The sequence below is a fragment of the Myodes glareolus genome, chromosome 5 (genome assembly GCF_982192425.1).
Source record: "Myodes glareolus chromosome 5, mMyoGla1.1, whole genome shotgun sequence".
NCBI lineage: Eukaryota > Metazoa > Chordata > Mammalia > Rodentia > Cricetidae > Myodes > Myodes glareolus.
Genome location: NC_142030.1, coordinates 14,492,572 through 14,563,414, shown reverse-complemented (window position 1 = coordinate 14,563,414; position 70,843 = coordinate 14,492,572). Strand labels below are relative to the sequence as shown.

The window sequence follows — 70,843 nt, the reverse complement described above, 5'->3', positions numbered from 1 at the left end:
AAGGCATGCATCACCACACCCGGATGCCTGACTGTTGGGGAATATTATTTTCAGGTGTGTGACTTTTGTTTATGCTGCATTTGTTTAACTCTGTGAAGCTGTGTTACTGTGACTGTCTAAAACACTGATGGTTCTAATAAAGAGCTGAATGGCCAATAGAGAGGCAGGAGCAAGAATAGGCGAGGCTAGCAGGCAGAGGGTATAAAGAGAAGAAATCTGGGAAGAGAGTGCAAGAAACCAGAGAACAAGGAGAGGAGAACATCAGGAGCAGCCACCCAGGCAGCTACAGAGTAAGAAGGAAAGAAAGGTACACAGAAGTAGAGAAAGATAAAAACCCAGAGGCAATAGGTGGTCGAGTTAATTTAGGTTAAGAAAAGCTGGCAAGAAACAAACCAAGTTAAGGCCGAGCATTCATAATTAAGACTAAGCCTCCATGTGTGATTTACTTGGGAGTTGGGTGGTGGGCCCCTCAAAAAGCCAAAAGAGTTAAACATCACACAACCCCTGACTTTTTATTTTAAATCTTAAGTACTTACTTTACTTAAGAATAAGAAATAATCAGCTTACTACAAAAACCATTGTTTAGAATATCTTATCTAGTTAAAAAAAAGAGCAAAACATTAGTAACATATTAAAAAAAATTAAGAGACTGGATTAAAGAAACATCAAGCAAATAATTTGGGGTTATTAAAAAAAACAGCAAAATCTTGGTAGAGCAATCCAAGCAGCAGCACCTGAATGTTTAATTTATTTTGGATGTATATATATTGTTCATATGTGCCCGTGTACATAGGGGATAAGTGCCTCTGTGTGTGTGTGTGTGTGTGTGTATTGTTTGCATGTGCCTGTGTACGTAGGGGGTGAGTGCCTGTGTTGGTGTGTGTCTCTGTGTCTGTGTGTAGGCCAGAGATTGACTTCTTTAATTACTTCTCCACTTTAATTTTCTTTAAAGATTTTATTTATTTATTGTATACAGTGTTCTGGTGATTGCACACCAGAAGAGGGCACCAGATCTCATTATAGATGGTTGTGAGCCACCATATGGTTGCTGAGAACTGAACTCAGGACCTCTGGAAGAACAGCCAGTGCTCTTTATCTCTGAGCCATCTCTCTGCCCTCCACTTTAATTTTTGAGGTGGGGTCTCTCACTGAACCTGGAGCTCACTGGCTAGGCTGACTGGCCAGCAAGCCATGAGATCCCTGTCTTCCTCCCCAGCACTGGCTTACACGCACATACTACAATGCCTGCCTTTCATGTGTGCTAAGGACCTGGACTCAGGTCTTCATGTTTTGCTAGGTTTGAACTTGCTAAGTAGCTCAAGCTGGTTTTGAACTCAGGAAAATTCTCCTGCTTCAACTTCGTGCTGGGATTTCAGGAGTGTAGCACTCCTTCCAATTTCACTTGGCTCTGTGATCCAGCAGATCCGAGAATGTTTCAAGTGGCTTTGGCCAGTGGAGACATTGGCTGCAGCTTAGGCAAGCTCTACCAAGAGAAATATAGCTCCCACCCCCAGGGTTAGGAGAACAAAACAAGAGTGTGGTATATTTGCAGGTGGCCATTATCCGGGCCCTGGGTCATCATAAAGTAGCAGCATCTACTGCGTGCCCCCTCACCCACTGAGTCATGAGCTGGGCTTGCACAGCAGCAGCCCGTCACCCTGTGGAGATGGCACAGGAGCGACTGGGCACCAGCCAGTACAGAAGGCACAGGTAAGCTGTGTGAGCAGGTGGCTCAGACACCTCCACAGTGACTCTTGCTTCACTGACACTGTTCCTAGGACCTCAAAGAATGTCCCTTGTGATCAGTTGGCGGAGAAGGAATGGACACAGACCTGACTTACAGATGGCTCTGCCGGATATGCTGGCACCAGGAGAAAATGGGACAGCTGAAGTCCTGCAACCCCACTTGAGGTGACCTGCAGAACTTGGGTGGGCAGAACACGAAGAGGCACGTTTATTTGTGTGCTTGGCCTGAACTGAGAGATGGATGGAAGTCAGGATCTCCGGGGACTCAGGGATGAGGATCAGGATCTCCGGGGACTCGGGGATGAGGAAGGACAACCCTGCTGTCAGGGGACCTGGGGGCCTGAGGACGAGCTGTGTGGACGGATCTCTCCAGGTAGGCACAGCATGGGAAGAGGTATTTATGTCACATGTGTTTACTTTGTCAGTTGGCACCAAAAATGACGGAGACAATTATGTTAAAAAGAAGGATGGTCTATCTGGGCTCAGTTTGGGATGTTTCAGCCTCTTTCTCTTGGGCCTGTGGCAGCATGGTTGGTGCAGTGGTAGAGGGTGACCTTACCTCACAGCTAGAGACAAGAGAGGGAAATACCAGGGTCCTACAACCCCTTTTGAAGGCACGCCCCCTGTGACTTAAAATCTCATATTTGGTCCCATTTCCTCAAAGTCCCAGCTCCCAGTAGCACCCAGGACAGAATCAAGCCTTTTAACACATAGTCCGTCAGGGGGTCACATTTAAACTACAGCTCCCAAAGAGCATTGTCAAAGAGCAAAGGCAAGGAGCCCTGCCAATCAGGTGAGGAAAACATACCCTGTGGAGGCGGGCCAGTCCCATCCCAGCCGTCCCAGTGCTGGCTCAGTGGGTCTGGGTGGCAGCTGCACATCCAGCCAACACAGGGATTCACTCTCCCCAAGGCTCACCGCCATCTTCTGCCTAATTGGTCAACAGCAGAGACCAATGTTCAGCTCCCCTTGCTGCCCCACCAGGAGCCCAGCCAGTCACCCAGTGCAAGCCGACCACACTGGATTCTTTCATTATGCTAAGGACAGATTTGTCCTTTGTGGGCTCTGGGGATGCCTTCCCTGCCCTGAGTACTCAGTCAGCCTGTCAGCCACACGGTACTTTGCCACCCCTTGTCACCTGGTATTCCACTGCCTCTGAATAAGGGTGTTGCCTCACATTGCAATTGGAGTAGGGCCAGGCAGTGGTGGTGCACACATTTAATCCCAGCACTGGGGAGGCAGAGGTAGGTGGATCCCTGTGAGTTCGAGGTCAGCCTGGTCTACAGAATGAGTTCCAGGACAGCCAGGACTGTTACACAGAGAAACTCTGTCTTGAAAAACAAAAAAGAGGGGCTAGAGAGATGGCTCAGGGGTTAAGAGCACTGGCTGTTCTTCCAGAGGTCCTGAGTTCAATTCCCAGCAACCACATGGTGGCTCACAACCATCTGTACTGAGATCTGGTGCCCTCTCCTGGTGTGCAGGCAGAACACATAGTAAGTAAATCTTTAAAAAAGATTGGGACAGGGCCTAGGGTATAGCAGAGCCAGGGCAACGCTGCACTGAGGTGGAGGATGCCCTTCCTTCCACCTTCTCGGGTCCTTCTCCACCCGGGTGGAGGACACCCAGGTGGAGGATGCCCTCCCTTCCACCTTCTCGGGTCCTTCTCCACCCAGCGGAAGCTGAGTCCCTAAGTGGGGCAGCCCCATCTCATGACTGAGGAGTCAACATCCGGTGATGGAGACCTAGCTCTGCTGGGACTTAGGTTTCCCTCTTCTCATTGATGACTTTTGGACAACCTGCTAAAACTGATCCTGCCGGTGACCCTAAGATGGGAAACCTCTTGGGCCCATTGTCCCCTAGATCACTTTTTCCAGCTATTTACCCACGGGGGGTTCATGGGGGAACCATGCAGCCAACTTGAAGTTAGGGGAATAAGCAGGCTTGACCCAGAAGAGGTCACAGGCGGGAACCTGGCAGCCGTGCTCCACTTCACCCAGGTCCCAGCGGTTTCTTGCTAGGTAGTTTAAGGACCCAGACTACATTCTCCAGGCACAAGAGACAAGGCACCCGGCAGCGGGGACCCAGCACCGCTACCCGGGAGAGCCAACTTGGCTCGCACCGGCCCCCAAGAAGCATAAGAGACCCGAGGGAGCTTGGGAGCCTCTCCAAGGAGGACTGGAGGAGACAGCCGTGAGCTGGAGCAATGGGGGACCGGGGTCATGACTGGGGTCAGAGCACCGGCAGTACCAGCCAACACTCCACATGGTGCTTGGATTTGCAGGAAAAGCCTGATGCGCGGCCATCTGCTGGCCAGCCTGGAGCCAGTGTGGTTGCCTTGGTGCTGCCTTCGGGGAAACGAAGCTTTGGTGAGCCGAGCCTGTCACACCTCGATGACATGCGGACTTCATGCGAAGCTAGGGACAGCCTAAACCCTAGCCACTTCACTCCCCCTTCCCCTGTTCCCCTCGCTCGGAATCAGGCTCAAATAAGATGACCAAGTAGCTTTTCTGTACGTTCTTGTGTTTTTATTTAGTTTATCTCATGTGCCTTGGTGTTTTGTCTGTATGAGTGTTTGTGTGAGACTGTTAGATCTCCCGGAACTGGAGCTACAGTTACAGACAGTTGTGAGCTGCCATTTGGATGCTGGGAATTGAACCCAGGTCCTCTGGAAGAGCAGCCAGTGTTAACTACTGAACCACCTCTCCAGCCCAGCATTTTTTTTTTTACACCTAGACTTTTCCCTGACACTTTTCCTTATTCTTGCCAGCATCGCCTTTAAAACCAAACTATCATTAATTCCAGAATTTAGGAGGCAGAGGCAGGCAGATCTCTGAGTTCAAGGCCAGCCTGGTCTACAGAGTGAGTTCCAGGACACCCAGGGCTACACAGAGAAACCTTATCTCGAAAAACAAAATAAGATTTTTTTTTTTACTTTTTCTTGCTTGCTCAGCTTTCCTTTTTATTGAGCTGTACATTTTTCTCTGCTCCCCTCCCCATGCTCCCAATTTCCTCAGGAGATCGTGTCCTTTTCTCCTTCCCATGTAGATTAGATCCATGTATGTCTCTCTTAGGGTCCTAAAGCAAGATTTTTTTTAAAGATTTATTTATTATGTATACAGTATTCTGCCTACATATATCCTATAGGATAGGATATCCTATAGGGCACCAGATCTCAGTACAGATGGTTGTGAGCCACCATGTGGTTGCTGGGAATTGAACTCAGGACCTCTGGAAGAGCAGTCAGTGCTCTTAACCTCTGAGCCACCTCTCCAGCCCTCTAAAGCAAGATATTTTTAAAAGAGGGTGTGGTGGTACAAACTATGTACTTGGGAGGCAGGAGGATCCAGGCAGGAAAAGTTCAAGGATAGCCTGGGCTACATAGTGAGTGTTAATCTAGCCTACAGTGTCTCAAACTTGTTTCAAACCACTCTGTCTAAAACACCTGCGATTCAAAATTTAGTGCCAACTAAAATCATAGGTTTGATGTGCATTTTTAGCAATTTATAAATCTTTAAAATGTTCATTCATAAGTCGCTTCACACCAGCTATCTGCTGTACCAGTGGCAAACGGCTGAGTGTGGAGGGCAGGGATCCCAACATTGGGAGACAGAGGCAAGAAAATCTTGACTTCAGAAAAATTGCATTTTTAAATTTAAGTTACTTTGTTTTGTTGAGGTAAGGTTTCTCTGTGCATCCCTGGCTGTCCTGGAATTTGCTTTGTAGACCAGGCTGGCCTCAAACGCACAGAGACCTGCCTGCCTCTGCCTACTGAATGCTGGGATTAAAGGTGTGCACCACCACCGCCTGGCTCCACTGTGATTATTAATATTAAATTGCTTCAAGTTTAATTTGTAAGAATTTATTTAGAATATGAAAGCTGTTACATTTAGGATAGTAACATAGTGAAATAAAAAAAATGTGTATTGTGACCTGAAACAACACATGTTTTTATAAGCCCTGCTGTGGTTCATCTCCCATGATGGATTTGTTGGAGGAGTCACATCAGTGAGGTACAGCCTTGAGGGAAGCTGTGGGGAGTGCTGCCCTCAGAAGGGAGCTGGATCAGTCACAGGAGAGCTTTGCTTTGTTTTCCTCCCCGCCCTCCCCCCCCCCCCCCCCCCGAGAAAGGGTTTCTCTAGGTAGCCCTGGTTGTCTTGGAACTCACTTTGTAGACCAGATAAGTAAGCCTCAAACTCACAGAGATCAGCCTGCCTTCGCTGCCTGAGTGCTGGGATCAAGGCATGCACCACCACTAAGGGGCAAAAATTACATTTATTTATCCATTCAGTCATTCACTTTGTGGACATGTGGAGCTGAGGACAACTTAGGGAGCTGGTTTATTATAGGACGAATATGCTTTCTTGGTGACAGACTACCCCAGGACCTGGATGGAGATCAGCAAAGGAAATGAACAACAGCCCAGAATGACTCTGGCTGACGCACAAAGTCCTGAACACACTCCCTGGTGGTTTGTGCAGGTTCATGGCCGCAAGCTACATTTTGAGCAATTAATATGCTTCAGGGACAGAAATTCCAAAGTGTGGTTGTTTGGACAAATAGAAAGATTTACAATGTAAAAAATATTGTCCTTGCTATCCTAGGTCAGAATGGGGCTGCTTCCTCTAGGTGGGTGTTAACCAACTCAGCCTGCCTGCCTGGGAGACAGAGGCGCTTCCCAGTGGGGACCGGGATTTAAGGATGCCTTGACCCAGTGCTGCCTTCTTTGACTGGGGTTGGCCGAATGGCCCGCTGGGAGTCAAGGATGTCTCCTTTTGTTATGGGCATAGAGTCTAATCTTAGTGAAGAATCTTTGTTTGTTTGAGACAGGGTCTCAGTGAGTGTTGGGATTAAAGGCTTAAACTACCGTGCCCAGCAGGGAACAAATCTTAAGAACAACATTCTCATCAACTTTAATTATGTCGAAAGTACAAATTTTTTCTTCCTATGGCTTCTGACACATCTGATTAGCATCCACCTCCTCATCCTGGAGCTCAGCTTCACAGGATTTCCTAAACATGCTTACTAGATCCGTTCTAACACCGTTATCACTCCCAGGTTCTCCTTTATTGGTTCCCTTCAACATGTGAATCTCAGGGATGCACCTCGGGTCTTTGGGCTGGCGGCAAGGGCTGGCTCACCAGTTCCCACTAGCCCTGTTTGATGGGAGGCAGTCGGCCCACTTGATTTGCACGACCTTGAATTCAAGCACGACCTGAGAGAAATGATGATGCCTTTTATTAGGCACACCCACATCCACCAAGTCTTTGCCATCCTGTCTTTCAAAGACCTCCAGGATGCCAGCACCAAGTCCAAGCTACTCTATCACGGTACAGTCAGCTTTCCTGTTCTTGTATTGACACAGCAGCCAGAGTGATCAACACTCTGTTCCATCTTCTCCTTTGTCTTAACTCCCTGGAGGCTTCCATCCCATCCAGTGTTCTTTCGGGTCTTCTAATGCCTGGCAAGCTCTGGCTCCTTATCTATTCTCTTTCAGCCACGCCCACACCCTCACCTGGTTCCTGGAGCAAGCACACCAGGCTGTCTGCACTGATTGGGACAGCAGGACCTGACACACTTTCCTCTCCTACCATGTTGCTTGCTGCCTGTTCCTTCAGGATTTTACTTGAAAGACATCTTACTGATGGCCATGTGTGACACCACCCCCAACTCCTTTACAATATATTTCTTTCCATTTGTTTTACACTATCACTTCCCAGTGAACTCACTAGAATGCAGCCCCGTGGACATGGGTGTTTCTGCTTGCCTCGTTCTGGAGCATCTCCTGTTACACAGGAGCAGCTCCCTAAGGACCAGATGAGTGAGGCAAAGGTGGATGGGGATGGGTGGGGGGCTGCTGGAGGTCACCTAACACGAAACTAGCAATTGGCCTAGAGCCTGAATTTTAAAAATTTTTGTTTGCCTGTATGTATTGTGTGAGGGTGTTGGATCCCCTGAAACTGGAGTTACAGACAGTTGTGAGCAGCCATGTGGGTGCTGGGAATTGAACCCGGGTCCTCTGGAAGAGTAGTCAGTGTACAACCGAGCCATCTCTCCAGCCCTGGGCCTGGATTTTTAAACTGTAAAGCTTACTGCAGACATTTCCTCAACTCGAACTTTGCAAAGGTAATAGTGGTAGTATATAACATACATCCACCAGAATTCCTACGAGGGTGTCATGCTTATATTCTGTGTTTGCTACCCTGGTGAGGCCAATACTCAATAGCATAACACTCAAAGCTGCTGGTCTCCCATTTGGAAAAATTAGAGGTTTGAGGCCAGGAGTTTTGGAACCCATCCTGATCTCAGTCTGTAGACCAGGCTGGCATTGAATTCACAGAGACCCTCCTGCCTCTGCCTCCAGAGTGCTGGGATTAAAAAGGCAGGTGTGTACCACCACCGCCCAGTTTTGAATTCTAGTTTTTAATGTGTCTATTGGGTATTTCCTGTCAGGCCTTGTATTTTGTATATTTTCATTTAACTCTTTTTTATATTTATTTATTTATTTTGTATACAATATTCTGTCTGTGTGTACGCCTGCAGGCCAGAAGAGGACACCAGACCCCATTACAGATGGTTGTGAGCCACCATGTGGTTGCTGGGAAACTCAGGACCTTTGGAAGAGCAGGCAGTGCTCTTAACCTCTGAGCCATCTCTCCAGCCCCTTTCATTTAACTCTTGCATTGACAAATCTGCTAAACATTACGGTTATAGAAGCTTAAAGATCTTAGACTGTGTAGCACAGTGTAGAAATGTATCTAGGCCCTGGGTTTAATTCTCACCCCTCAACACAGTCAATTAAAAACCAGCAGGATCAGGGCATGGTAATACACACCAGCACTTGCAGAGGCAAGTTTGAGGCCAGCCTGGTCTACATATCTAACAATTCTAGGTTATCCAGGGCTACACAGAAACTGTCTCAAAAACAAAGAAAAAGCACAAAAAAGCCCACAGGTGCTAGAGCAGTGACTCAGCAGCTCACTGTACTCACTGGTCTTGGAGAGAGGACCGGTTTGGAGTCCCAGCACCCCAGTTCTAGGGGACCTCTTCTGACTTGTCTGTACACCTGTTATGAAAATGTTGCGTACACATAGATGCAAGCAAAACATCCTTATACTTAATATGATATACTCCTGGACATTTTGGGTGGGTTGCTTGCTGTTTTGGAGACAGGGTCTGTCCTTTGCTTTTCCAGTGCTGGGATTAAAGGTGTGTGTCACTCTGCCCTGCTTAGATGCCCTTTGGGGAGTGCGAGCTGAATGAAATTAATTCATGGGAAATAAACGGGAGGCAGGGGGAGAAAATGACCAAGCAGGCGGTGAACATGGTTTTGTTGCATCTGTGGGGGAGGGGCAGTGGGGTGTTCAGGAGTGTTCTGATGGCTCTTCACCTTATTCATAGAGGTAGGATCTCTAAAATGATGCTCAAAGTGGCTGACAGGGCTATCAGACCATCAGCTTTTTCTTGGGGAATCCGCTCCTGCCTTCCTGGCACTGTAATTACCGGCAAAGCCTCCTGAACACCTGGTATTTACTTGGTTTGTGGTTAGGAAATCCAGTCCTAATGTTTGCACGTGCCCTCGTTGCTGCGTCACTGCCTCCTCTGCACCAGTCTGATTGCACACAGGCTTTTCCTGAGTGTACCCCTGTATCCTTTCCCCCATGTTTCTACTTTTGGAAAGATTAGGTACTCTATAGCTTGTTCTATCAGACATGGTCCTAGATTTTAGTCTTCTTGGTAATGAAGCCCAGACTCCATTTGCAGTGTGATTGATCTTGGGCAAATCTCTTGACCTATACGAGCACTCCCACTCCACCAAGTCACTGAAAATTACATACTTCATAAGGCTTCACACACATCCTGAGCATCGATCCAGCCTTCAAGCTAGTTGTGGTTTTGAATTTATTTTTTCTCACACTAACAGTGCAACGAAGAAATTCTTCCATTTGCATAAGGTTTAAGTTTCCAAATTCCTTTCTAAAAGTTCCTTTTGCAGTAGTATTAAACATTTTTTAATATTAAACATTTTGTAGCCAGGCTGTTGTGGCGCACGTCTTTAATCCCGGCACTTGAGAGGCAGAGACAGGTGGGTTTCTGTGAGTTAGACATCAGCCTGGCCTACAGAGTAAATCACTCTGGCCAGGAGAGGCTCCAAATTAAACATTTAACATTAACCTTGAAAAGGTTATGTGTTTAAGTGTTTTGCCTGCACATATGTCTGTGTGCCACATTTGTGTGTGGTGCCTGAGGCCAGAAGATGACCAGGCGTCAGATTGCAGTGAGCTGCCATGTGGGTGCTGGGCATTGAAACCAGGTTCTCAAGAAAAACAGCCAGTGCTCTCAACTGAGTTCAGCCCATTAAACGTTTACCCTGACAATTTTCTAGAATCTTCATCTTTTCTGTAATCTTAGGAACTATAACTGGTAACTTCTCAAAGCTCCCTTATTCTTGCTGAGGGTGGTGGCCAACACATCAGACGTTCCAGTCCACAAAGAGATCAAAAACCAAACCAAACCAAAAAAAAAAAAAAAACAAAAACAAAAACAAAAAAAACCCAGCTCCAGATTAGAGTGGTACTTTTATTATTTTTGCAATTCTATTGGGAGTGGGTAGACAGCATGCACATTGAAGTCAGAGGACAATTCGTAAATCAGTTCTTGAGCTGGGCCTAGTGGCGCACACCTTTAATCCCAGCACTTGGGAGGCAGAGGCAGGTGGATCCCTGAGTTTGAGGCCAGCCTGGTCTACATACTGAGTTCCAGGACTAAAAGGGCTACAGCAGACCTAGGTCAAGAAACAAGAGATACTTTTACTTGAATTCTAAACACCAAGTCTTACCCGTAGCATATTCCAAGACTGCTGTCTGAGGGCCAGTCAGTGCTCCATACAGCAAGATCCTATACTTAAGACAAAATGTACCAACAGCCTAAAAATAATTGCACTAATTTGTCCAAGAGATTCTTTTGGAGATGGTTTTTCTATGTAGCCCTGGCTACCTTGTAGACCAGGCTGACCTCGAAATCAGATGTTTGCCCCTGCCTCCAGAGTGCTGGGGTTAAAAGGCACAAACCACATCTAGCTTGTCCAAGATATTTTTATAAAAAACCTAGGCTGGCCTTGAACTAGGATAGTTCAAGGATGTAGCTAAGAGTAACTTCTGTATGTTGAGTGCCTAAGTGTTGGGATTACAAGAATGAGCCATCACACCCAGTGTGTACATTGCTGAGGATTGAAACCAAGAACAAGCTCTATATAGACTCCCAAATGCTGGGATTAAAGGCCTGAACTAACACACCTGGACCCAGCCAATTTTTATAAGCACCTATAATCAAGTTTCTGCTTAAAAAAAAAAGAAAAAGAAAAGAAAAAAAGGGCTAGAGAGATAGCTCAATGGTTGAGAGCACTGGCTGTTCTTCCAGAGGTCCTGAGTTCAATTTCCAGCACCCACATGGTGGCTCACAGCCATCTGTAATGAGATTTGGCACCCTCTTCTGGTCTGTAGGTATATATGCAGACAGAACTCTGTATACATAAGTAAATCTTAAAAAAAAAAGACTGCTAAATGACCTTTGCTGATGCTATCTAATCTGTTCTCTGCCCAGTTAGTTAATACCGCACGTCCTTTAGTGTTACAGCTAAGTTCATGTTAGTGCCGGTCACCACACACTTCATGTTAAACATTCCAATGCTAACCAAAACAAGTTAATGAATGATTGGTGCTTGAATAACTTAATATGCACCATTTTGGAATAGCAAGACCTCTAGAATTGCACATTTTTGTTACCATTAGTTTAATAGTATAGTATATACCTATGATTACACTCTGGTTTTTCCAGACAGAGTTCTTTATTCAAATCATTTCCAGGTGCTCCAGTTACTTTTTCTATGTCTCTCAAGTTTGTTTTGTTTTGTTTTTATTGGGGGGGGGGGTGAAGTACATTTTTGGAGCCATGGTTTTTCTGTGTAGCCTTGGCTGTCTGGAACTCAGTCTGTAGACCAGGCTGGCTTCAAATTCAGAGATCCAACTGCCTCTGCCTCACAAGTGTTGGGATTAAAGGTGTGTGCCACTACTGCCTGGCCTCTCAAAGAGTTTTGTCTCAGACATAAGGTGATATAGCAAATCACTGGATATTAAACTTGTATCTGTAAGGTTAATAATAAAGACCCAAAGCAGGTATAGTTTAATGTATTTTAATAGCAAACTTACAGGAACAGCACAGAAGACAGACAACATTAAAAACATGTACTTGCATGTAGGACAACTCAGTTAGAAAAGTATAGTGAATGATGGAATCTACTGTATGATAAAAATGCTACAAACACCATTTAGTTGCCGTCAATAAGAAATTTACTTATTTTTAAAAAAATCCAAATGCTGGCATTGTCCAGAAAATTTTAACAGGTTTATTTATAATTGTTATAAAGTTGAACTGTTGAAATGTGTTCACTGAAACATTTTGCTTGCATTAATGCTTTACATCTTGCATTTATATTAAAAATTCACACACAAATGAAAATGGAAAAACTGCCAATACCTGATTTCTGTCCCCTATTTTTCCACTCGCAATCATATACTTAGGTACCTTTTGACCCCATGGAAAAAATATCTAACATTCAGAACTACTGATAACAGGAAGAAGAGGAAAAAAATTTTTTTGAGAATGAAATGTTTCCCCTCATAGCGGACTCTTAAGCACGTTCTCCGCGTATGCGGCGTGCTAGCTGGATATCTTTTGGCATAATTGTTACACGTTTGGCATGGATAGCACACAGGTTGGTATCTTCAAAAAGGCCAACCAGATAGGCCTCACTTGCCTCCTGAAACAACAATAAAGAAAAATTACTATTGTTTCCAACACTTGCACAGTAAAACCCTTTAAAAACGTACTTTTTAATCAAAACTTAAATATATCAAATGTTCACACTAAAAAAAAAAAAAATCTACCAAAACCACACAATACACCAAAACACGCAAAGAAACCAATTCTAACATTCCCACCTTACAAAGGGAATTAATTGTATGCAGCCCAGCAGTTTTTCAGTAGGGGACACCATGGCAGCTGGTGCAGACAACAAGTCCCTAGCACATATGATCCCGTCTACCTTCTTGTTTATACTTTGTAGTGCTGAGTGAGGGCTGAACTCAGCACTTTGCTCTTTGTTCTTTTATTTTCTCTCGTTTTTCGAGACAGGGTTTCTCTGTAGCTTTGTAGACTTGTCCTGGCGCTAGCTCTGTAGACCAGGCTGGCCTCAAACTCAGAGATTTACCTCCCTCTGCCTCCCCTCCCAAATGCTGGAATTAAAGGTGTGCACCACCGCCCAGTTTGTCCTTTTTTTCAGTTCTACAAGAGTACTTAATGGTTCCAGAATACATCACAGATTGGTTTACTTTTATCTGTTTAGCCGGCTCCAAAGTATTTTCTTCCAAATCCTTAATATGCACAATGGTATTTTGTGCCCTCTAGAATGCCGATCCTATCTCTACCCGCCCCCTGCCCTGCCCTATTTCACTGCAAGATTCCCCAGGGTATTTTCTTACTCATCCTACCACCCAAAACTTGCTAGCAATATGAACCATTCATTGACACTTGTCATGTAATGTGACAAGGAAGAGAGAAAAGCCAACTAACTACTGCAGGTTATCCTTTGAATGGCATTAAAACACACACACACACACACACACACACACACACACACACACACACACACGGCTTCATTTTAAAAGATGTTTCTAGGGTTCCTAGGGTAGAATTGGGCATTCCCTTTCACCAATACTTCCCACAACATGACCAAGATTCTGCTTTATAAATACTAACAAAGACCGGGCAGTGGTGGCACACGCCTTTAATCCTAGCTCTTGGGAGGCAGAGGCAGGCGGATCTGTTGAGTTCGAGGCCAACCTCATCTACAAGAGCTAGTTCCAGGACAGCTCCAAAGCCACAGAAAAACCGTCTCAAAAAACAAAAAAACAAAAGATTGTTTTAGTTGCACTATACATTTTTCTCTGCTCCCCTCTCCCCTGACCTCCACTTAGTGTCAGTATTTAAAAGCATCTACCACCACAGACAGCTTTTTACATGGATGTTAGAGATTGAACTCAGGCCTTCATGTTTGCAAGATAAGCACCTAACCAAGTTTTCTCTTCAGCCCCTACTTTCATCCTTTAAAGAATCCTTAGTACCCCACTTCTATAAAAATCTGCCTCCCTGGAGGAATATGTTCTTCGTAATTAGTTATACCCCAGTTACTTGGCACTCATATTGGCCCTACTAGGTATCAGTCAGCTTTTACTATCCTTCAGTTAATTTGCTAGGAGATCTCATTCCATGTAATGCTTTGTTCCCATATAGATGTTCAGTGTTTGCTAGTTTGCTTTTTATACCTAACCCTAATTAAATCTCCAGCTGGACCTACTAGTTCAGGCTTCTACCTACTTCTGAGGCTGAGGTAGGCGATCACATGCTCAAATCTAGCCTGGACAACTTAGCAAGGCCCTGTCTCAAAAATAGTAACAAAAATCTGTTCTGGGAAGGCAGGTGGTAGTGCACACCTTCAGTCCCAGTAATTGGGAAACAGAGGAAGGTGGATTTCTGTGAGTTCAAGGCCACAGAGTGAGTTCCAGGAAAGCCAGGGCTCTGTTATACAACAGAAACCTTGTCTCGAAAACCAGAATCTGTTCTGGGGATAAGCATGATTCACAGTATGGCACCCCCCCCAACTCTTTTCTGTACAATTCACTCGTATCTTATATAGTCCCAAAGCAAAATCTTTACTGTTCAGGGACTCATTCTTGGGCTGTTCTACAAGTGAAGTAAAAAGTATAGAAAGTGGACTAGTGGGATGGCTTAGCGGGCAGTGGCTTGTTGGCAAACCTGACACTGAGTTTGATTCTTGGAAGCCCACATGGTAGAAAATCAAGTCCTCCAACTTGTCCTGACTTTCATATGCACATGCACACACATGAACAATTGCAAAAATAATAACAGTGAGCTAAGTACAATACACTGTGGCCTGCTCTCAGGAATTTACAACGTAGAAACCAACAGAAGTTTCTCAGTAAGAAATTAGTTTATCTTTTAACTCAGCACTAGGATGATGCAAACCCAGGAGAGAACACTTCTGTGAAGGCAGCACAAACTTCTAGGAACTAAAGAGGTGTCAGGTTTCTGAGACTATTTGCTTCTAAGAGTTGTGTTCTGGAAGATTATTGAACTCACAATACAGATATATTCCTAGTTCTTTTACCAAATGCTCCTAAATCCCTTTAGCACTAAATCTGTAAAGAGTCCAGAGCAGGAAATCTGACTTCCAGGCCAGCCAGGTCTAAACAATAAGACCCTGTATCAAAATAAATAAATACTGTTACATTAATTTATAACTCAAGGGATGCAATTTTGAAATGGCAGAAGATAAAGCAACTTATGACATTAATTCATAACATTTTCTGTTGTTGTCTCAGACTATTTCTCTGTGTAGCCCCAGCTGTTCAGAAACTCACTTTAAAGACCAGGCTGACCTCAAACTCAGAGATCTGCCTGCCTCTGCCTCCTGAGAGTGCACTGAGAGTGTGCACTACTACACATAGCTAATCTACAACACTGAATACATTTACGACCTGACTCGTTTCAAAACTGTCCATTCTTAATATAAAAACATCTTAGTTCAAGTTCCCTGACATTTAGGGTAAAAGCTAAGCATTCCATCGGCCAATTCCCAATCATCAATATCTACCTCTCTGAACTATTTATTTATATTCCTTCCCCTTTAGTTGTGTAGTCGTCTCCATAACTCTCAACCTAGCTTCCTTTACTGTTAACACCATGATCTGAACATTAAAAGGAAAAAGCTGGAAGTAAACATTTTATTCATATATCTTTTTGAGGCTGTGCCTCACTCTAGCCCATGCTGATCTTAAACGCATAGACTTCCTACCACAGCCCCGCAGTCCTAGGAATGTAGGCATGAGCCATCACACCTGACACACATTTCATAAATTTTAAATTTTTATTAACATACTGTGTGCCAGGACTGGTGGTACAAGCTAGCAATCCAAGTTAGCCACCCAGGAAGCTAGAGGCAAGAGAACTACACATTCAAGACAAAACCCTGCCTCACAAAACAGCTGGCCAGGCATGGTGATGCATGACTCTCATCCCTATGCTACAGAGGCAGGCAGACCTGTGAGTTAAAGGACAGACTGTCTACTTATTAGGTTCAAGAATAACCACAACTACACAGAAAGACCCTGTTTCAAAAAAAAAAAAAAAAAGGGCTGGGGTATAGTTTAGTGTAGATAGAGTGTTTACCAGGGAAGCAGGAGACCCTAGGTTCAAGCTCCATTTCAGACTACAGAACAGCAGTACACTGTTCTGTCCCGCCTTTACTATTGTAATGCTGCTGTATGTCTAAGTTATAAAGTACTGTATAATGCACAAAAGCAACACCATATACATAGGATTTGAAGGCATCCAGTTTTAGGGATCTTGGAATGTTGGGGAAGGGTGACAGAGAAGCTATTTTTAAAAGTTAATGATGCAATTTAAAAAAGATTAATTTGTTATGTGTGGGCGTGTGGGGAGTCTGCTTGTATCTGCTTCACACCCATGCATTCATGCCAGTGCCCCCGAAAGTTGAAGAGGAAGGGTATTAGATCCCCTGGAACTGAAGTTACAGGTGGCTGTGAGCTGCTTGATGCAGATGGGAAATAAAGGAAAAACAGCTTTTAACCACCGAGGCATCTTTCCAGTGCCGACAATCTTTTTGCTTTTTCAAGATAGGGTTTTTCTATAGCTTTGAAGCCTGTCCTGGAATCTTGTTTTGAGACAGGGCTTCTCTTTATAGTCCTGGCTGCCATGAACTTCCTATGTAGACCAGGCTAGACTCAAGACTTTGCCTGTCTTACTCTTTTATTTCTGGAATTACTGGAATTAAAGGCACACACTACCATGTCTGTCTTCTTTTTAAAGGACAGAATGACAATATGTATTATTCCAGGTTAGTCTTGAACTAGCTATGTAGTCCACACTGATGCTGACTAATAACCCTGCTGGCACTATTCATGAGTGTTAGAATTACAGACCAACAAGCCCTATCACGCCCAGCTTAAACTGTATAATTCTAATGCCAAAAATAGAGTAACTCGTTTTTAAGAGACAAGGTTTCACTATATAGCCCAGGCTGGCCTTGAATTTGTATCAACACCCTTGCCTCAGGCTCTCATGTGCTGGAATTATAGAGGTTGAGTCATCACGACAGATTAAAGTGCTGTTTGGAATCCTATTTGCTTCTAGATCCTACTTCAACCAGCAAATGACTTTTTGTCTTGTGGTACTAGGGCCTTGCATATACAAGTAAAGAACAGGACTACTATGTATCATCTCTAACACTTTCGGAGCTATAATCTTACAACTAATCTACAAGCATCCGGACACACATACACACACACACACGAAAAACTTATAAGGAAGATCCTGTGGTTTAGTTATCTTATGAGAGGGTCTCACTCCGTGTAGTCTTGGCTGGCCTAGAACTCAAGAGACCCAACTGCTTCTACCTCCCTGAGTGCTGGATGAAGGGTCACCACCTCCAGCAAGATCCCTCTTTTGAGCTGGGGTCTTGACTGCTAGCTGGGCAGTGGAGACCAACACCTTATCCCAGCCCTTGGGAGGCCAGCCTGAGTTCCAGGAAAGTCAAGACTAATGAGAGAAACCGTGTGTGTGTGTGTGTGTGTGTGTGTGTGTGCGCGCGCGCGCGTATAGTTTGCCTATTATGTACAAGGTTCTGGATTTGATCTCAAGCACCACATAAAGCAGGCATGGTAAAGCATGCCTTTAATCCCAGTCTTCAGATATAGGCTGGAGAATTAAAGTTCAAGGTCATCCTCAACTATACAGCTGGCTAGTATTTCAGAATAAACATAAATAAAGATTAGTTCACTCAAAAATCAGAGGACACACACACACAAAAGATGTGCACATTTTGCTTAAAATCACATTTACTGCTAACTATGTAACCGAATAATATTGACAATGGACATTTACACCTGAATTAATTTAAAAAGACAAGCATTCTCCCACCAACACATTTAGTAATTTCAACTGAAAAAGCTTTATTATCGGCATGTAAGGAAAATAATAATAATAATAATAATAATAAAGGCTGGACTTCCAAACACAGTGATGTGTTAGGCACAGTCTACTAACAGTAATTAGAAAACAAAAGCCATCAATCCTTTCAGGGTTCTTAGAAATTGTGATTTGTTCAGAGAATTTATAAGTAAGTAGCTATTAAAATATAAGTAAAATTCTAAGGAACAGTATGGAGGATTTGGGGAGTTGAAATTTCAGTCATTTCAGTCTACCATGAATTTAATGGATGCCTATTCCTGGAATTGACCAATCAAACAACGGCTCAACCTAACAACGGCTCAACCAATTATATGCCGGAGTGGAAGCCATCCATCGTATATAAAGCAAAAGCTAGGACAGCAACAGCAACCTTGAAAATCCTCCAATGGTGACACGCAGTAGTGCCCAGCAATCTACCCCGTGCTTTCTGACCGTTCAGTTGTTCGTTTTGTCACATTTTGAGAAATAAGGTTAATTATACCTATGCATTTGTCAAGTATCTTTGTGTTAACCTCACATTTTAATCCTGTCTTAAGTATTTCATACACAACTATTTCCAGAACACTGTTTTCAACATTAGACCTAAGTTAAATTCACACTATGCTTCCTATTTAATTTGAACTCTATAGTTCCCTTTCAAACTACCAAGTGTTCAAGTTACTTTACAGACCCACCTGTAATGTAGAATTCTTGAATATTGCCTACTCTATTTAGATATTTAATTATATCCTAATTTGCTTCTTTACATCCATGAAGACATTTCCTCGTCACTAAGGACCAAAGTGACAATAGAATTCTAGTTCTCTATTCTAATGTCCTGCAGCATTCATAAACCAAGATAGAGTTAAGCATGGTTTTTAATGCAATGCTTAATAAAAAAAGTTAAATGCCATAACTGCATCAGGCTTTTTAATTTTTATGTGCATAACACCTTGAACCATTTATTTAGGTTTCTCAAAACAGGTTTTCTATGTGTAACCCTGGCTGTCCTGGAACTCACTGTGTAGACCAGGCTAGGCTTGCCTTGAACTCAAAGATCAGTCTCCCTCAGCTTCCCAAGAGCTGGGATTAAAGGCCACAACTACCCAGCTACCTTGAACCATTTAACCTTTAAATTTCATCAACAGTGAATCACACCTCATAGCCTACCTCGAAGGCTTATAACAATAAAGCTACAGGAAAACAAAAAAGATGTATAATTGCTCTTGATACAAATCATAACAAGAGCAAGGGTTTCCCCACCATCAGTTTACCTGCAAAGCACCAATCGCTGCACTCTGGAAGCGCAGATCTGTTTTGAAGTCCTGAGCAATTTCTCGCACCAGACGCTGGAAGGGGAGTTTGCGGATCAGAAGTTCAGTGGATTTCTGATAGCGTCTGATTTCACGGAGTGCCACAGTACCAGGCCTTCAAAAGTTAATATTAAAGAAGTTGTTACTAAATCAACATACGACACACAAAAAAGTAGTCAACTTTAAAGAAAAGCAGTAATTTGGTAAATTTTCAAAAACTTTCAACTAGTCTTCAGTACTGAATCTCACAGAGCACTTTTATGATCTGAATATTTCTTTTAAGAGAAAGATCACTTTTAAAAAAGATAAAAGGGCAGTTAATCAAGCCCTGCATTTGTTTTTACCTGTACACACATGCATCTGAGCTAGTAGACAACTTTGAGCTGAGTATGGTACTGTATGCTTGCAGCACTCAGGAGGCTCAACACCAGCCTGATCTACATAATGAGTTTCAGGCCAGCCCAGGTTAGCTTGAGCCCTGCCATTAAAAAAACAAGACTTGAGAACATCTTTGCTGTTAGGCTGGCAATAAAGATGGCTTAGACTCTCCCGTGTTGAAGCGTCACTTTCCTTTGCCCCATCTGTGCCTTAGATTTAATGTCCGAAAAGACTTAGCCCACGTAATTTACTGCGACTCACTTCAAACAGCCGTATTCGATCCCCACTATTCTATCATCAGTTAGGATTACATTTGAAAACTTGATTTCACATTGTTTCTTCCACATGGAAGAAAACTTTCTAAAATTAAGTCATTGCCCTATTTTTTTTTAACCCCCAAATATTTCTTCTACTGTATGAGCTTTTCACTATAAAATCTGCCTATGCAAATTTGGGCAACTTGTGCCCTCTAATGGTAGATGTCCTTAACAACAGTGCTTACATCAAAATAAAATGAGGTAATAAAGGAGGGAAAAAAAAGACAAGTAACTATGATCAATGGGGACTTTACAGGTTTCCCTAAGGTAAGTTATTACTTTACAAGTGAGGAGGGGCAACCTAGAAAAAAATGTATGTGTGTATGTATGTACATATACAAACATATATACAAAATCATTCACGTATATAAAATACATATGTTCGTAGTATACACACACGTAACCATTTACTAGCTAAGAAAATTTAATAATGCCTAGTTAAAATGTTAATGTGTCCTATTACCTGTTGGGTACTGGGTCCCTTTAAACTTTAGATCGGATTACAGCTTCAAAATTTTATCAATATAACCTGATACCAAGTTACACATATCCATAAACAAACATGCATATACATATACTAGCAGTAGTAAGTATTTACGAGGGAGAAATACCTTTTCTCCAAAGCAAAAAGTACGACTGTTACCTACCCATCTTCCTGTTAAAGTACATGGATATACTGTTAAGACATTTTTTCCCTATTCCTTTCATAAATACCTGTAACGATGAGGTTTCTTCACCCCTCCAGTAGAGGGCGCACTCTTGCGAGCGGCTTTTGTAGCCAGTTGTTTCCTGGGTGCTTTACCACCGGTGGATTTACGGGCAGTCTGCTTTGTACGAGCCATGGTATGGGCACCTCCTTACTTACCTAGCAGCATTTAAAAAAACAAAACAAAAACCCATCATATTCAACTAAAGCATACACATTTTCCTGCCTGAAGCCCCCCCCCCCCGCACTAATCAGTATAGAGAAAAAAGCTGTTATATAATTAATCTGAAAGGGCGCGGATCAGGTCTACTACCCAAATATGACTTAAACTAGAAAAAATTGTCAGCACTAATACTCATAATGCCAATTCCAAGCGACAAGCGACCAAAACCAGCGAGACCACTCCAATAGGTTTTGATTCAATTTCCTTAATTAAAGTAGAAATTAGAAACGTCTACAAACATTCGATCACAAAGTCAAATGAACGAAGCCACAAACCACAGAAAAGGTCGAGTCAAATTACAGCAAAAAAAAAAATTAGAAAAAGGTTTCAGCCCTCCCCCATTTGCGCCCGCCCCCCCCCCCCCGCTTGGCAGTTGAATTGCTGTAAATATCTGAAAACATTCTTGAGGTTTGTATCTTTACGGTTATGTTGATAAAAAGGCGTCTCGAAAGACAAGAACAACAGCTATTGCCAGTGAGCATTCCACAAAGCCCGTCCTCCCGGGCTTCGCTATGGAAGCCGACTGCCCCGCACCCAGGCTTAATTAGCGCTCGACACCGACAGCCCGGCCCACCCCAGCACCACATAAACTTTTGGTTTTGCCTCCCCCGGGTCCCTGGGTATCGGGTACCCGACCTGCCCGTCTCGGTCCCGGCGCCCCACGCTGGCAGCAAGCGATTCGGCTCCCCAAGACTAGCACAAAATGGAAACAATTGCAAAACGTATCCGATTCCCTTCCAACCAGACAAACAGCAAATCGTTCGAAAATACCCCATCCCCTGCCACGTGCCGCTCGCCACAAAAATGCAAAAGTTCTTTTTTGTTATCTTGAATTTCATATGCATCAAGTTTCTTTTTCTCCAAAAAAGGCAAAAAAATGTTCTTAAAATCTTTTCTTCCTTCCATTTTAAAATGGGGAAGAGAGAAACGGGGGGGAAAAATATGGTCGGTGACCAGAGAAGAGAGACAAGATGGTGAAGCTCAGCCACAACTGTGGGGAGGCAGCAAAAAGCGAGTTAGCCCGGGGTGGGAAGCGGCGGCGATTTTACCCATTTCGCGCCCGAAAAACTGCGGCCCGGGACCCGCAGGCGGCAGTTGAGGGGCTCGCGCGGGACATGGTGAAGGTCTGGGGTCCCGGGAAGGGGCGGCGGGCGGGATTTCACCGAAGAAAGGGGAGCCCACGGCGCGGGAGGGCGAGCAGGCTCGGCACCGCGGCGGTGCCGCCGCTGGGCTGAGGCGGAGACGGGGGAGCCGCCGCCGCCCGAGGGAGAGGGAAACTCGCTCCCCGTCTCCGTTTCTGCGCCAAAAAGTTTGCGGGCCGAGCCCGAGGGACTGTGGGTGCCCTCCGCGGTCCGCTACGAAACCGACGGCGGACGGAGCCCGGCTCCGGGAACGCGGGCAAACGGAGAAACTTACCCCCCTTCTCCTTCGGCTGGAGCTCGGCAAGCGAGAGGCGGCGCTGGCGTTAGAGAGCGGCGGCGGCGCGGCGACGGCTGCGAACACAATTGAAAGATGGCTGACACCGAGGCTACCCCCTACACACGCCGCCCCGCCCCGCGCCGCGCGCCAGCCAATCACACACAATGGAGGGAAGGCTCGGCCCCGCCCAGGCCCCCCGCGCGCCCCGCCCCGCCCCTCCCCCCGCGCGCTCGTTCGCTGGCGCGCGCTCGCTCCTCCCCCGCGCGCCGCCCGCCCCTTCCTCCCGCCGCCTCTCGCGGTGTGTACAAACACAAAAGACACGCCGAGGGGCCGCAGGGCCCGCGGAGGCGCCGTCCGCCCCGGTCCGTCCCCGCCGGGTGCGAGCGCCACCGTGAGCCTCCGAAGCCTCGGCTTTGGGGTGCAGTGGGGCGAGTGGGGGGATGGGAGGGCGGCGCAGGCCGCAGACCAGCGCCCGGCCTGCGGGGGGAGGGGCACCACCCCCGCGCGCGCCCCCGAGGCGCCCGGCCCGCGTGGGGGCGGGGAGAAGGCCGCGGCCGGGCGGTCGCCGCGCCCCAGTTGAAAACGCGCCCGAGCAGGAAGCTGGCAAGTGGAAGCCGGAGAGTCCCGCGCCCACTTTCGCGCCGCGCTACGCCGCGCGGCAGGGGCGGGAGACCCGCGGTTCTCTTCCTGCTTTCGCTCCCGGCCAAGCGCGGGCACGTCCGGAGGGTCGGGGCCAAGTCGTCTGAGGACAAGTTGGTCGTCGCGGACTCTCGCCCGGGGGAGGCGGGACAGCCAGGTGCAGCCTGCCGGGCAGCGCGGAGAGTGACAGCGCTTCGCCGGTGGCGGCACCGGGGCCGAGGGACAGGGCTCACCCTCTCTCCCTGGGCCTCGCGACGTTCTTGATGCAAGATGGCTGTGTTTTGTAAGCCTCTGAAACAATGTGCAGCACAGCTGTAACTGGGCCCGGCCGCCAGGCCGGCCAGAATGGGCCTTTGAACCGCTTCACCGTGGGAGGATTGCTGTAGGAAGAAATCGCGTGACATAGTAGTTTAATGTCAGTTGTAAGAGGCTGAAAACGGCAGGTATAAGGAAAAGCTGCTGTAGGGCTTGCTATGTTTCCCGCTTTCCCGCTGCTCAGGAGCTCGGGCAACACTGCATAACTGAAGTTCTCATTAACTGCCCCACAAACATCTGAACCGTCCCCCAGATGGTATTGACCAGACTCTACAACTGTGTGTGAAGACGTTCGGTAGGAGGGTCATGAAGAAGATCCCAGAGGGTAGGGAAGGAGATAAATTTTGTAGATGACCTCTCAAAGCAATCTCTTCATAAGCATTATCCTGAAACAGATCTGTGGTATCAGATAGGAGAGAAGAATTGGATTTGTCCAAGGTCACTTAAGAACAAACCTAGGAGAAACAAAATAATCCAAGCCTCCTGTTTCATTATTATTTAATGAGTGTTAAGTGTTGCTGTGATGAACACATGCAATCTGTGACACTATTCTAAAAGCACATATGCAAAAAAAGCCTGCACTGAACCGCCAGTGAAGAAGCCCTATGCTTTGAGCCAAGAAGCATTCTTTTTTCTTTTGCTTGTTTTTGTTTTGTTTTCAGGAAACTAAAATATTTGTTGCTAGATTTATCCCAGAAGGCTGTTGCATATCAATTGAATCAATCATATCTTCAAGAAAAGCTAATGTGTCCCAGATAGTACTCTTTGTGTGCTTGCTAGGTTTTCCCATGCTTTATTCCTGACTTTAAGCAAATATTTCTAAGGGATGGAAGTACTGTGTCGGGTGAACCACTTCATGGAGATGGTGGGTCCTCTGAAAGTGTCCATCTGTAACACGGAAGTTGTAATATTTGTGTGAAGGCAGCCCACAGGCTTTTTCTGGGAATATGATTGGTTATCCTTGGTAACTTCAGGAAGTTTTCCAAATTTGCCCTGTATGTGCGGCATCCCAGCTCTGGTCGGTATGGTTTTGGAGGGCTGGGATTGTTAGAGTGGAATAGCAGTCCTGCCCTGGTTGAGTCTTTCTGTCTCTGGAAGCATTGCCTTGCACAGGAAAGCTGCACTTGGCCAGGGGAGAGGATGCCTTGGAGCCCCAAGAATGGCAAAAGACTGTAGCTAAGGGAAATGGAGATTGCCCCAGTTAAGGGTGGGCAGGAGAGCTGCTACTGCAAAATAAGTCCTTTACAAGAATGATTCTTAAGGGCACTAGTCTGTTCTTTTAAAGGATCTCCCTGTGTAGCTCTAGGGTCTCCCATAGCTCTTGGCTTAGCCTGGAACTGACATGTAGACCAGCAGCCTGGCCCGCTACTCCAGAGTTCTGTCTCCTTAAGTGCTGGGCTTAAAGCTACATGCCACCACATCCAGCTACCAGAATCCACTTGTAGAGATCAGTTATGGCTCAATATTTGGAATCTGCAATAACGGGAAGGAGAGGAGTGAAAGCTTTTAAGTTAAAATATTTCTTCTAAGCTGGGCAGTGGTGGCGCACGCCTTTAATACCAGCACTCCAGAGGCAGAGGCAGGTGGATCTCTTAGTTCGAGGCCAGCCTGGCCTACAAGAGCTAGTTCCAGTCTTGAAAAATCAAATATATATATATTCTAAAATAGACTAATAGTTCGAATATACTAATTGTAATGGTATGTCCTGTCCCTTTAAGAGACAAGCCCCCGCCCACTCTCCCCCTTGGCTGAGGCAGGCAGAGCTTCCTGCTCTCTCTCTCTCTCTCTCTCTCTCTCTCTCTCTCTCTTCTCTTCTCTTCTCTTCTCTCTTTTCTCTCTTCTCTCCTCTCTCTCTTTCAGAGGCAGCTTCTGCCTCGCTCCCTTCTCTCCACTTCTCCCCTTCCTCTGTCTCTCTGCTCTTCTCCCCTTCCCTTCCATAACCCACTAAATAAATACCCACTTCCTCGCCTACCCTTCTTGGTCTCTCAGTCATCATGCAACTCCATGCCTAGGACCCACTGGCCCTCATGGCCCATGGGCCACTTGGGGGCTCCCTGCTAGGGTCCCCGCTGCTTTCATGTCCTGTAGCAGTCTCAGGACCCACTGCCTGCCATAACTTGGAGACCTGCAGTGTTTCTGTCACTATGCCCCTTGGGGAATCTGCATCATTTTTTTTTTTGCCATTACACTAATATTAGAATAGACTAAATATTTGTTTACAAATGAAAGGATAGGATGAACTGCCAAAACTAGTGTGTGTGTGTGTGATGGTGCATGGCTATAATCCCAGCAGTCCAGAATCAGATACAGAAGAAAGATGGCTGGGAGTTTAAGGCTAGCCTGGTCTACATATAGAGACTCTACATCGAAAATACAAAGACAAAGAATGTCAATCACTGTTTATTCTCCTTTGTCTGCTGTTCACCAAGCACAGAGAATACTACCTTTCCTTTGGAAGATGTTTCTGGACACCTCTTTTCTTTGTTGTGCTGATTTAAATCTATCATTTATTTTCTTACTGTCTGTTTTCTGCTAGAAAGAATATAAACTCTAAAATAGAAATAGTTTTGTCTGTTTCTTCTACTGATGAAGCATTAGCCCACTGCATACACACTTACACATTGGAGCCCCTTTTCTGCTCACCCACTCCCGTGGAAGCTGTCATACACAGATGATGAAATTGTATAATTTACTCCTATGTACCCATTTTATTGACTCACGACTAACTTTGTGTTCCATCTGCACTGTTTTTGCTTTGATGGGTTCTCACTATGTAGTTCAGTCAGGTCCTGAACTCAGGATCCTCTGCCTCAGTCTCTGGTATGCACCCCCACACCCAGCTCCAGCGAACCTTTTGACTGTCTAACCTTTAGCTTCTCCTGTGCTCACACTTTGTTGAAAAAAAATGGATCATTTGTTCTATGGCCTCAGATCCTCACCTTTCTACAAATCTCTGTCCTTTTATCTTGCCCAGAGATAGTAGTCATCTGTGTGAGTGTTCAATCCAAAAAGTGCAGACTCCTCCTGGGTAGTCCTCTGCCTTCCTGTGAACTTTCTGTTTGAGACAGGATCTCACGTTGGCCAAGCAGCTTCACTGAACCTCCTGTCTCTACCTCCCAAGTGCTGGGAAATGTGTGCCAACACACCTGGTTTTACTTGGTGCCAGGGATCAAACCCAGTACTATGTCTGTTTGTGCTGGGAAAGCACTCTACCACCTGAGCTCCACCCTCATCTCTGTCCTCCCTTTCTTTCCTTAGCAAATGCCACTGTGGTATGGGATGGGTTTTAACACTAAGACCCTGACTTTGATTCCCAATAAAACATTTTTTCCCTTGAGACAGGTTCTGGCTGTCCTGGAACTCGCTCTAAAGACCATGCTGGTCTTGAACTCAGATCCATCTGCCTCTACCTACCGTGTGCTGGGACTAAAGGCGTGCACCATCAGGAGTGCGACCACTGCCTGGCATGGGTATTCGTGGCACACACCTTTAATCCCAGGACTCCAGAAGCAGAGGCAGGCAGATCTCTGTGAGTTTGCGACCAGCCTGGTCTACAGAGAATTCCAGGTCAGGCTCCAAAGCAACAGAGAAACCTTGTCTCAGAAAAGAAAAAAAAATCCTTTATTTTTATTTTATGTGTACTGATGTTTTGTCTTCTTGTATGTCTGTGCACTATGTGTATGCAGTGTCCTCAGACGCCAGAGATGACATCAGATGCCTCAGGGACTGAAGTTTACAGATGGTTGTACTAGAAATCGAACCTGGGTCCTCTGGAAGAACAGCCAGTACTCTTAATTACTGAGGCATCTGTCCAGTCCCCTCAAGGATCTTTTTAAATAATGCAGCTTCTTTGGGTACCATGGAAGTGGGCCTATACACTACATATCGAGAGTAGTGTATAGTCAGAAATGTGGGTCTGAACCAACCCTGACTAATTTTATTTGGGGCTTCTTGGATACCCCCCTCCCCACTGTGGAGCTGTCCCTCAGACTCCGTGGCCATGTGGGTTGTGATCTCATAGTAAGTCAGGGATCTAGACCAGAGCACCTTCTTGGCAGTGCTGCATTTGGGCTCAGCCGGAGCTGCCCTTCTCCTATCTGCTCAGCCAATGAGGACCAAGGAATGCAGAGTTTGCCTCCTCTGTTCAGGCTGACCTCTCTAGTGAGCCCCAGATGGGACTACTCCCAACCAGGGGCCTTGGTCCAAGAAAGGAGGAGGTCCTATCTCCTGGCACCTGTGTGCCCCATAATGAAGTCATCTGGGCTGTTCTGTGTCTCAGTTCCTTGTTGTTCCTCAGCTGCCTCTGCACCCTCATCTTGCTCGCCCCACGCCCGTGTTATGCTCTATCGACTTTTATGCTGTTTTCCGTCATAGAAACTTAACAGCTGGTGTGTTGATGGGTGGGGGGTGGGGGGGTGGTCTTCCCTCTAGATTGTGAACTTAACAAGGGGTTCCTATGGTTTAAACATTGTTCTTTCTCCATCAACTTATACCATACCTGGATGTGCTAGTCAACTGTAACGTGTGCCTTCCTCCTTCCCCAGGATATCCAAACACAAAAAACTGAGTCCCCAGAGTCTGTCTTTTCTTCTTTCTTTTTTTAAAATTTTATTTAATGCACACTGATGTTTTGCCTGCATATATGTTTGCGTGAGGGTGTCAGACCTTAGAATTAAGAGTTGTGAACTGCCTTGTGGGTGCTGGGAATTGAACCCAAGTCCTCTGGAAGTGCTCTTAACTGCTGAGCCATCTCTCCAGCACTCTTTCTTTCCTTTTCTTTTCTTTTTCTTTTCTTTTCTTCTTGTTTTTTTTTTGAAACAGATTTTCTCTTTGTGTAGCCCTGACCGTCCTGGAACTCAATCTGTAAATCAGGCTAACCTCAAACATACAGAGATCCAGTTCCCTCTACCTCCTGAGTGCTGAGGTTAAAGGTGTGCACCACCACACTTGGCTTGAGTCTGGTATATTTCATTAGCAAGTGAAATAGTATGAGACCATTTTACCAGGGCTAGCCATGACCATTTATGTCTCATTAAATAACTGACGGCTTCTGCTCTTGCCCTTCTTCACAGTTCGCACACCCGCGGATGGTAACTGTGACCACTGAGTAGACAGGAGATACCGTCCAGGGAGCTGTAAACAAAGACATGGGAATTGTGGCTAGCTTGCATCAATAAACTGGGTAAGTGTGGGTCTGTCTTGAGGAATGAGTGCTGAAAATTTTTTGAAAAATTTGGAGAGGTATTATTTGTCCAAGCTAGCCTCCAACTCAGCCTCAAGTGCTCAGATTATGGCTGTGCTCCACCTTGACTTGTAGTGAATCCATGCACATACACGGTTACAGTGAAGCCCTTCTTCCCTCACCTCTCCTAGAGGTACTGAGAGGAAAGCTCAAGGCTTCACACATACCAGACAGCCTTTCTACCACTGAACTTGACAGCAGGTTAAAATAGAAACAGGTAAACGTATTACTTTGTTTTCTAACCCACAAATTAAAAGGAAGCAAGTAAAACGCTACAGGGAAAAGGGTGATTATGAGAAAAAGGATTACCTTTTTTAAAAAAAAGCATCCCCTATGCAGAATGTGGTCATATACACCTTTAATCACAGCACTAGGAGGCAGAGGCAGGTGGATCTCTGTGAGTTCAGGGCCAGCTTGGTTTACATAGTAAATTTCAAAATAGACAGGACTATGTAGAGAGACCCTGTCTCAAAAAAGAAGTATTTCCTAAACTGACTGTGGTGACACCTGCCTATAATCCCAACATCATGGGATAGAAGCACACCCTAGTACATTAGACCTAGAGACAAGTATTCCCTCTTTTAAAATTTTATATAAAGAGTAATAACTTTAATTGTGGCATTTCTATATATATGTGTGTGTGTGTGTGTGTGTGTGTGTGTGTGTGTGTATGTGTGTATCATTACATTTTATTCTATTTCATTTTCATCTTCCTCCCCTACTGCTCTCCCCATTCCTCCTGGTCTCCCACCTCCATTCCTTCCTTTCTTCTGTGGTCCTCTGTTTTCGTGTCATGTCAGCATCCACATGGCAGTTCACAACAGTCTGTGTCTCCAGTCCCAAGGAACCCAGTCTGGCTTCTGAAGATATCAGGTACACATGTGACACACAGACACACAGAGGTTGAAATAAATGAAAGTAGAAAAAATGGTTTTGCTTGTTTTGTTTTTTTGAAACAGGGTTTCTCTGTGTAGCCCTGTCCTGAAAGACCATAACGGCCTCGAACTCAGAGATTCACCTGCTTCTGCCTCCTGAGTACTGGGATAAAAAACTGTGATACCACACCTGGTTCAAATCATCCTCTTCGTCTTTTTTCTGTCCCCCCCCCCCATAGGATTTCTCTATGTAGCTCTGGCTGCCCTGGAACTTGCTCTGTCATCCAGGCTGACCTTGAACTCAAAGAGATCCACCTACCTGTATCTCCTGAGTGCTGGGATTAAAGGCTGCAACACCACCACCGGGCTCAAGAAAAGCAGGGGTGTAACTCAATGGGAGAACACTTATGTAGATTGCAGGGGTTCCTGGATTCTATCCCAGCACTCTGAGAAAGAGAGGAAGAAGAAAGGAAGGCGGGGGGAAAAGAAGAAAATAAGCAGGTTCAGTAAGTCTAACTTTTCTTGTGGGGAAAGGAGGAATTAAGTTTCCTTGGTAGACTTGAGAATGAAACCAGAGATCAGCAGCCACAGAAACAAGAACCTGGCTTTACCTGGGACCTCAAAAGTATCTGGCACTGTTTTCTTTAATACTCCAAGCAACTGTGTCCTCATTTTTTCTAGTACCAAAACAGAAAATGAGGGCTGGCTGAAGAGATGACTCAGTGGTTAAGAGCTTTTGCTGCTTATCCAGAGGACCCAAGTTCAGTTCTAAGCACACATATCAGGTGGTTCTCACCTGTTTGTGATTCTAGCTCTCGGGGATCCAATTCCCCCTTCTCCCTCTGCAAGACACCTGCACACAGCGGTATATACAAACACTACAATATAATATATTAAGAAAATAAAATCTAAAGAGAAAATGTCCTGGGGGTGATGGTGTACATTTGTAATCCCAGTATTGAGAGCCTGAGGCACAAGGATCAGGAGTTTGAAGGAAGGCAGCCCTATGCAGTGGCATATGCCTGTAACCTGAGCACTTAGGAGGCAGAGCCAGCCTGGACCACATGAAACCCTGTCTCAAAATATCTACCACCAAAAACATCAGAGGATAAGGCAGGCCTGGTGGCCCAGATTTGTTATCCCAGCTACTCAGGAGGACCAATAGTTCAAGGCTGGCCTGAATTAAAACTGTCTCAAAGAACAATACGAACATCTGAAACGGACTAGGGACTGGCTCAGTGGATTAAAGGGCTTGCCAGATCCCCAGCACCCACATAAAAGCCAGGTACAGCAGCAGCACATCTGTAAACTGGGAGGCAGAGAGAGGCAGGGCCCTAGCGCTCCCTGAGCAGCTAGTTCAGTTAGACTGGTGAGCTTTAGGTTCAGGGAGAGACTGTCTCAGAGGATAAGGTGGAGAGCAACTGAGGAAGACTGGACTTTGAGCTCTGCTCTCTGCACTCAGCCCTGTGCACAGATGGGCGTGTTTATCATGCACATGCACACAACGGAACGCCTGAAACCACATATGTTAGCTCACGCTATATCCATAGGATTAAAAAGCCTTCCTTCCCTCCCACCCTTTTTTTCTATCAGAGTCATGCTATGTTGCCCAGTCTGGTTTAGAACTCAAGATCTTACTGCCTCAGGCTCTAATATGTTAGTATTATAGGTATGTGCCACCACAACTGGCTTTTTACAGGCTTTTATTTGATTAAGGTTGATCAAAGTTATTAGAAATACATGTTTTAAATCTTAAAAATGACATTTAATATTTTTTAGCTAATAAAAATCCATAAATATTTGAAAAAATGTTCAGCTTCTTTAGTTATCAGAGAAATGCAAATTAAAACTGTTTTGAAGGCTGCTGAGAAGGTTCAGTGGGCAAAGGCACTTGCTGCCTAGCACAGAGACCTGGTTTTATCCCCAAGAGAGGACCAACTCCCAGAGGTTGCCCTTTGACCTCCACATGCATGCCATGCATTATTTCCTGTATCTTCAAGCATGTGGGAAAAGTTGAGCACTCTTGGGATCAATCAGCCTTGTGTCCAGCCCCTGTTTGTCTTGGGCATGCTTAGAAACTCTGCTATACACTGCCAGAATGGTACACATTGTGTCTTCAAAGTGACATCTTTTTCTTTTCTTTTCTTTTTTCTTTTTTTTTTCTTTTTTAGTTTTTCGAGACAGGATTTCTCTGTAGCTTTGGAGCCTGTTCTGGAACTAGCTTTTGTAGACCAGGCCTCGAACTCACAGAGATCCACCTGCCTCGCCCTCCCAAGTGCTGGGATTAAAGGCAGGTGCCACTACTGCCCAGCTTAATAGTGACATCTTTCAGGTACTTGGTGACTTTTCCAATATGCATACCCTTGTAGGACCTAGTGGTTTCTCTGAGACTTTCCCCCCCTGAGACAGGGGTTTCTCTGTATAATAGTTCTAGCTGTCCTGAAACTCTCTCTGTAGACCAGGCTGAGATCCACCCGCCTCTGCCTCCTGAGTGCTGGAATCAAAGGTGTTAGCCACCACTGCCTGATATTCTTAAGGTGAACCCAAAGATTTGAACCCTGGCTGTCCTGGAACTGGCTCTATATATCAGGCTAGCCTTGAACTCAGAGATCAGCCTGCCTCTGCCTCCCAAGTGCTGGGAGACTTAAAGGCGTACACCATTGCCACCACTGCCTCCACTGCCTCCACTGCCACCACTGCCTCCACTGCCTCCACTGCCTTCAATGCCTCCACTGCCACCACTGCCTCCAGTGCCATCACCGCCACCACTGCCTCCACTGCCACCACTGCATCCACTGCCTCCACTGCCTCCAGTGCCACCACTGCCTTCAATGCCACCACTGCCTCCACTACCTCCACTGATTCACTGCCTCCACTGCCTGGTATAGTTTGAACTTTTAAAAAAAAGATTTATTTATTTATTTATTTATGCAGTGTTTTGTCTGCATGTATGCATGAATGTATGAAGGTGCCAGATCTTACTATATATGGTTATGAGCCAGCATGTAGTTGCTGGGAATTAAACTCAGGTCCTCTGAAGAGCAGTCAGTGCTCTTAACCACTGAGCAATCTCTCCATCCCTAATTTGAAGTTCTTGATTTGCATTATTTTATAGGGTCTTCTAGGTCAAGAGAACAGGGAACCATTTTCATAGCTTATCCTAGGCTGCTTAAATAGAGAGTCAGGGAAATCTATAGATATTATGTATACATAGGAGATGAAAGTAAAAAGGGAACTATAAGAAGAAAGGAAGAGGGAAGGAGGAACTAGGGAGGGTAATAGGATGTTTATGTCATGAAAGCAGAAGGGGGGACTATTTCAGGGGAAGAAGGGGGCCAGTAAGAGAAGAAATAGGGACAGGGGAGGCAGTGGGCCAAATTAAAAGCAAACACGCACACACACATATATAAATGAGACTAATTATATGCTAGTCAATTTTCTTAATTGGCCAGTTTTTCTAGTGTGTTACATAAATATAGTAGGCTGGCATGATTGTGCACGCCCTTAATCTCAGTGCTCAGGAGACAGAGGCAGGTAGATCTCTGTAAGTTGGAGGTCAGCCTGGTCTACATAGGCTAACTAGAGCTATAATCCAGAATGAAATATATCTATCTCTTTGTGTGTATGTGTGTGTGTGTGTGTGTGCGCGCGCATGTGCACATGCGTGTGCATGTGCATACATAGGTGTGCATGGAGGGCAGAGGTCAACATCCAGTCTCTGCCTTGTTTTTTGAGACAGGGTCATTAGTTGAACCTGGAGCTTGCTTATTGGCCCACAAACCCCAGGGATTGGATTACACAGTGCCTAGCTTTGTGCGTGGGTGCTGGGGATCAAACTGAAGTCCTTATGCTTGTGTGGTGTTTCACAGACTGAACTATCTGCCCACCCTTGAACCCATATACTAAAGAATATAAATGATGATGTTATAAATAGAACATAAATATATGTTTATATTTATATATATAGAATATAAATATATGATGTTATAGCATTAAAGCTCTTGGGCTAAGAGTATATTTCAGCGGTAGAGTATGTGCTCTGGGTCCAGTCCCTCACCTTAGGGGAATAAAAGCTGCAGTAATTGTATTTGCTTGCTTGCAGTGACTTTAAGAAGGGATAGTACCTAGACAGAAGAACCATGGTTCTTCTGAAAGAAGTGTGACTAATGACACATTTAACATGGGTCCAAAGTAGTGGCACTTGGTAAACATCCCTGCCTTCTTTCCTTCTTGACATGTAGGGGCTATTATTCCACAGGCACTAGAGATACCATGGACAGGCTGACTCTAGTGGAGGACCCAACCACGGACTCCTGGAGCTCTGCTTCCTTTGAACATGGTTTTCGGAGCTACCAAATGAGACCAGAGGAAGCACTATGTGATGTTGTTGTGTTGTCTTCTTCTTCTTCTTCGTCTTCATCTTCCTCTTCCTCTTCTCCTTCCCCTTCCCCTCCCCCCCCTTCTCCTTCTCTTTCTCTTTCTCCTTCTTCTCTCAAGACAGGGTTTCTCTGTGTAGCCCTGACTATCCTGGAACTCACTCTCTAGACCAGACTTGTCTCAAACTCACAGAGATCCACTTGTCTCTGCCTCCAGTGTGCTGGGATTAATGGGGTGTACAACCACTGCCAGCAGCTTCTTTTCTTAAAAAAAAACAAAAAATAGCAACTGAACTTTGATGGTACAGGCCTGTAGTGTGTGTGTGTGTGTGTGTGTGTGTGTGTGTGTGTGTAAAGATGGAGGATTGTCTCCAGCTCAAGACTAGCCTGATATACATATTGTATTCCATGCTATCCTGGGCTATGGGAAAGACAACCACCACCACCGAAGAAGCAAGAACCTCAGCTATTTAAGCATCACCCCTTCTTAATTTGTCAGCCTCAATGCAGCATTTATTTTCCTGTATATTATCTATGGAGAAAGGGAGGGGGGATTGACACTAATGTGAAATCCTCCAAAGCACTATCAGCTTCGGCTGTTGTTGGTGAGTTACAGAGGCAATTACTCTTAGTAACTGAACTATGTCCCCAGCCATGGAGACATAGCTCTATGGCACAGCCCTTACTAAACATACACAAGATCCTGGGTTCCATCTTCAGTACCACAGAAGTTAGGGGGAAAAAGCAGCAGAAGCCACTAAGTCATTAGAGATGAGTGGAGAGGTGAAGCTGCAGGACCCTGAAGCTCAGAAAGCTGAAAGGAACCTTTCTTCCTGTTCCACCCGGTCCCTCGGGGCTCCATCAGTTAACTCTGTTTCCTGTTCTTTGAATTTAATAACCTGAGATGGCCAGCTGTGTCCCCAAAACACCCCCTGCTAGCACCTCCCCTTCATCTGAGCTGACTTCTGGGGCACCCGAGGAAAGAGCAAGAAAGACTGCTCTTGCCCAGTACCTACCCACACATGTCTATGCGGACTGGAGTGGAGTCTTGACTTTGTTCTTACCCCTTGTAATTCCTGACACAGACACTTAGAGTGTCTGAAAGGAGACATTTCGCCAAGAGCTTTCGGCTTTCTCCAAGCAAGTGTTAACTGTGCCGACTTTCCCCTCGTTTCCTACCTGACTCGCGCTTGCTCAGGTTACTGCCTGCTGCCTCTCTTTCCACAGCAGCCTCTTTCCTTCAGTGCAAGGAAACCGGTAAAGCAGGGCCCAGACAGGTGTTTGCTGCCAAGTCTGACGACCTCAGCTCCATCCTTAAAACTCACATGATGGAAGGAGAGAATCAATTCTTGAAAGTTGTCTATGGTGAGTGTGGGCCCACTTACTACGTACTCCCTTAAATAAATAAATGTCAAAATATTACTTTAAAAAGGCAAAGCAATAGTAAAGATGAGACATACTGCAAAGAGCACAGGCTTCCTCAGGTGGAGCCCTGGAGGGTCTGTCTGCTCCCTTAATCCTCCCAGCAGCTGTGGAACAGATGCTAATGATTATCATTCCCACTTTACAGATGAGAAAACCGAGGCAGAGACAAAGTTACTTGTCCAAGGTCGGAGAGGAATGATAATAAGGATTCAGACTAGTCAGGCTGGCTCCAGACTTGGCGTTTTGAAACTCTCATTATTTTTATGATAGTAAAACCCAGCAATGCATACCAGCCTGCATCAGAGAGCCAAGAAAACTTGATCTTTGGAAAAGGACAAGGCTATCTTTTTGGAAGAATGATTGTAGTTGTCCTAATTTTAATTTAATCCTAAGCACAGATCACCACCTCCCTGTTTACCGAGAACATGGAGGGAAACAGGTATGACTTCTGACAACATCTCTCACGCAGAGACATCGTCAAGAAACAGTCCCTGATTGCTCTGGTCTCCAAGAACTTGCTGTCGCGTCACACTGGCTCTCAATCTGGATCCCTCCTGTTTATTTTTGGATGATAGCTATATGTCTTAGTTTCAATTGCCATAACCAGATAATTGAGGCTGGATATTTATAAGGAAGGAGATTTGCTGGGCAGAAGGGCATACACCTTTAATCCCAGCACTTGGGAGGCAGAGGCAGGTGGATGGTTTTCTGAGTTCAAGGCCAACCTGGTCTATAGAGCAAGTTCCAGGACAGCCAGGGCTACACAGAGAGACTCTGTCTCAAAATATCCCCACCCCCAATAAAAAGAAAGGTGTTTTAAGTACAGTTTTAGAGGCCCCAGGTTATAGGGCACATCTGCTTAGTTCTGGTGAGGATCATGGTAGGTGATGTCATGTCAGGAGCCTCTAGTAGAGACAGGTCATGTGACAAGACAGGAAACAGGAGATTCAAGGGGCAGCTTTAGTTTTTAGATGTTCGTTCATTTCTATAGTGCTGTGTATGGAACCTAGGCCTTGCTCATGCTAAGCAAGTGTTTATGTGTTTTGTGTTAGTTACTTTTCCCATTGCTACATCAAAATACCTGACAACTTAAGGGAATTTCCTTAGCTCACAGTTTCAGAGGGCTCAGGCCATCCTAGTAGAGAAGGCCTAGCAGAGAAGGTCAGTTTACATCCGTTCTGACAATCCAGGAAGTGGAAAAAAAGAGCTATCCAGGAAGGAACCAGGGTAAGGTGCAGTCCCAAAGACACATCCGCAGTGACCTGCTTCCTCCAGCTAAGCCTACCTATTACCTTCAGAGTGGGGAGGGGAGGGAGCCCTGAGTGTGTGTGAAGCAGATGAAGTCTTGAATGCATGTTGTCATGAACACAGCCATGCCAAGGACTGCAGTGCCTCAGACCTATGGAAATGGCAAAGCCTCTCTCTGGTTCAAGTACAGATGGCATACAAACAATTGACCTTTAGCTAAAACCAGTGTATGTAGAAATACCAACCACAGCTTCCTCTTCTGGGGTGTTTGCACCCTGAGACTGCTCCCCTGTAGAGGACTGTTGACTGAGGTTTCTGTCCTGCCCAGTTCCCGCAGTCGTTAAGTCCCAAAGAGAAACCTCAGCCAACAGAGGACTCCTACTGAGATTGGTTAGCCCTTCTCCTTGTTCTTCTGACTACAGCACACCTGCCTCCCTGTTCCGATGGATGAAATGAATGCAGAGTTTCTGGTCCGCTGGTGCGACTATCAGAGCACACAGCCCCGGATCCCAGTTTTCTATGTGTGTTTCCTCGTTCCCTTTCACCCAGTTAGGCCGGTCCCTAAGCTGTGCAGGCCACAGCATTTCACCACTTCTCTTTTATTAAAGATTTATAATTCATTATGTATTTTCTGTCTACACGCATGCACCAGATCTCATTATAGTTGGTTGTGAGCCACCATGTGGTTGTGTGGTTGCTGGGAATTGAACTCAGGACCTCTGGAAGAGCAACCAGCAGCGAGTGCTCTTAACCTCTGAACCATCTCTCCAGCCCCATTTCACCACTTCTTAATGTGAGTTTATGATGGACCCACTGAGGGATTAATCCATCTATCAGGTTGAAGCCCTCAGGATCAGTCTCACCAGTACAGCCTGTGCGTGCTTTACTAATGGCGTAGGCATTTTTCAGTCCAATCAAGTTGACAATCAATATTAGCCACCATACTTTTGTAATAAGAAAAGCAATACACGGGGCTGGAGAGATGGCTTGGCGGTTAAGAGCACTGACTGCTTTTCCAGGGAACCCAGGTTCAATTCCCACAAGGCGGCTCACAGCTGTCTGTAAATCCGGTTCCAGGGGATCTGACACCTTCACACCAATGCACAGAAAATAAAGTTAAACAAATCATTAAATTACTCTTAAAAAAGAAAAGCAGTACATTAATGGTAAACATTGTGGTAGCATAAAGGTGACAAGAAGAAAAGATGGTGCTGAGGAACTTTGCTCAGGTCAGAGCTTCTGTAACAAGGCGGCACGTGTGTTTGTTTTCTATGCTATGTAACACATTTCCACAAATGTAGTGATTTAACACAGTATCCATTTACAGCCTCACAGCCACTGAGTCGGAGGTCTAACCATGGTATAGACCTAACCATCTCAAGATTGTCATTCCGCTCTTAGCCAGAGCTCGTTTCACCTCCAGGCCTGCCTAGGACGGGTTCTGCTTCCGGATTCAGACTATGGCAGAACCCAGTTCCTTCTTCTGCTAGGCCAAGGCTCTGGCTACTTGCTGATTGTTGGGAGAATACTGCTTTTAACTCTTAAGATGCTCGCAATTCCTTGCCTCTTGACTCCTGCAGAAGTCCTTTTATAAATGGCAGAGGTTATTAGAATCCAAAAAGGGAGAAAGAGTTAACTAGACAGAGTCTTAAGCCAGGCTTGGTGTTTCTGACTACAACCCTGGCACGTGGGAGGTGGAGACGAGATGATTGCCATGGATTCGAGGAGTGTGGGTTTTAGAGTGAGATCCTGTGTCAAAGCAACAACAACAGGAGAGAATCTCTCATAGCATCACCTCACCACAGAGCGGCCCCCACCAACTTCGCCATATTATGTGGTTAGAGAATCACGAGGTCTGCTCACATTCAAGAGGATCTCTGGTGACAAGGGGGTGGGGTCTATAAAAACCATATAGACTGACCTCTACAAAGAACTCAGAAATTCCTATAGGATCTGGATCCACTTCCTTAACTTTCTAGTACATTCCAGTAGCTGTCCCGCAAGCACCAGTGATTCTTCCCTGGATAGGTGTGCTGGGGAGCTAATGCCCTATGAGCAGGCTTTGGCTCACAGTGAATGGGAATCAGAAGCCTCTTAACTTCCTTCTTCTGGGAAAGCCTGTTCTGTGCTGTCCCTCAGAGACCCTGGAGGGTCACCGGCCCCAACTGCAGTGGTAACAGCTTGAGTCACACTGTCCGTTCACCCGTTTTCCTTCCCTCTGACTCTCTCCCCACTTTTAGTCTCCCTAGGATCACCTCCTTAAAAATATGGAGCGCCTGGGTGATGGTGACACTTTTGATCCCTACACTCTGAAAACGGAAGAAGCAGATGGATTTCTCTGAGTTCAAGGTCAACCTGGGCTGCATAGCAAGACCCTGTCTCAAAACAAACAAAATTAACAGCTGGGTTAAAGGAGAGGGACACATGGAGGTGTTCTAAGTGGTATAGCTTCAATTTTATGAAAAGAGTCATGGAGGAGATGGTTGGGATGCCTACTCAACACTGTGCATATTTGTTTATAAATTTTCTGAGGCCAGATCTCTTTACGATGAGCAGTCTGGCCTGGTTATAGGGCGAGGCCTGTATTTCAGTGGTAGAGCACTTGTGTACCTTGTACCAACTCCTGGCACCCAACACCACCAGTAGAAAAACAAAACAAAACACTAATATGTTCCTGTTGTTTTTAATTTTTATAAATTGACCTTTCATCATAAACCATCATTGAACACTCATTTGATTGACGTTTTCTCCACTTTGTTGTTAGCACCATGCAAGGACGGAACCAGAGTGGCCTAGTTAGCGTCTACTGTCAGGCTGACAGAGTCTGGCATCATCTAAGGGAGTCTCAGCTGAGGGATTGCCCAGATCAGGCTGGCCTGTGTCTGTGAGAGACCGTCCTGACTGAGGACTGGTGTAAGGGGCCAGCCTATGGTGAGCAGCACCATCCTTAGGCAGGGGGGCCTTCGCTATATCAGAAAGCTGAGCGGCACATAGGCCAGTGAGCAGCATTCCTCTCTGGTTCCTGCCCTGACTTACCTTAACGATGCATTGTGACCTATAAATATAAGCTAAATGAACCCTTTCCTCCCCATGTTGTTTTTTGTCTAACAGAGGATTTTATTATAGCAACAGAAAAAAACAACTAGAACAGAGTGTTTACAGATTCTGGAATCAGCAGCTGCCATGATGCTTGTCAGTAGCAGGTTCTCCATATATCCTGGCTGGGGTGAATAAGAGCTACCTTTTTACCCTGAAGGTGGCCTTTCTACTCCTACAGGTCCCAACAGTTCCCCAAGTCAGCTGTCAGTAATTAAGACACTTAGATTTCTTCTTATTTTTTCCTTTCCTTTGCTTTTCTGTTTGTTTGTTGTTTTGTTTCTTGAGATAGGGTCTCACTATGTAGTCTTGACTGTACTGGAACTCACTCTGTAGACCAGGCTGGCTTCTAACTCAGAGATCTGCCTGCCCTTGCCTCCTGAGTGCTGGGATTAAAGGTGTGCGCCACCACTGCCAAGACACGATACTTAGATTTCATCTAAGCAAAAATATCTTGTTCCTTTGGATTGGGGTAGATTCAGGAAGGTGCAAAGGATTTCAATGTTGTCTAACTGTAAAGAAAATAGCTTGTCTTCTTCTTGCATTGTCCCTCCAAGTACCAGAGGCCAGCAATGCGGAGGACTAGGGATTACCAAAGGAAAAGGCCACAATGCACCAGAAACATCCCACCGAGCCCTAGAGGTAAACAAGAGGGCAGGTGAACAGGAACTTCAGCCTCGAGACCCATGGCTGTGTTTGTTCTTCTTATAGTCAACTTCCTGCCTATGTGTCCTGCCAACCCTTCTAGCCCACACTTCCGGTCTCCTTGGGCCACACCCAGGGTTGTCATGGGAGTAAATGAAGCTTTGGGTTTAGAGGCTCAGGCTGCCTCCAGCTGTCAGCGCTGAAGGTGCAGGATTGATGAGGCCGTCTCCACTGCCCTGTCCTCCCTTTCCTCTCGTTGTTAGAGGACATGGCTGAATAAACCTCATGGTAGTTGCATCCAGATACACACCTGGGCCTAAGAGGGAACGAAACCCCTTTGTGAAGGAGAGCACAGTGATGTGTAAGGCGCCTGGTTGCATCCTCGTCGTCAGAACTGGATGTGGTGCAGGTTCTGGCTCTAGCTTGTGCCTGGGAATGACTAAGAGGAGAAGAGCTCTGGGCAGCCACACCAGTCAGCACAGAGCCCAGCCCCCGCAGTCCTCTGGGGCCGAGGAGCCCTGCCCAGGAGAGCTGGCTTTGTTTGCATCCTATGAGTAAGCTGTGTGCTCATGTGTTTGGGCGTGGCCAGTTCTAGTCACTACATAACCTCGAAGGACTCCAGTCTTAGGTTTGTGCGGTGTTTCTCCTGTGGGAAGAGTGCAGGTTCCCCTTCAGAGGATTATAGATGGATACCGTGGTCTCTGGGTGAATGTAGAGCCCCAGTGCTTCTAACACATAGTTGCTTGCTCTTGAATTCCTCTTCAAGTCCAAAGGAATTCAATGCTGCTGTTGGATATAGAGAGACTGTTCCCACACTGGCTCTGCCCCTCTCCACATCAGGAGTGCTTCTCTCCAGTCACCCACAAAGCCTGTCAGCGGCTGTGATATGGCCTCTTGTACAACAGTTGGGCTCTGTAAATCTGCCTCTTGCTCCACTTTCAACTCCAGGATGGATAAACACTGCCAAAGGAATGGAAGGGAATGAGCATTATCTGGAGACCGCACTCACAGGGCCGCACACCCACAGAGTACATCTTGGGTTTCCGACAGAGGTGTGTTGCAAGTGAAAGGTGGTGTCTTGTGTCAAACACTATGGAGCTAATGATAGTGGGAGGTGGGTAGCAAATGATACTGCTGTGGATTCCCAGCTTAGGAAAGCACAAATGCATCTTGGCAGACGGTGTTCAGGCTGGTAATCTCTCCATCTAACCTACTCTCCCAGTCCTTGCAAGCCAGTCACCAATGTGGGTGGGGCGTTATCTCGTGGGAACTGCTCCCAAGGACCTGACATTCCATTTCAGAATACGTAAGGCATGTTCCCAGACCAAGGGCCCCAAAGAGGGGCCACAATTACACTATGTGCTGTAGATCACACGTGGATGGTTTAACTTGTAAGCCCTAGCTTTGCTGGTCAAGCATTAAATATGTGGATTTGAAATCTATAGTATTTGCCCTTTCCTTGCTTATTGTAACACTGCTGAGGTTAGGGGCAGGTATCAAAAGTGCTCAACACAGAGCCCACGTCTGTTCTCAGATTTGTAACACTGCTGAGGTTAGGGGGCAGGTATCAAAAGTGTTCAACACAGAGCCCTCGTCTGTTCTCAGATTTGGGTATTGGCAAAGGTACTAAATACATATGCCAATTAAGAAATGAAAATCCAGGGCTGGAGAGATGGCTCAGTGGTTAAGAGCACTGGCTGCTCTTCCAGAGGTCCTGAGTTCAATTCCCAGCAACCACATGGTGGCTCACAACCATCTGTAATAAGACCTGGTGCCCTCCTCTAGCATGTGGGCATACATGGAGGCAGAATGTTGTATACATAATAAAAATTTAAAAAAAGAAATGAAAATCCAGTCATTATTCAAAGAATAAATATTTCAACATACCATCTCAAGCTATAATTAAAGGCATGAAGCTTTGTTACTGGGAGAACAAAAAAACAGAGAGGCAAACAGCTATTTTTGGAATTGTTCTTATCTTCAATGCAATCTACTACTTACTATTCAACGGCCTAAATAAAATACCATAAATTGATACATTGGAGAAATGGCTTACAGAAAACGGGAGAAATGCAGAAGGGGATGAGAACAAGAGAAAAAGATCTTTTCTCTCACAAAATGATTTAGGGGAAAAAACGAAATAATTAAAATCCGCAGCCTTTGTATCACAAGTTGAGAGATAGTACATTTTAGTTTGCCCTAAATTTACTTTCCATTTTGTTATGTCTTCCAACAAAAAATATTATTTTAAGAGTAGGATAGACACAAACAACATGTGTGTACACTAAAGAAATTTGTTATATGTATCAAGGATTGTATTATTTCACACATGACAAATCAAATGCAAGACTCCATATGTGTATGTATGTGTATATGTATATATGTATATACAAATGTACATATGTGAGAACATGTATGTGTGTATGTATAGGTATGTCTTTGTATGCTCATATACACACATACATAGTCTTCCTTCCATATCTAGGAGGAATTTGTTGTGGGATCCCTTGGAATACTAGAATCTGTACATGACCCAAAAAGCCCCTGATGTAAAACTATGTGACACTTACATCTAACCTATTCATATCTTCTGTGTACTTGAATCATTCCTAGATTAATGGGAATATCAACTTCAATGTAAATATAAAGCAGATGGTTGACTGTTACAATGTATTTTTGGAGACTAATGAGAAGAAAAATGTATACTAGTTATACATGTGGTATGAATCTGTAATCCCAGCACTTGAGAGGCAGTGGCAGGAGGATCATAATGAGTTTGATTGGGCTACAAAGTGAGATTACATTTAAAAACAAAGCAAATGGAAGGAAGGAAGGAGGAAGTGTTTAAATAATGTCAAATCAAAGCTACAGGATGAAAAAAGACAAATGAAAAATTTTCCCCCAAACAAGGTTTCTCTGTGTAGCCCTGGCTGTCCTGGAACTTGTTCTGTAAACCAGGCTGGCCTCACACTTAGGAATCTGCCTGTCTCTGAGTGCTAGGATGGCAGGTGACACCACCACCTGGTGACAAATGAAATGTTTTGGTTTTTTGAGACAGGGTTTCTCTGTAGTTCTGGAGCCTGTCCTGGAACTCGCTCTTGTAGACCAGGCTGACCTCGAAATCACAGAGATCCGCCTGCCTCTGCCTCCTGAGTGCTGGGATTAAAGGCGTGTGCCACCACACCTGGCGACAAATGAAATCTTAAAGAGAATAGTTGGCAGTGCTGGAGCATCGAACCCAAGCTGGACTTCCAGAACCCACATCGGGCAGTCCCACTGTCAGGATCGCTACGGACCCAAGCTGGACTTCCAGAACCCACATCGGGCAGTCCAACTGTCAGGATCGCTGACATTTTCACTTGTGCACGTACCACATACAGATACATATAATTAAAAACAATAGTTCTTGCTTTGGCAGTACATGTACTAAAAGTTGGAATGATACAAGAGATTAGCATGGCCCCTTTGCAAGAATAATACACAAATTCGCAAAGCATTCTATATTTAAAACAGTAATAATATAATAAATCTTTTTTTAAGGAAAGATAATTAACCAGTTGTCCTAGAATATTGACTTTTTGAAGTTTTTTTTCAAGTTTTATAGAGATGGAGAGGCCATGTGTTCTACTGAGTTTATGTGGAGGTCGGATGGCGACTTGTGAGAGTTGGTTCTCGTCTTCTAGGAGGTGAGTCCTGGTGGTGGAGCTCAGGTTATCAGCCTTGGGCAAGGGCGTTTACCCAGAGACGGGGTTTTCACTGTTTAGCTCTGGCTGTCCTGGAACTCACTTTGTAGACCAGAGATCTTCCTGCATCTGCCACTCGAGTGCTGGGATTAAAGGCATGTGCCACCACTGCCCTGCTTTAAATTAATTCTTAATTAATAGTGTTTTTTTTCCTGGATTGCATACATGATTGACCCTCCATATTGACGGATTCTGCATCTGCAGATCTTATCAACTGTGGACTGAAAATATTCAGAGAGAAAAGGCAGACTTTGTGGTCCACACCTGTAATCCCAGAATTTGAGAGACTGAGGCAGGAAAATTATGAGTTTGAAAGGGATGGAGAGATGGCTTCGTAATCTCTGAACTCATGTAGAGGGCCTGAGTTCATCAGGCCTGTAATTCTAGACTGGGGGACCCAACACCTTTGACCTCCTGGGTAGCTCACATGCACATAACTATACACAGACACATGCATGATTACAAACCATGAATCTTTTCTAAGAAGAGTTTGAGGCCTGTATTTGCTACATAGACTCTGTCAAAGAAGAAGCGAAGGAGGTAGAAGAGGAGGAGGTGAGGAGGGGGCTGGGTAGGTGGCTCCGTGATTGGGAGCACTGACTGCTCTTCCAGAGGATCTGGGTTCAGTGGCCAATACCCACATGGCAGCTCATAACCATCTGCAACTCCAGTTCTAGGGGATCGGTTGTCCTGTTCAGAGCACGTCCTCTTCAGCCTCTGTGGGCCCTGTGCACAGGTGGTGTACAGACATATGGGCAAGTATTCATATGCATAAGACTTAGAAGAAGGAAGAGGGCTGTGCGGAGAGTCTGGGGATGTATGTAGTTGGGTTGGTAGAGTACCTAGCAGGCAGGAAGCTCTGGGTTCAGTTCCTAATCCTACATACAATCAGGCAGTTTGCATGCCTGTAACGCCAGCACTCACGAGGGAGCGGCAAGATGGTAAAAGATTAAACTTGACCCTCAACCGCCTGCCTGGGCTACACAAGACCCTGTCCCAGAAAGAAAAAAAATAACACATAATGTATGTTTAAGGGTTACTTGAGGATTAGCTCGGAGTTATGGGCGATACACGCCTTTAATTCTAATTCTCTGGAGTCAGAACTTTTTGTACAGCCCAGATTTCCACCCATAGCGAGGCAGTCTCACTTCCCCTGCAAATTGGAAAGAGATGTATTTTTTTAAAGTAGATAATATGATGCTGGGGATAAAGGTCAGTGGAAGAGCACCTATTTAGCATGCACACAGTCCCGGATACCATCTTTTATGGCACCACGAGACATAAATAAATACAGTAAATGATGGATGAACCTGAAGCGCACAGATACTGGCAATGAAGCCTCCATGAGGACCGGCTGGAGTTCTGATGTCTGTTTACTTCTGAGCAGTGCCGTGAGAATAATTAGTGTTTGTCCATGTATCCGAGATCTTCAGATGAAAGGACGTGTGGAGAGTCTAGAATTAACATGAGATTCCCATGACTCAAAGCCTCAGAGGACATTTCCCAGCACCTTCCAGAGTTTGCAGGCTGGGAAGAGGCCAGGGCCCCTCCCCTGACAGTGGCTGAGAGGTGGCCGCACAACACTTGGTGTTCAGGGAAGGCAAATCTGAAAATAAGGCTGGAGGTAATGAGGATCCAAACCGAACAAACCCTCAGCTTCCTGAGCCATCGTGAGCTGGGGGTGCTGGGAGGAGCCGTTTGGTAGGGAGTTGTTGGCCTCTGGGGACGGTTATCTTGTTCCTGATCCTGCGTGAGTCTCAGATACTGATGTGACAGTCAGGCGCAGCCCACCTGGATTCGGAGCTGCATGATCTATCAGTCATCACAGCTCAGAGTATTTTCTGGTTTAAGGATGCAGATTTAAGACTCATGGTCCTTGCGAAGCTTCACGGACACCAGTCTTCTCTCTCCCCGTTCCTACCTCTCCCTACTCTCCAACCCTCTCACCCTCCCTTCTGGATAATACAGCTGATCTCTTTAAAAATCTTTTCATTGCTGGGCAATGGTGGCACGCACCTTTCACTTGGGAGGCAGAGGCAGGTGGATCTCTGTGAGTTCAAGGTCAGCCTGGTCTACAAAAACTAGTTCCAGGACAGTCAAGGCTACACAGAGAATTCCTGTCTTGAAAAACAAAACAAAACAAACAAAAACAAAAAAAGAAAGAGAAAGTGTATTGTGTGTATTTGTGTGTGTGTGTAATGTGTGTGAAGGAGATCAGAGAACAACTTGTGTGAGCTGGTTCTCTCCTTCACGACGTGAGTCCAGGGATTTAACTCAGGCCACCAGGCTTGTTGGCAGGTGCTTTTCCTGATTATCAGCTGATATTCTGTCGTGACTCACACTAGAGAACAGGTTTTCTCCAGCCTCCATGTTCCTTGAAAATAAACCCCCTCTCGCTTTTCCTCTTTGCTCTGTTCCTGCATCCTTGCTTTGGGAGGCTTGGATTGGTCCCTCTTCCGCAGCATCAGTTCACTAGCCATAAACAACATCTCTATGTCAAAAGCTGTGACTGCCCATGTTCACATGGAAAGAAAAGAATTCCAGCATGTCTGTAGGCCCAGGCAGACACAGAGAGTTTTGACGAAGCAGTAAATCATAAGATGCTGTTAGGGTGTGTCTCAGATGGGTTGGCAAAAGACCAAACATCCTCAGTTGTGAGCTAGAAAGGAGGGAAGGAGAGGAATGGAAGGAGGGTAGAAAAGAAGGGTTTAACAGACAGGCCTTATGCCCTGGTGTGATCACAAAGCTGCTTCTTCTTCTTCTTCTTCTTCTTTTTTTTTTTAAGTTTTGCCAGACAGGGTTTCTCTGTGTAGCTCTGGTTGTCCTGGAACTCACTCTGTAGAGCAGTCTGGCCTTGAACTCAGAGATTCATCTTCCTCTGCCTCCCCAAAGTGATGGAGTGCATCACCAACACCTGGCTCTGGCTCTTGCTTTGCATTTTGAGGAATGTAAAACTTAATAGACAACGAGCCAAGACAACATTCACATCAAATGCTCATCCCTTCATCAGGCCAGTCATTTCCTGGTTTTTGAGGGACAATTTTGGTTAGGGTGCAGTGTGAGATGAAGCCTTCCCCAGGCTGTGGTGGCTGGCATACCCAGAAAGCCTGCGATTTAATAATAAGGACAATAACAAGTTCCCTAAAGATTCCAATCCTGACCCTAACCTAGAGGGTGTAAGTTGGTTCTTGTCTGTTTGCATTTGAGACGGGGTCTCATATAGGCCAGGTTGGCTTCAAACTCATGTCGCCAAGGATGGTGGTGGCACTCGCCTTTAATCCCAGCACTCTGGAGGCAGAGGCAGGAGGATCTACAGAGACTGGTCTACAGAGTGAGTTCTGGGACAGCCAGGGCTACACAGAGAAATCCTGTCTCAAAAAAGCATGCAAGCAAACAAACAAACCCAACACACACACACACACACACACACACACACACAAAGTATAAAGTCACAATTTTTTCCATTTTGCTGTGTATTCTGGTGTTAGGATTGGTGGCTCAGGGCCAGCAGGACTGATCTTTCCTTTGTCTTTACGTTGAGAGGAAACCCTGTAAGCAGTCTCAACACTGTATGACTTGTTGTCCATCAGCAGAACTTCCAGCTCCTTGATACTGGGGACCAAGAACTTACAGAAACCACTGTGAACATGTGCTTTGCTTTCTTTCTCCTTACTCACATAACCACATTGGGCACCAAAACCTGACCCTTAAATTTCTCTGCAGGGTTGTGCTAGTGCCCTGGGTTCCCACAAGCACCTTCATTTGGCTCATTAGTCTGATTGGTGCCAGGGAACTTCTCAGTTGGGATTTGATGGTTCTGAGATTTAGGGGAGGTCTGAGAGTAGCTGAGATGCCGCAGGAGATGATGGCCAGTGCCATGAACAACACCAGACAGAAATGGCGGAAGGGGCAGTTGTGAAATGGAATCTAACAATTGAGCAATGCTTTGTCCTCAGAAGCTCATGTCTGGCTGGTATTGGTGTCTGCACGGAGACAATGGTGTGGACGGCCTTTGCTTTCTGACTCACACTTCAGGGAAACAAACAACTAGGACTGGAAAGAGCACTAACTTTCTAATTCTTCTTGCTTTTGTATGTGTGTGAGTGTGCACGCGTGCACATGTGTACAATAGAGTGTACATGCTGTTGTGAGTGAAGGCCAGAGAGAAACTTTGAGTATTCTTCTCCATTGCTTTCCACCTTATCTTTTGATAAGGCGGGTCTCTCACTGAATCCAGTACTCACTAATTGGCTAGGTTGGTGGCCAGTGGGGCCTGCGAGCCCTGGGATCTGCCTGTCTCTGCCTCCCTTGGGCTAGGCTGTCAGATGCACGAGACCGTGTTTACTTTCTTTAGGTGGGTTTTAGGGATATGAAGTCTAGTTCCTTTTCTTGCCTAGTAGGCCTTTTCCTGACTGTACCATCTCTCTAGCCCCCGGGTTTCTGGAATTTTTCTTCAGAAAGCAGCAGGCGAATGAGCTAGGGGTTTCTCACAGTTCTTGCCCCTGGCCTTGAACATCTCTGCATCCCTGGACACTGGCAGGCAGCATCACCACCAGGGATCGTGTCAGAAATGCACACTGCTCTCAGAAGAACAGAATCAGAGAGTTGTTCATGGGCGGGGGGCCCTGGAAGGTGTTAAGATTTGACAGTCATTGGCCCAAGGGGGAAAGTGTATTACTAGGTGGTGAAAATTGGGAGCGTGCTTTCGTCTGTTAATGACTATGCTTTAATCCTAGTGTAAATCGATATTCTTAGCTAGGTATGGTGGCATATACTTGTAATCCTAATGCTTCAGAGGCTGAAGCAGGAGAATTGCTGGGAGTTTGACATCAACCTGGACTTTTAGTGAGGTCAGGGCCACTGTGGGGTAGAATGAAGCCTTGATTTTTTTGGTTTTTGGGCTTTTTTTTAAAAGCTGCTTTTTTTCTTCTGTCTTGCCTTTGCTTCCCAGATTTTATATTTGAAAATGATAAATTCTCTCATTTTTTTCCTCTTTCCCAAGAGACAGCCAGTAATACTGCAGTTTTCTACCTGTATTTCATCTCTTGCTGGAGCCAAAATTCCTCTCTGATATGGGTGCTCCTGCCAGCCCCTGGCCTCTCTGCCCTGAAGGTCACAAGGCTGGAGTTTCCCCCACCATTTGAAACGCCCTGGGCCAGCTGACTTAAGGGATGTGACTGCCTGGCCACTTGACTGGGAGAAAATCTTCCCCTGGCCTCAGCAACCCTACCTGGTCTAGCCTGGCAGCTCAGGAAACACCTAGTAGGTAGGTCAGTCTACACAGAGGAGCTGAGGGCCACAGCCCGGAAAGCAGGCACACATCCTCTTTAACCTGGGCAGAGTAAGTATGGTGAGCAGTGAGGACTCTAGGTCTTTCTAGAGGAAGGCAGAGCAGGAGGTTTGGAGAAGGCACGTGCCCTGAAGCACACATTAAACTAATATGCATTAGGAGATATTAGGAGGCGGAGCCTTTCACCGGTGATTAGGGCTTTGTATAAATGAATGGATTAACCTGGCCATCGGATTAATGGATTAAGGAGCCACCTCAAGAGTGGGCCCTCTCTAAAAGCCAGTGTGGGTGGAGATCTTGGGTCCGCCCCTCTCTGGCCACCTAACACCCTGTCCTGTTGCAGGATTCTGCAGCAAGCAGACGTCTCTGGCTGTAGGATCTCCTGACCTTGGATTAGAACTGAGCCAAAAGAAAGCAGCTTTTACGCTGACAGTGTCAGGTGTTTCCTTGCAGCAACTCAAGATGGGCGGAGACAGTAACATTTTATTATTTGCTTTTCGACCTTCTAAAAATGAAAATGCCTTTAATCCCAACACTCTGTAGACAGAGAAACCCTGTCTTGAAAAGCCAGCACCCCTTACCTGCTCAAAAAAAAAAAAAAAAAAAAAAAAAAAAGGAAAGAAAAAAAATTCAACCGAGAGTTCTTGAAGAAAGGGCCTCAGTTCACTAAATATCACGCTTCTGAGACTCGGCAGATTGTTTTATGGATGTATGTACCACAATGTGTGTGTGTGTGGGGGGGAGGTGTCAAAGAACAATTTGTGGCATTTGGTTCTCTTCTATGCTATGGGTCCAGGGACAGAACTTAGGTTATCAGGTGTGGTGTCAACTGTCTTTACCTGTTGAGCTATCTCACTGGCCCCTCACTGAGGACATAAAGCAATGTTTCCATCTACTTCCAGTAAATATTTGGGTCCTGCCCTGTTTCCTCCCTTTTTCTCTCCTATTTTTCTCCTGTCTTCCTTCCTTCCCTTTCAGTGATGGAGATGGAAGACAGGACCTTGAATGTGCTGGCAAGCACTCTGCCATGGAGCAGCACACTGAAGCACCATGCTGGTTTTGAGTTCTTACTAAGATCAAAAGAGAGAATGCTTGTAAAAGCCAACCAAGGAAGGAGAGCCTACTCTGCTGCCAACAAAATCTAAGAAAGAGAGTGGTTAAACCAGGCAGTGGTGGCACAGGCCTTTCATCCTATGACTTGGAAGGTAGAGGCAGCTAGATCTCTGAGTTCAAGGCCAGTCTGGTCTACAGAACTAGTTCCAGGTACACACTGAAACCCCATGGGGGCAGGGAGTGATTAAAACAATGAAGTATAATGCCTGGTGGTGGTGGTGCATGACTTTGAGCCCCGCATATGGGAGACAGAAGCAAGTGGGTCTCTTGAAGTGAGTTCAAGGCCAACCTGGTCTACAAATCAAGTTTCAGGACAGACAGGACTGTTACACAGATAAACTCTGTCTTGGAGGAAAAAAAAAACCCAAAAAATAAATAATAAAAACAAACAAAAACCAAACCCAACCAACCAATCTACCAACCAAAAAAAAAAAAAAACACCAATGAAAACCAATGAAGTATACTAGCCACAAACTGACCAGTGGACCAGAATGTAGTGGCAGGACCTGTGATGGCCCTTACATGAGCAATGGCATCTGAGACCAGTGAAGAAGGAAAGAAAACACCATAAACGGAGTTGGAGAAAAATTATCATTATCTATATGAAAAAGGATAAAAGTGAAATCTCTACCTCTAACTAAAAATGAGCGCAGTACCAAATGGACTGAGTCATTAAATATCAAAAATAAACATAAAGCCTCTAAGAGTGCCATGTATGGTGGAATACATCTTTAGTTCCAGTTTGAGACCAGCCTGGTCTCCATAGAGAATTCCAGGCCCACCAGAGTTACATAGTGAGACCTTGTCTTAAAAGAAAAGGCTGTACTGTGTCACAGGAAGACAAGGACATGGCAAAGAGTATTCCTGCAGAGTTGTCCCGAAGGCCCGCAGGGGGACAGGGAAGGTTGGGGGAAAGGCAAGTATGGAAAGAATGTTGGGAAAGCAAAGACAAAAGTGTGACTACTCTGGCAATGAGAGAGAAGCTCTGTAGCTGGTATGGTTGAAGTAAAGGGTCTGGGGAAGGAGCTTCGGGAAGGTCTAGACACAGCCTACGCTGCGCTGCGTGCGCTGCGCTCGAATCTCAGGGTCAAGGACAGTGGTGGGAGTTCATTCAAGGCAGAGACCAGGATACCCGAGACACTGCGTCAGCTCTGGAGAAGGGAGGTGTGATGGGTCTGAGCACTGACTGAATCTTCGTGGTGTGCTGTGACCATACAGACTTCCATCCTTATCCAATAAGTTCCTTTAGGTTTATTGACTCTGCACGTGAGCATGGGAGGACAGGTGATGTTATGTTGAGTCCACTTAGTTCTCAAGTGGTAGAAGGGAACCTGCAGGGGTCTGAATGAAGATGGCCCCACAGGCTCATAGGGAATGGCATTATTTGAAAGGATTAGGACTTGTGGCTCTGTTGGAGGAAGTGTGTCACTGGGGGTGGGCTTTGAGGTTCTAGAGGCTCAAGCCAGGCCCAGCGACTTACTCTCTTTTCCTGCTGCCTGCTGATTCGGATGTAGAACTCCCAGCTACCTCTGTAGTACCATGTCTGCCTGTGCACCACCATGCTTTCCACTGTGATGACAATGGACTAAACCTCCAAAACTTTAAGCAAACCCTAATTAAATGCTTTCCTTTGTTGTTACTGTTGTCATGGTGTGTCTTTATAGCAATAGAAACCCTAAGACAGAGCAAGACCCCACTCACCAGCATTGATCCCGGTAACTAGGAAATAGAATGTGGATGATGTGTGTGGGAAAAAACGCTACATGCTTGTATCACGCACAGACCATCTGCACATGAAAGATGTGAGATAATCAACTGATAAGAAGACCGGGTTCATCAGGTGGTTGGGGTGAACACCCTTAATCCCAGCACTTGGGGGGCAGAGACAGGTGGGCCTTTGAGTTTGAAGCTAACCTGGTCTACAGAGCGAGTTCTAAGATAGCCAGGGCTACACAGAGAAACCTTGTTTCAAAAAACAAAACAAAAGGTTCATTTTGGCACATGGTTTTAGAGCTCCCACCTATTTTGTTTGTAGGCGTTTAGTCGGGGTGCAGGGTGGTAATGTTAGGAATGTATGCTAACGCCATGCCCAGGGAACAAAAGGAAGAAGCCAGGGTCCACAATCCTGTTCAAGGCCAAGTGTGTGAACAGGTGTGTGTGTGTATACATGCGTGTGTGTCTAAGCACGCATACACATCAGGGGATGTCTGGTATCTTCTTCAGCTAAACATGGATCCTCTGGTTCTCTCCACTCAGCGCTGTGAGTTTGGGCATAGGCAACTATCTACCATGGTGCCTGGCTCCCATTGCTTTCTTTATAAAAAAACAATTAATTAATTAATTAATACATGATACAAGGTCTCACGTATCCCGGCTGGTGCCGAACTGTGTGCAGCCCAGGATAACCTTGAAGTTCTGATTTTCCTACCTTCACCTCTGGAGTGCTGGGATTATGCTGCCATGCTAGGTTTATGGAGCGCTTGAGATGGAGCCCAGGCTTCACGAATGCTATGCAAGCACTGTACCAAGTGAGCTACGCCCCGGGCCCTCCGCTCCAGTTTCTGTTTTGTTCTTCATGTGTGTCTGTGTGGAAAACTAATATTGATCTCAGGAATCTTTCTGTATTCCTTGCCACCTTCCTTGTTTATTAAGGGGTGGAGTCTCACCTGAAACTAGAATTCCCTAATGATGCTAATTTGGCTGTTGTCCAGCTTGCTCTGGGGAGTCCCTGGTCTTTGCTTCCTGAGTGTTGAAATCAGACGGGCTGCTATACCCACTTGGTGTTTATATGCGTTCTGGGGATCCAAATTTCAGGCTTTATGCTGGTGTGGCAAGCCATTTCACCACCGAGTGTCTCCTCAACCCTCAAATTTCCTCTTATTAAGAAAACATTTACACTTATTTATATGTGTCGATGTGCACACTTGGGCATGGTGTGTGTGTGGAGGTCAGACGACAACATGAAGGAGTCAGGGCTCTCCACCATGTGAGTCCCAGGGCTCAAACTTGGGTCCAAGCATTTTTCCTCCCAGAGCGGTTTCCTTAGCCTGCCTTCAAAGCTCTCAATGAAACAAACCGCTTGACGGTGTTGGTGAGAAGAATAATAAAGAATGGTTTTGTAAGCTAATGTTTCTGTTATCGTGCAGACTCCGGTGACATTTACGACCACGGGAAGGACAGGATTTATCTACGGCGTCCACTATGAAGGAAGCGCTTGTTGGTAGTACAAAGAGGAGGGCTTGGGCTTCTATATATTCAGCTCTGACTGTGGGTCCGGTTTTCATCGCTGTTCTGCCGCTCTTTTTCTGCCGTCTCTTTCCCAGCTCCAGAGCTTAAACACAGCCTTTTCTACCTCTGTTTCCATCTCACCCTGGATGCTTCCTGTGATTTTCTATCCAATAGGAGAAGGAGAGTGGAGTTTTGCTTTCCCTGACAGCCAAAGATCTTGGGGCTTGCTCTAGGCTCCGCCTCCCACACATCCAGCACCAGTGTGGAACTCCTAGGCTCTTACCCAGCTGCTGTTTTTTCCATCCCAGGAGCCTACCTCATTGTTCCTAGGACTGAAGCCATCCTATAAGACAACACTTGCCAATTTGGGAGTTGTTGGCAGTTTTGCCTTTGTGGCACTAGAGGAGTCAGTCAGCGTATCCCATTGTCCTTTGTCACGAAAATGATATTAATAGCTTTTCCTTTCCGCTGAGCCTGAACATGGCTGAAAACACAGAAGCGTGCCTGGCATGTTACACATGGACACAACCTGGAAAGTCACCGATTTAGAAGTCTTGCTGTCGTTTGTGGAAAGTGCCAGAACCCGGCTCTGCTTCCTGCCCTCACAGAGCAGCATGACATTTGGCTCAATCAAGCCCCTGTCATGGGTTGCCACACAAACATTGCCTGCCTTGTGCTGTCATTTCCTGGCAGTGAACAATCGTCCCACATTGCCTCAGGATGCTCTCACCATGTCCCTCTCGTGGCAGCTGAACCAGTCCTCAAAAAGCAGATGTACAGCTGGAGTCGTTCTTTTGGGAACAGAGGCAGGAACAAAGGCAGTATGGCTTGCCTGGAAGAGTACCAAATGCGCAGTCCTAGAACACAGCTGCATGGCTTGGACAATGGGGGAACTGCCCCCCACACACTAACTTGTCACAGCCACACATGATTTCTTCCTCTGACACCAAAAGACAGGGAAGGTGGCAGCAGTAACTCCTTTTACACAATCACTGCCTGGCCTCACCCCATAGCACTGGTCACTGGCTACGACAACATAGTTCCAGAAGCTAAGCGGACCAGTTGTCTTTCTAGATCTTTTTTTTTCTTCCTCAATTAATATGCATCATGTACTTGGCCACACCTTCACCCTCTGATGCCTCACTTTCCCATTACTTAAATGAATTTATAGAGATCGATTCAAGTTGATTGCTGTATTCTCAGCATAGGATGGTCTATGTTAATGGAAAATATGTTTCTTCAAATGCACACTGGGAATAGCGTTAGATAGCAATTCATCAAATATCCAACTAATATTTATGTAACATCTACTTTGTGTATTTCACAAAGTGTATGGAGCTCCTTGTGAAGGTTTAATAGATTGCTCAGGAGGTTTGTATCCTTGAAAAGTTAATTATGATTAGTTTGTATTTTAAATGACAAATGATTGCTCATTACTTGGGACTTTTTCATAATAGGAACTTAAATACAACCAAGGGATAAAAAAGGAATTCATTCAGACATTAGGTTTGCGGAGTTGTAGATTGAAAGTTAGTAATAAGTGAAGTGGACTTTCCTTGTTAGAAGGAGATCCTTCTGGAACCTTCCAGCTGACAAAGCATTATCCTGACAAGGAAATGTCACATAGCCCCAAACTGACCATTATCTGCTTATTTGCGGAGGCAGAAGCTGCCTCCTGAAATGGTCATTTCTGATTCTCAGAAGGTGGAAATAATAAATAAGCAGTTAGGTCTACACGCTAAAGGGCAGAATGGGAAAAGACTGAAGGGCATGCGCTTTCCAGTTTGTCCCGCTTCCATATTGATGAGATACCCACCGATACAACATACTCTGTAATTTTTCTTCATCTCCTGGAATCTTTCTAGAGGCCGTCTCCCTCCTGTGTGTAATAAAAACAGATCTGTAACTTCACAGGATTTAGAATCCGATTTTGTTTATTCTCGCCGTTTCTGATTTTGTGCTTTCCCCTCAGCGATTAGTTCCATCTGCCTGCACCTTAACAGCGGAGAACATGATTCTGTGGGCCAGGGCATCTGCGTTCAGGAGACGAAGTTATCTCCCGCTAATCCTCCCAGCTCACACTAGCGGCTTTCATTGGTTCAGTATTTTAGAAACACCACCATCCCTGCATATTAAATATTAAGGGGCTCCCTCAGCGCCAGAACCTTAAAAGTTATCCTCTGTAAAAAATCTGCGCGAGTGTTTCCATGGTGCAGAATGAACGTTGCAGCGAGGTTTTTTGGAAGCAGCATGGCTATAAACGTCATTCCCGCCCCTGCCGTTCACAAGGGCCCATTTGCTGTGAAATATTTTGAAAACACAGCAGAAGCGGGGACAGCGCAGAGCGCAAACATGCAAAAATAAGGACGAGCCGAACGTGATGGAAGGACGAAAGGGCGGGGAGGGGGGGGGGGGACGGGGGCGGGATGGCAGCTTCAGGATTCAGGAAACGAACGTAAACCTAGAGGGAAGGAACTAGACGGGCAGGGGCTGTGGTTCGGGGCCCACGGGGGGCAGTTCCCTAGGAGCCAGGAGGCCTCGCGGGTGGAGGAAGCCGCCACCGAGCCCGCGTTCTCCCCGCAGCATCGGGGAGCAGGGCCTTCCGGGCCACAGTCCTCCCAGACCCAAAAATAGCTACAGAAACGCGAGTGGAGCTCTGGCCTGCGGCGCTGGGAGGAGCCACAGCCAGCCTTATCGCTGACAGACACAGCGCTCCAGCCGCGCCCAGAGCTGGCCCTTTATAGCCGGTCCCTCGAGCCCCGCCCTAGCAACCGCCCCTAGCAACGCCTAGCCTCGAGCTCAGAGGTCTTATCGGCCTCCGGCAGGCCTTTCCTGTCCCCTCCCCCACTCCAGTCTCGCGACGCCAGGCCACGTGACTGCGCTCCGGAAAGGCGGGGTGAGTGGAACCACGCGGGGCGGGGCGCTGGGGGCGGAGGCTTGTCGTCATCGAGACGCGACCAGATGGTTGTGTCGCCTAGTGTTCGTCAGTAACTGGAGTTTCCGTTCCCCAGGCGAAATGGCGGAGGCTGCGGTGCTGGCGTGGGTTCGCGGCCCCGGAACCGGGTGCAAGGCGCTGCCGTGGGCCTCGACTAGGTGCTCCGTGCGCGATGTTGTCTATCGGCACTGCCAGGAACAGGTGAGGATCGCGGTGCGGGAAGGAGACTCACCAGGCGGGGCTGGGTTTGGTGCGTCTGTCCTTTGAACTTTTTTGAGACTGAGAATTCTCCAATTTCAGATGCTTCCGATCAGTATTGGGGCCTTCCTCTGGTATTCTATGACGGTAGTTGTTTTGCCTCCACATCGTAGGAGAAAACAAAATCCGGTTAAGGCCCTTATCCAATCTTGATTAGAAAGTCTTTGGTTTTGTTTTCTTTATCCCTAAATGATGCCATTAAGACTTCGTTTTACATTCATATTATGGCTAGGAATATCTTTTTTTTATCCACCCGCCGGGAAATTCTGTTAGTTCCAACCTAGAGAACAGTTCATAACCAGACCCAGGCCAAAGGACGTTTAGAGAAGGACACGGGTTCATCTGGTCGCTGGTCAGGGCCAGTCACTCACAGGTTCTGTTGACGCCGTAGGTTCTCGGTCCTCTTTAGACTCTCTGCCTGTTCCCTTTGTCCATGTGTATTTATGAAATCCTGGTCAAGGGATTTTCATTAATTCCCAAGGAAGCAATCTTTTACTGACGGTGAAATCGTAAACCTCTTGGATTAATCCGGACATTCCGTCTAGAACTTTTTTGTTTATGACCACACCTTTTCCGTGTTGCTGGAGTCTCTTTTCTCTGCTTGTAACACATGATAAAGTACCAAATGTAGTTCCATGAAGAAACAGTATGAGCTTGCAGATAATGTGGTTTTCTTTTTTCATTTGTTTGCTTTTTGTTTTTCCAGACAGGATTTCTGTGTGTAGCCTTGGCTGTCCTAGAACTAGCTCTGCAGATCAGGGTGGCCACCAGCCACCTTACAGAGCTCTGCCTGCCTCTGCCTCCCAAGTGCTGGGATTAAAGGCCTGTGCCGCCCACCACTGCTATCATAATGTGATTTTCAATTTCTTTGTCCTTTAAAAAAAGGAGAGAAAAAGCAAGGTCTTTCCTTGTATCGTAGCCTAGTGTGGTTTCAGCATACCAGGGTACTGGGATTATTGGTGGATGCCACGACATCTGGGATTATTAGTGGATGCCACTACATCTGGCCTTTGTTTTCTTTTCTATACTGCAGTTCAGTAAAAAAAAAAATATGCAGAATTGCTTTTAATCACTTGAATGGAAGTATTTCCCAAAATGGTTGACTTTTAATACATTTGAAGAATAATTTTCATGATTTGTTTTTAGGCTTAAAATTGATCCATAAACAATAGGATCTTAACGATGAGAAATGTTAAGAACATTTTTGTGAGAGGGCCTAGCAATCAAGCTGGGTCTGGTGGTTTATGCCTGTAATCCCAGCACTTGAGAGGTGGAGACAGGAGGATTGGGAGTGCTCAGCCTCCTTTTTGTAGTGAATTTGAGGCCAACCTGAACAACCCCTTTTCAAAACCAAACAACACCGTCTCACTTAGTCCTTAGATTTAGCACAGGTAATATACATGGGTTGTAGGAGAAGGCCAAACATCCAGAAAAAGACATAGAATTGAGTTGTTTGAATGACAAATAAATGGGAGTAGTTATCAGAACATTTGAGCCTGTCTTTTCCCTAACTTTAATAAATAAGTATGAATACAAGCCACTTTAAAAAGGGCAATTTAATAAATTAGGAACTATCAAAATAGCTGAATTCACACTACACTTTTTAAAGCAAAACGGTTCTGACCCATGAAAAAGTTATCTCTTATTAAGAGAATAAAAATTTGCCTTGCTAATCTTTAGCCATTACAGACACTGGTAAAGGTAGCTACAAATGAACAGAAGACTCCCAAGAACATACTGCAATGTCAAATGCTTTAAAGACCCTAAAAACCTACTCCTTTTTTATTTACTGGGAAAACTTGACTTTAAAAATCAGAGATGGAAAGAAACTCTGCTGCTAGAAATTTTGTCAGAAAGAGGAAACATTTGGTTACCCTTTGCCATGACGGTCCAGGTCATTTGCAGTAGGGAAGAACGCCCAGACTAGATGTTGGCCCTTACACATCTATAGTCCTGCTTTGTCTTAAGCCTGTTGGAATGCTACTATATAAAACAAATCTTTTGTATAACAAATAAAATACTTTGATTGTTTTTTTTTTTTAATGAGCTATTTTGTTTGGGAAAAAAGGTTTCTGACGCCGGGCCGTGGTGGTGCACGCCTTTAATCCCAACACTCGGGAGGCAGAGGCAGGCAGATCTCTGTGAGTTTGAGACCAGCCTGGTTTACAAGAGCTAGTTCCAGGACAGGCTCCAAAGCTACAGAGAAACCCTGTCTCGAAAAAAAAAAAAAAACAAAACAAGACAAAAAAAGTTTCTGCCTTCATATTAATGTCTTTTAAAGTTTTGCCGCCAGTCTTTTAAAGTGATACACTCCTTTGATCCCACACTGGGGAGGCAAAGGCAGGTGAGTTTGAGGCCAGCCTGCTTTACAGAGTGATTTCCAGGACAGTCAAAGCTACAGGGGGGCCTGGAATGCATAGGAAAGCTAGCTGAGAAAGAAGGGAGAAAGCCAGTTTCTCCATGGTCTCTGCTTCAGCTCCTGCCATACTTCCCTCAGAGATGGGCTGTGACCTAGGGTGTAAGCCAGAATCAATCCTTTCCTCCCTTAGTTACTTTCGGTCTTCATCACAACAGAAAGGTGATCAGTTCTGAGTTTTCATCACATCCTGTGTTTGTGTGTGACACAGTTGACCATGACTGTCCCATACATCTGTACATCAGCATCAACCCTCTTCCACCCTCTGGCCTCCTTTCTAGTTCTTGCTGCTACCTGCTGTCTATCATCTCTAACTTTGTGGAGTCACCAGGGTTTATCTTCTGATCTTTTTCCTGATAACTTTTCCTCTTATGTGATTGTAGGCAGTTACATAGCTTTAAGTAACATTGGCATATTGACAATTCTTTGTGTGTGCTGAGGGGAGTTTGGTTTGGTTTTTGAGATGTCTCTCTTTTATGTAGTGTTGGCTGTCCTGGAACTCACTGTGTGGACCAGGCTTTCCTGTAACTCATAGTGATCTGTCTGTCTGGCTCTCGAGTGTTGGGATTAAAGGCGTGGTCACCTTGCTAGGCTGGTAGTTTTATTTAGACTAAAATCTAAGCTCCTCACTGGGGTGGAGGTGCACACCCTGATACCTGAGCACATGAAGACTGAGGCAGAAGGATTGCAGGTTTGAGTCCAGAATCTAGGCTACATGGTAATGCACACACCAAATGTACCCTTGCCTCTGCCTTCTCCCTACCTGCACATGACAGGATGACTGGCAGATTTAAACTTTGGATTGGTTTTGATACTGAGTTTACTTTTTTTTTTTTTTTTTACCAGTTTATAAATGTCAGGAGAATGAGGGAGACTTCTGAGCCCTGTGTAGCCTGACACCGAGACAAGGAAGGGAGCTGTTAGGTCACAGTAGGAAATGACATCCAAACGTAGAGGGCGGGTTTAGTCCTTGTTTTCAGCTTAAGAAATAGTAATGCGGTTGGACCTGGTAATCTGTCAACAAGAATAAATGAGGTCTCATCTCGTGTCACAGGCACTAAACACTTACTCTCGTCTCTAGGAAATCCCTGCGGACTGCTTCTTTGTGAAATGCAATGGAGTCCTCGCTGCCCCCAGTGACACGGTGCAGCATGGAGCTGTGTACAGTTTGGAGCCCAGACTTTGTGGGGGGAAAGGAGGTAGGACATGATGGTGGCTTCATATACCAACTTTGTTTTGCCTTGTGAAACCATTTTTACTCAATTTTTGATAATTTTTTTGATTTTTTTTTTTGGCGAGGGGGAAGGGGGAAAAAAGCTAGTACAAATCCTTGCTTCTCCAGCCAGGCTGCTCTTTGAGAGCCTTGGCGCCAATACTTCAGGGAGGGTTCATGATGAAAAGTATCCATTGTCCTTCAGTTTGCTGAAGGGCAAACTTTAAAACAGTCAGGTCTGTTGCAGTCAAGATTTTTTCCTCCTGTTGTTCTTCCAAGGGTGACCCAAAGTCAAATGCAATTGCCAGGCCAGGTGAATTAAGGTGCCGGCTATACTGGTAAGGTTAAGAGAGCAGAGGCCAGGCAATGATGATGTACCCTTAATTTCAGCACTTGAGAGACAGAGGCAGGATGATCTCTGTGAGTTCAAGGCCATCTTAGTCTACAAAGTAAGTTCCTGGGCAGCCAGAGCTGCAACACAGAGAAATCCTGTCTCTAAAAACCAAAAAAATAAAAGAGGGTAAAGGACTGGAGAGATGGCTCAGTGGTTAAAAGCATTGCCTGCTCCTCTGGAGGACCCAGGTTCAATTCCCAGCACTCACTCACCTGGCAACTCACAACTATCTGTAACTCTGGTTCTGGGGAATATCCACGGCACCAGGCATGTATGTGGTGCACATATCTATGTATGCAGGCAAAATACCCATACTCATAATTTTTTTTTTTTTTAGAAGTCCTATCACATAATGCTTCACCTAGGAAGCTCGGAGTCTCTGGCATTGACTGAAGCTTTTCATCGATCCTACCTGTACAGTATAACATTTCAGACATACAAAGTGAAAGGCAGAAAACACAAAGTTAATCAAATTAATTAATACATTTGCTTCCTGGGTAGAAACCTTGTCCATCTCCTTTTCTAAAAGAAAAAGAATGTGGAGTTTATTTTTAGTCTTGTTATATAGGCTATTCTTAGTAATCTGACTTCTGTCTATCCTTAACCACTTAATCCATGTATATATTGGTTTCAGGTTTTGGGTCTATGCTTCGAGCACTTGGTGCACAGATAGAGAAGACAACCAATCGCGAAGCCTGCCGGGACCTCAGTGGGAGGAGATTACGAGATGTCAATCATGAGAAAGCGTAAGATATCCACTTTGTAGTTAAGTCTCTGATAGTGTAGTGACATTGAGCATGATACACCTTTCTGGAGAAGTGTCACAATGTGAATAGGAGTCCATTCATTGTGTAGAGCATTTTTTAATAGTCAAAATGCTTGGTGAGTTCTGAGAAATAATCTCATTAACAGAATCCCTCATGCAAGCATCACAGAGAGAATTATTATAATTGATCATCTGATGCAATGAAGAGATTGATGGACTGATGTGTTGCTTATGAGATATGGCATATAGTTTCACAGTAAACTTGACTTATGTGTATTGTCTGTTGTGCTTTTGAGACAGGGTCTCTTCCTGTAGCTTTGGCTGTCCATTAACTCACTATGTAGACCAGAATGGCTAAACTCACGAAATCTGCCTTAAAGGTGTGCGGCACCAGGCCTATAAGTAAACTTGACTTAATAAGTAGGAGCATGAGTGAAACAGCAGTCGACTAGCAGTGCAGTTTGGTGGTAGAGCACTTGCTTTAAGGTCGTGGGCTTGGTCCCTATGATCACCCCTCCCCCCCAAGGAATAGTACAGTAGCTGTATAAATCGATGGCAGTTATTAGCAAGCACTGTTCTGTACTTTTGTGTTACTCAGAGCTGGAAGGGTTTTCTTTTCATAGCATCACTTAAACCGGTGAGTAAATGTTACAATGACTACAGTGTCATTCAACTATTCTGTCATGTTGAGCCACCTTCATACGTATGGTCTCACAGTGATCTAAATGCTGTGTGTGATACATCCATTTAGTTCCATCTCCACCCTTCCCCAGGATGGCTGAGTGGGTCAAGCAGCAAGCTGAACGGGAGGCCGAGAAGGAGCAGAAGCGCCTGGAGAGACTGCAGCGGAAGCTTGCAGAGCCTAAGCACTACTTCAGCAGCCCCGACTACCAGAGGCAGTGCCATGAGATGGCTGAGCGTCTGGAGGACTCTGTCCTCAAAGGTGAGAGCGAGAATTCTGCCTCTGCAGCCTCTGGAGCATGAGCTTCGGACCACTCCACTGTGAGGAGTGGCGCCTGAGCATTTTGCAAGAGAATGACGAAAGCCGACCAACCTCTCTTACCACATGCTAACCCTGCACCGCACCCAGCGCAACACAGCAACACTTGGCATGGTAACCCCGAATGTCTTAGGCTTTGGGGCCCCAGGGAAGAACATCTTTTCTCTTATTTGTTGTGAGCCTGGCCTTTAATGGCTGAGTCATCTCTCCAGACCATTCTTTCTTTTTTTGTGCAGTGCAGGGCTAGGGGAAGCCTTTGGGAGTTTGTATAGACTTCAGCATGTTTTTTGTTTTGTTTTGTTTTTTCTTTTTTTTCGAGACAGGGTTTCTCTGTGTAACAGCGTTGGCTGCCCTGGAACTTGCTCTCTAGATCAGGCTGGCTCAAACTCACAGAGATCCACCTGCCTCTGCCTCTGCCTCCTGAGTGCTGGGATTAAAGGCGTGCACCACCACCACCACCCAGTAACTCAGCATACTCTTTTAAGCATCCAGTCCAGTGCTCTGGGCCTGTCACGAATGTAGCTGATTTAAAGGATCCTTTTCATCACAAAGGCTGTGCTGGGACAGAACGACAAATGTATGCAGATAACTGTCAGATAGGAACCTTCAGCCTCAAGTTGCATATTGCTGTCTTAAAAAGTTCTGTTCTAAAGACGAGCAGTAGTTGCACATGCCTTTAATCCCAGAACTTGTGAGTTCAAGGCCAGCCTGGTCTACAGAGTGAGTTCCAGTACAGCCAGTACTATTATACAGAGAAAGCCTGTCTTGAAAAACCAGGCCAGGGGAACCTGTTCTAAACTGGATGTGTGTGGTGGTTCATGGCTTTAATTCCAGTACTTAGGAGGCAGAGGCAGGTGGATCTTCGTGAGTTTGAGGTCTGCCTGGTCTACACAGCAAGTTCCAGGACAACCAGGGCTACATAATAGAGAGACCCTATCCCAAATAGATGGATGGATGGAGGGAGGAAGGGAGAAAGAGAGAGGTAGATGAATAGATAGGTAGATAGGAAAGTTCTAGAGACTGATTGTGAGGCAGAGGTAGATGGATCTTTGTGAGTTCATAGTCTACACAGTAAGTTCCAGACTAGCCAGGCCTCAAAGAAAAATCCTGTCCCTTAAAAATAAAAAAGAGTGGGGCAGTGGTGGCACATGCCTTTAATCCAGGCATTCAGAGGCCCAGCAGGTGGACCTCCTAGTTTAAGGCCAGCCTGGTCTACAGAGCAAATTCTGGGATAGTCAGGGCTACACAGAGAAACTCTGTCTTGAAAAATGAATGAATGAATGAGTGGGTGAATGAATGAATGAATTGCTGTCCTGGCTGGGTGTGATGGAGTGCCTGTGACCTTCACACTTGCTCAGTGAAGACAGGAGAGTCGGGAGACCAAGGTCATCTTCAGCCACAATGTGTTGAGACTAGCTCAGTCATAGACAGATAATTCCGTAGTGTTTGAGATTTTTTTTTTTAAATTATATTTATCAGGTGAGGAATAGCCATAACTAAGTATGTATGAAAAAAAGTAAGGAAACTTGTTACTTTGTATGCTAATTAAAAGTTTTTTGTTTTTTTTCTTGAAGCACTCAGGTGGGCAGAGGCAGGTGGATCTTTGTGAGTTTGAGGCCAGCCTGGTCTACAGAGCAAGTTCCAGGACAGCCAGGGCTACACAGAGAAACCCTGTTTCAAAAAAAAAACTTCTCTAAAAGATTGTAGCGCTCTGTACAACCCAGATTATGTACTTACAGAAATAGGTTAAATTTTCCTCTTAGGTATGCAGGCTGCCTCTAGCAAGATGGTATCAGCAGACTTCAGTGAGACTCGGAAACGACCTAACAAGTCGAAGGTAGACCAGGGAGCTGGTGCAAAGAAAAAGAAGTGCTTCTGGTGAGTCTTTCCCTTCCCTCCACTCCTCTACTCCTCTCTCTCTCTCTCTCTCTCTCTCTCTCTCTCTCTCTCTCTCTCTCTGTGTGTGTGTGTGAGAGAGAGAGAGAGAGAGAGAGAGAGAGAGAGAGAGAGATAGGTCATTGCTCTTTCTGTCAGGCCACCCTTCAACCTTGGGATTCTCCTGCATCAGCGTCCTGCTTGTATCTCAGACCGCCAACATGGGCCGCCACGTCCAGGGTTCAAGCAAACAGCTTTTAAAGTAGCACTGATGGGACCTCGTTTCCAGAGTGCTTCAGTCTTCAGGTTTTGTTGCTTGGCACTCTGTACACATTAATAGTGTTTTCTGCTGTGGATGCCATTCAACAGAAACTGAGTGATGAGTTTGTGTACATGTTTGTATGTGCGCACATGTGCGGCGTGTGTGTGGAGGTGAGAGGTGGGCATAGATGTCACTCCACAGCTTTCCATCTCTTTTTTGACATGATCCCTCACTGAACTTGGAACTCATTTGTTCGGCTAGATTTGCTAACCAGTGAGTGCCAGGAATCCTCCTGTCTTGTATTTCCTACTCCTACCCCCATGCTGGGATTTCAGATGCTCCCACTTCTCCTGGCTTTTTATGTGGGTGGTGGAGTTCACAACTCAGGTCCTTGTCTTGGATGTAAGGCACTTGACCAAAGGAGCCCTATTTTCCCAGTCCCCGAAAGGACAAATTTTCTCCTTTCATAGTGAAACATCACATAAAAAATACTCCTTCCCTTTTTTCCCAAGTTTTTATTATTTTATGTGTATGGATGTTCTGCCTGCAGTATTTTCATCAGGGCAGTTTTTTTTTTTTTTTTTAAATTTTTTTGTAGCCCAGGCTGGCCTCGAACTCGTGATCCTCCTGCCTCTGCCTCCTTCAGCAAATCCTACCGGCGGCGTGCGCCACCACAACTGGCAGGGCAGTTGTTGTTCTTCTGTGGCCTTGGAGCCAGGTAGTCTAGCGACCAGTTCCCACTAACTTGATGTTTGTTCCTGTTGTCTCGACCTTTCCCAGACTGTCAGATCACCTCTAATGCCTGCTGCCTTTTGTTAAGATTCATCCGTGTTTAGTTATTGTTTTGGTCTCTTGAGTTGGGTCTTGCTGTGCAGACAAGAATAAAGAATCCTGGTCCATCCTCCTGCTTCACCTTCTGAGTCCTGGGATTATAAGCATGAACTACTATGCCCAACACTTACTGCTTTTTATTGTAAAGTTGCCTGGATATTCCAATTTCTTTATCCACTCCCCATCTGTTAGAAACCTTGAAGACTTTGTAGTTAGGGGAGTTGTCCTGATTAGGGTTATCATTACTTCAATGAAACACCATGACCAAAACAACTTGGGGAGGAAAGGATTTTTTTTGACTTATATTCTCAGATCATTGTTCATCGTTGATGGAAGTCAGGATAGGAACACAAGCTGGGCAGGAACCTCGAGACAGGAGCTGATGCGGAGGCCATGGACGGTGCTGCTTACTGCCTTACTCTTCTTGGCTTGCTCAGCCTGCTTTCTTACAGAATTCAGGACCACTAGTCCAGGGATGGCATTATCCATCAATCATTAATTAAGAAAATGCCCTACAGCCGGGCAGTGGTGGCACACAGCTTTTAACCCCAGCACTCAGGAGGCAGAGGCAGGTGAATTTCTGTGAGTTTGAGGCCATTCTGGTCTACAAGAGCTAGTTTCAGGACCACCAGGGCTATACAGAGAAACCCTATCTTGGGGGAAAAAAAAAGAAAGGAAGGAAAAGAAAAGAAAAGAAAATGCCCTTCAGTCTTCCAGCCCAGTCTTATGGAGAAGGCGTTTTCTTAATTAAGGTCCCCTCCTTTCAGGTGACTTTAACCATGTCAGGTTGACATAAAGTATCCAGCACAGCAACTATGACTGAAGCATAGGGTGTTCTCCCTCTGTCTTAGAAATAGCTAGAAATAGAACCTAGGTCTCACACGTGCTAAGTAAGCACTCTACTACTTAGCTTCACCCTCAGACCTAAGGATTTTCTTCATTGCTTCCTACTGTGTCTAATTGTCAACAGTTGGAATTAATATAGAAAGGGAAAGTTTCAAGCATAATTTTAAAAGAATCACAATTTAAAAAAAGAAGGAACTAAGAGAACGTGCAGGGAAGAGCATGTGTATGAGGGAGAGCCCACTGCCAAGAGCATGGGCACGCGGGTGGGGTTTTACATGCTTGGATGCAGTCCCTTTTGTTTATGCCTCTGGAGTACACTTTCCTAAAGTGTACCTACTTACATCTCAGGGCAGCCCATGCTTTCCCCGCGTCTGCAGATCGTCCCCACCCAGACAGAGGTACAGGTACAGGTCGGAAGTGGGTCACACCTTTCTGCTGCTTCTGCAGGTTGGGCATGGAAGGACTGGAGGCTTCCGAGGGGTCTAGTGCTGGAAGCTCAGATGACGATAGCGACGAAGTCTCTGGTACTTCTGGGCTGAACTGCTGTGATCCAGACCATGATAGTGATGGTGTTGAGGTGGCAACCAGCTGTCCTTGCAGTCCTCAGCGCTCAGGATTGAGTACATACTCTGAGGCACCGGAAGAGCTGCAGAAAACCATGACTGACCCTGGGCAGGACATTGTGGAGAACACACAAATTGAGCGGGCAGAGACATCTTCCGGGGAGCACAACGAAAGGAAGGTGGTCACAGAAACAGAAGATGGCCCAGCAAAGAAGGAGGCAGAGAGCCCCAAACCCACACAAAATGACCAGGAGACAGTGACTGGTAGAGACAGAACTGCCGTGGCGTTTTCCGGAGAAGATAGGAAAAGCAGCCCTGTTGCTAACCTGGAGGGAAGCCACTCAGAAGACACAGTATGTTGGGGTTTTGTTTTGTTTTCCCTCTTTAAAAAAAAGTTACATGTATATATATGAAAAAAAAAAGGGACATGTCCCAAGTTGGGAGTTGGCAGTAGACATCTGTAATATCCCAACATTTGGGAGGTAGAGGCAGGAATATTACTGAATGTTTGAGACCAGGGCTGCATAGCCAGACGCTGTCAAAAATAGATTCCAAATATGGCAGTACGTGCTCCTAATCCTAGCCTAGAGAGGCAGCGATGGGAGGGTGAAGAGTTCAAAATACCTGGGGGATGGTAAGGGGAGGATCTGCTAAGAAATTCTCTGCCTGTTTGTTTCTAGCTGCATAGATAAGAGATTAGCATTCCCTGTGTATCAGAACTGCGTATGGAATGGCGTGTAGATGACAGGTCGATAGGGCGATGCTACAGTAAATAGCAGCTCTTTGGAAATAAAACACAGTTGGTAATTACAGGCTGGCTTTAATTCTTCCTTTTCCCAGCAGGCTCTTGGTCGGGAAGCTGTGGATCTGTTTGCATTCAGCTCTGCGGCAGAGTTGGAGTCACTGGGTTTGGAGAGGCTCAAGTGTGAGCTGATGGCCCTTGGACTGAAGTGCGGGGGCACCCTACAGGAGCGCGCAGCCAGACTCTTCTCTGTCAGGGGCCTGGCAAAGGAGCACATTGACCCTGCTTTATTTGCCAAGCCTTCAAAAGGGAAGAAGAAGTGAATCTCCTCACAGCTTTCATGTGTTTGACACTTCCTCTGACTTGATGTGGACTGTGACCAATGTTCCTATTGATACTAAAAGTCATTTTTTTAATAACTTGGTTCTAACTAGTTAGTCTCTCTCTTTTTTTTTTTTTTTAATTTCAGTACTTGGGAGGCAAAGTTTGAGGCTAGCCTGGTCTATAGAGTGAGTTCCAGGACAACTAGGGCTGCACATACCCCTCGGCTGGCAAGGGATTATGTTCTGGGATATCCCTTATATGAGTGGTTGGTAGGATTATTCGCACAACCTGTTTTTACTGGTTTGTTTTCATGAGGAACTAAGAACATTAAAATCTCAATTATGATTGAAATTGCTTTTTTTGACAAAAAAATAACTTTGTTGTTTATATATTAATTCAGTGATCTTGTATGCCTTAAAATGGCTCCTAGTTATTTTGGATTTTTTTTATTTCATCTTTGTTAATTTCACACATGTAGACAGTGTATCTTTATCATGTCCACCTGTTTCCTTTTCCTTTAATCCTTCTCTTTCTGTTTTATATTTTGAAGCTGTTACTAGGTTTCACTCTTCTAGTATATTCATGCAGCGTCCTTCATCTCTGGTAATAGGTTCCTGTTCAGCTTGTGTTTATCTGAAGTGTGGCCCTCCAGCCTTTGTCCTTGTTTCCATAACCTGCCTTTCCTGCTGTTCTAATTTCTCCTGCTTTTTTTCTTTGTTTGTTTTATTTTGTTTTGTTCTTCATCCTGGAACTCACTCCAAGTTGGCCTTGAACTCACAGATATTCACCTGCCTGGGATTAAAGGTGTGCCCACCACCACCCAGCCTCCCTGCTCTTTCTGTCTATAGTGGGTTCCTACATACCACACGGCTTGCCTCGTTTGTGTCTGTTCTGCGTCGTAGTCATCAGCATCTGGTCCCTGTCTGAGGACAAGCCAGTGGTGAGTCACACAGTTGTTCTGTCCTAATGTGTTCTTTTGGGGGCTGTTTCCAGATGTGCCTAGATGTTGTCTACTTATTTTTTACCTTGGAGTTTGGTGAACTTTGTAAATTTATGCCAGCAATTAAATTTGGAAAAAAAATTAAGCAATAGTTTCTTCACATCCCCCCACTTCCTAACATCTTATTTATGTATTTATTTATTTATCATGTATACAATATTCTGTCTGTGTGTCTGCCTGCAGGCCAGAAGAGAGCATCAGATCTCATTTCAGATGGTTGTAAACCACCATGTGGTTGCTTGGGAATTGAACTCAGGACCTTTGGAAGAGCAGGCAATGCTCTTAACCACTGAGCCATCTCTCCAGCCCTCCCTAACATCTTCTATCTTTTCCTTCTGGAATTATATGAACATGCTAGCCCAGCATGTGACTGGGCCTCCCCTAAGTTACCAAATCTATTGTCCTCCCCCGCCTCGCATTTTTATCCCATGGTTGTCCAGTTTCTGTGATGTAACCAAGCTGCTAAGAGTCTCTTAGGCAAAGTGCCTGGTAGCAGGGTCTGAAAGCCTCCGGCTCCCTGCTCTATATAGAGTTCTGAGAGTGTAGCTTTACAGGAGCAGCCTGGGACACAGACATAGTCATTCTTCACTGCAAGAAACCCCAAAGACGTTTACTGTTGTTTAGAAAGGTAATTTGTCTAGTGGGTGGAGCTGGCTATTCAAACCTTAAACGGACATTTGAGCCAGGCAGTGGTAATACCAGTTTAATCCCAGCACTTGGGAGGCAGAGGCAGGTGGCTCTCAGTGAGAACAAGGCCAGCCTGGTCCACAAAGTGAATTCCAGGACAGCCATAGCTGTTGAACAGAGAAACTGTCTCAAAAATAAAAAGGATATTTGAAAGTGCCAGGTACAGTCAGTGGCTTGCACTTTGTGTAATACCAGGTACTGATGGGCCAAGATAGGATTGCTTAATCCCACAGCCTTGTCGACATAGTAAGACCCTATCTCAAGACAACACTCCCCCAAAATAGTTGTGGGTGCAGGTTTATCTAAGTTCTATTAACCAGAGAAGACTCGGGAGTCAAACATGGGGTGAAAACTGATAGATCAAAGAAGTGGCAGAGGAGTGACCTGCTAACCTTTCCACACTTCTGAGATCGAAGAGATCATGAAATTTCTTAAGTCCCTCCCTACTTCTTCCTGTGGGTCTTCTCTGTCCAAATCCCTGGCTTCTCTATAGTCAGTGGCTCCATCCCCTGATTTCAGGTTAACTTTGTTAACAGTCTTGGGGTATCAGTGTGATCAAATAACCCACAACAGTGCAGATCTTTAGATTTTGTAGAATCTGCTTTATGAGATGAAAAGTTCTTTGAGCTTGGGCAGGTCAGCTGAGCAGCTATCCCTGAAGGCATTTCTGTCGTCACAGGACGTTACTAGACCCCTTCCTAATGGCCTGGTTGTTCCTTCAGCTTGCCAGAGTGCTGGTTGTACCCTGCCTTAGCATGGGGGTGTGAGTAGCCTGTGTCAGCCCCTCACAGGCGAGTGGACCTTTGACTGGTGGTGTAAAGAGGTAATTGTCCTGATTGTCCCCGATTGTCCCCGCAGTATGGAAGACTTTGTTTGCTTGTGGATTCCTTCTACTGTACAGCTAGCTGTCAATACCCCTTGTCAGTCTACATGTGAGATGCTGATGGACTCCTGTGTGGGTCTGGTTCATCTTTGATTCGGGATAGCCACCTTCAATTTCAAGAACTAACACCAAGTTCCTTTTAGATGCAGAAGCCAAACCAACTTGAGGGGGACTTAGGGTGTTGTCCCCACAGGAGGCCCTGGAGGTTAAGTGGTGTGTGTCTTGAAGTGGCCAGGTGTTACGTGGAAGCATCTCTCCCGGAGACGTCACAGAGGCTGTGTTGAAAGGGACAGAAACAAGTGCAAGAACTGTGACCTGCGATGTAGCACGAGGGGGCCGGCTTGTTGGGGTATCTGTCCCGCCCAGTACCCCACAACCGGCAACTCCCAAGGAAAATCACTCACAAG

The 70,843-nt window shown here is 45.6% G+C and overlaps 2 protein-coding genes and 1 non-coding gene across 4 annotated transcripts; 2 read left to right on the top strand and 1 right to left on the bottom strand.

Moving 5' to 3' along the window:
- Positions 1–12,125: 12,125 nt before the first annotated feature.
- Positions 12,126–22,354, bottom strand: H3-3a (H3.3 histone A). The gene is made up of 4 exons (XM_048436503.3): positions 22,204–22,354; positions 20,573–20,723; positions 19,125–19,278; positions 12,126–12,562 (listed from the first exon to the last, which is right to left on the bottom strand). Exons 2-4 carry the CDS (start codon positions 20,698–20,700, stop codon positions 12,434–12,436), a joined length of 411 nt encoding a protein of 136 aa, XP_048292460.3. The 5' UTR covers positions 20,701–20,723; positions 22,204–22,354; the 3' UTR covers positions 12,126–12,433.
- A 21,115-nt stretch (positions 22,355–43,469) lies between these two features.
- Positions 43,470–43,575, top strand: LOC125402022 (U6 spliceosomal RNA). The gene has a single exon (XR_007232522.1). It is a non-coding gene; the product is annotated as a U6 spliceosomal RNA (small nuclear RNA).
- Positions 43,576–56,418: 12,843 nt separating this feature from the next.
- Sde2 (spliceosome associated SDE2) lies at positions 56,419–68,951 on the top strand. 2 transcript variants are annotated; one of them, XM_087906083.1, is made up of 7 exons: positions 56,419–56,577; positions 60,132–60,249; positions 61,292–61,403; positions 62,197–62,366; positions 64,187–64,301; positions 66,685–67,153; positions 67,644–68,951. In XM_087906083.1, the coding sequence occupies exons 1-7, from the start codon at positions 56,458–56,460 to the stop codon at positions 67,863–67,865; spliced, it is 1,326 nt and encodes a 441-aa protein (XP_087762209.1). In that variant the 5' UTR covers positions 56,419–56,457; the 3' UTR covers positions 67,866–68,951. The 2 variants fall into 2 exon arrangements, with proteins under 2 accessions (XP_087762209.1, XP_087762208.1); XM_087906082.1 differs by having other exon boundaries at positions 67,641–68,951.
- Positions 68,952–70,843: the final 1,892 nt, after the last annotated feature.

What these genes read in the sequence shown, in the direction of transcription:
- H3-3a (XM_048436503.3), bottom strand. Translation starts at nt 20,700, where the DNA reads ATGGCTCGTACAAAGCAGACTGCCCGTAAATCCACCGGTGGTAAAGCA. An exon ending in AAGAAACCTCATCGTTACAG is followed by an intron (nt 19,279 to 20,572) that starts GTATTTATGAAA and finishes TAACTTTTGAAG; the next exon opens with GCCTGGTACTGTGGCACTCC. An exon ending in CAGCGATTGGTGCTTTGCAG is followed by an intron (nt 12,563 to 19,124) that starts GTAAACTGATGG and finishes TTGTTGTTTCAG; the next exon opens with GAGGCAAGTGAGGCCTATCT.
- Sde2 (XM_087906082.1), top strand. Translation starts at nt 56,458, where the DNA reads ATGGCGGAGGCTGCGGTGCTGGCGTGGGTTCGCGGCCCCGGAACCGGG. An exon ending in GATGTCAATCATGAGAAAGC is followed by an intron (nt 61,404 to 62,196) that starts GTAAGATATCCA and finishes ACCCTTCCCCAG; the next exon opens with GATGGCTGAGTGGGTCAAGC. An exon ending in GGAGGACTCTGTCCTCAAAG is followed by an intron (nt 62,367 to 64,186) that starts GTGAGAGCGAGA and finishes TTTTCCTCTTAG; the next exon opens with GTATGCAGGCTGCCTCTAGC.